Source organism: Microtus pennsylvanicus, chromosome 2 (genome assembly GCF_037038515.1).
Source record: "Microtus pennsylvanicus isolate mMicPen1 chromosome 2, mMicPen1.hap1, whole genome shotgun sequence".
Taxonomy (NCBI): Eukaryota; Metazoa; Chordata; class Mammalia; order Rodentia; family Cricetidae; genus Microtus; species Microtus pennsylvanicus.
In genome coordinates, this window is record NC_134580.1 from 147092886 (window position 1) to 147147913 (window position 55028).

Below are 55028 nucleotides of genomic sequence, written 5' to 3' on the forward strand. Positions count from 1 at the left end.
AGAGGCTTCATTCAGCTCCATGCACTTGAACGTGTGGAGGTATAGAGCGCTGTGGTGTAAACAGGTTCCAGGGCGAGGGAAGGCATTTGTGCTCCGACTTGTGAAAGTAAGTGAGCCACCCTGAGACCCTTGCCATTCAAATGTGAGCAGAATTTATTCTTAAGCTCTAAATAGAGCTATCAAGAACACCAGAGAAGTCCTGAGAAACAAGAAAACATGCAGAGGTTAGCGGGGTTGGAGCCAGCAGCTACGCCGGCCTGATGACCTTGTGAGGTCATGGTTTCTGAGCAGAAATGAAGCTTGGCTTCATGGGGTGGGAACTTGCTTCAAGACCAAGAAGACAAAATAGTAAAGGAAAGAGTAAGAGTGTTGTTTTGTTTTTTAAGTCCCTGAAAGTAAGATTTGAGTTTCAAGGTACACACACAGAGTAAGAAGAGAACTCCAAAGATCCATGTACTCTGTCTGCACTAGCTGGGGAGTTGACGGATACACAGGACGGGGCAGTGGGGAAGGCTTTGAGAGCCAGCCTGTTTACCAACTGTTCCTCCAGCCAATGTGGACCTGTTTCCACTACCCAAACCACCTGGGAAATTTAAAGCTGTCTCCAATGAGGAAGCAGCCACAAGTGCCTTACAGAACAGCCCAAGTCTCTGAGAACATTATCTAAACCCCAGTCCTCAGTCTCCTAGATAACAGGGTCAAGAGAGCTTACGGTCAGGATACAAGCCATCCTGGTGCCAACTAGCGAAAACAGACCCACAGTTAGAATTATCCACGCAAAATGTATGCGTATGTAGACTACATCCAAAGAGCCAAAACAAAGCAAATTGGGGGCTAGCGTTGTAGCCCAACTAGCAGAGTTCCTAACCTGGGTCCCAAACATAGCACACACTGCAGCCCCAGCACTTGGAAAGTGGATACAAGCTCAAATATTCAAGATCTTGAAGCAATACAGTCTGAAAACTTCAAGGTGTGAACCCTCTGTACACTGTTCCACTCAGCTGTCTTTATAGCCCTGGTACAGTGTTGGAATACCACCAAACCCAGTAAAATTTCACAGCTGCGAGCTGGTGTGGAAACTGTTGATGGGCATGGAACACAAAGGCAGCTGGTTTTCCTAAGATACTTATTAGACCCTGGAGAAATGAGGAGAGCAAATCCACTAAGCCCAGGAAAGAAAATTGAGTCCAAAGTACTGTTCTCTAATGGCACAAGCCTGTAATCACAGCCCTCGGGAGGCTGAGGCAGGAGCATTGCCATGATTCTGAGGCCATGCTGGACCAAGCTAGCCTAATTCCAGGCTAGCCTGAGCTAGTATGGGGCTGAAGAAAGAAAAAAGTACTGTGTTGGCTCATGGAGAACATTAAGAATGTGGCTACAATAGCCGGGCGGTGGTGGCGCACACCTTTAATCCCAGCACTCGGGAGGCAGAGGCAGGAGGATCTCTGTGAGTTCGAGACCAGCCTGGTCTACAGAGCTAGTTCCAGGACAGGCTCCAAAGCCACAGAGAAACCCTGTCTCGAAAAACCAAAAAAAAAAAAAAAAAAAAAAAAAAAAAAGAATGTGGCTACAAGATGGGTGTGGCAGCATGCTCACAATCCCAGCACTTGAAGTAGAGGCAAAAGGATCCGGACTGTCCTCTGGGGCAGAGCAATGTCAAGGCCAGCCTGGGCAATCGGAGATCTTATCTCAAAAAAATAAATACAACAGAAGCCCAAGGTCCGTTCCACACACACACACACACACACACACACACACACACACACACACCAGAGGTTCTTGGCTCATTGTGTTAACTGCAGACCGTCAGGTATTTTGAAAGCACCCAGTTCCCCAGAATAGCCTGTTGTTGCAATACTTGCTCGTCAGACTTGCTGGCCTTAAGATGCAGGCAGATTGCAGCAAAGCAGCTAAGGTGCCATCTCAGACCTTCCATTCATAAATGAGTCAAACCAGGACTGAGAAGTCAAATGTGTTCACAAGTTACTGACCTAGCCTCTAGTAGGAGGTAGCCCAACCCATTTCTTGGCCAGATCCCATTTGTCCAATGTATAAATGAGTTTTGATTTTGGTCCAGGCTGAGTTCTCGAGAACATGACATAACAGTTACAGCATCATAGTTATTCCATGAACTTGAGACATCCTTCAGTGTGGGAAAGGAGAGTTGCCAGGAGCTTGCTAAGATGATGGGAACCAACTTTCAATGTGAGTTACTAAGGCATCTTTCTCAACTTCAAATCCTATCATAGTTACTTTACTATGACCTCCAGCAAGTTTGTCCTTCCTTTTGTTTTTGAGACAGGGTCTTTTAATGCTATGTCTAAGTTTTCACACGTGTGTATCAGATGTGGCACATACTCCCCCTTTACCTCCCAGTCCTTCCTTTCATCCCCTCCCACTTCCTTTGCTCCCTCTGTCCACATAGACTATTTTACTTCTTTCCTTGTATGTGTGAGTAAATGATTTTATATATCTATATAAAATCGAGGAGCCACAAATGAGAGAAAATATTTCTCTTTCTGAGACTGTCTCAATTCACAGTGTGACTATTGAATCCGTTGTCTTGCAAATGGTATAGCTTCGTTCCACGTAATGACTGGAAAGAATTTCCCATCCCCCTTTGTTCTTGGATGAGTAGGTTGTTTCCATGATGGAGCTGTCGTGGTCAGTGCTACAGTACACAGTGGCATGCAAGCACTTCTGTGACAGGTTGACGCAGAGAACTTTGGGTAGATACCCAAGAGTATCATGGCTGGGTCATGTTAAAAGGTCTCTGTTGAGTTATTTGAGAAGCCTCCATCCTGACTTCCACGAGGCTGACATGGCGTTCTCTCAGTCATGTCTAAGTGTTCCCTTTGTCACATCTGCCATTAGCATCTGTTGTCATTTGTTTGGATGACTGCCATCCTGACTGGGGTGACATTGGATTTGGGGTTCTTTTGATTTGCATTTCTCTGATGGTTAGTTAGTGAAATTGGACATTTTTTGTGTTTATTGGCCATCTGTGTTTCATCCTTTGGTTCCTTGTTCGTTGTTGAGGTCTTTATATGTTCTAGATACTAGTCCCGGCCTGTCAGATGTTTAGCTAGCAGAGATTTTTTTTTCTCTGTGTGTGCACGTGTGCACATGTTTGTGTGTGTGCATGTGTGTGTGTCTGTCTGTCTGTGTCTTTTGAGATTTGCCTGTCTGTGTCTCCTGAGTGCTAGGATTATAGGCATATGTTACCACACGTAGCTCTTCTCCCTTTCTGTAGACTGAAGAGACAGGCTCTCACTAGTAGTCCGGGCTGCCCTCAAGCCTTTCAAGTACTGGGATTATAGACAAATGCTGCCATGCCCAGCCTTCGTCTGGTTTTTATAGCAAATCTCAAGTGTATGCTAAAGTCAACAGGACAATAGAGCTGTGGTTGCCAGGATCTGGGAGGGACGCGTGAGGAAAGACAGCTGTTGGAGATGAAGTTTCCCTTCAGGGAGATGAAATTAACTCACTAAGGGTGGTGGTTTTACATCTCTAACTATGCTTTTAAAATTTGATGTTTTGCGCCCTAAAAAAGTGAATTTGGAGGCTGGAGAGATGGGATGGCTCCGCGGTTAGGAGCACAGGCTGCTCTTCCAGAGGACCTGAGTTCACTTCCTAGCACCCACCAAATGACTGCAAAGTCTAGGGCTAGAGATGACTCAGCAGTTATGAGCACGTACTTCCTTTCAGAGGACCCATGCTGACTCCTAACTAGCTCCAGTTCCAGGGGTCTGACACCCCTTCTGACCTCTATGGCATAGGCACACATGTGCGACAATACATACATGAAGACAAAGCATACATATAAAATACAAAGATATAAAAATTTAAAGTCTACAGGGCTTGTGAGATGGCTCAGGGGATGACAGAGACAGAAAGACAGAGACTTAGGGTTTCTGTTGCTGCAATGAAACACCGTAACCAAAAAGCATGTTGGGTAGGAAAGGGTTTATTTGGCTTACACTTCCACAGTGCTCTTCATTATTGAAGAAAATCAGGACAGGAGCTTACACAGGGCCATAATCTGATGTAGAAGCAATGGAGGGCAGGTGCTTACTGGCCTGCTCCCCTTGGCTTGCTCACCCTTCTTGTAGAATCTAGGAGCACCAGCCCATGAACGGCCCCACCTACATCATCAATTCCTATTTAAGAAACTGCCTTACAGCCAGATATTATGGAAGCATTTTTCTCAATTGAGGTTCACTTCTTTCAGATAACTCTAGTTTGTGTGTCAAGTAGATATAAGACCAGCCGGGACAACACACACATACACACACACACACACACATTTATGTCTCCTATGTAATGAGGTCCAGTGTATCTTCCATGAAGATACCCTTCATCATGGCATCATGGTCTTTCTGTGGTCCCAGGGATCAAATCCAGGGTCTTTCACAAGCTAGGCATACACATCACCCATGAGCCACACCCCAGCCCATCATGACCAATCTTGATTTACCCAAACAGCCACACATTTCCTGAATGACTGAAGCAAGATCTCAGAAGCACTCATATATAAATATTTCAATATATGCATTAGAAGAGCAGGGTCTTTCAAAAGCACAGTCAGCATCTGAAAACGGAATGTCAAAATAACAAGGTCAATCACGCACAACCAGTGTCTGCACTTGCATACAAATCTGTCCGAAAAAAGCTCCAAGTGACTCTGGCCCAATCCCAGTGCTCTGGAGTCTCGGGTTCTTCTCTGCTCTGCTCAGCCTGGCAGTGTGTGGCGGTCACGTGGCACAAATGTCCACCAACAGGACCCAGCCTACAACCACTATCCTTCCTGCTGACCATCGCAGGGAGCAGGAGAGATACCCTGGTAGGGAGGACGGGTGTCCCCACCACATGTAAACCCACAGGGAGACCTGGGGTATGGGTTCCTGGGCTGGCCTGCAAGCTCCCCTCCGTTCTGGTTTCACAGGTTCTCCAGGTGCTAAGAACTCCACCACAAGAAAGAACAAGGGGGGGAGGGGCTGACGGAGTAAACCAAGAGTTCTGCTGCTAGTGAGCATCGCACCAGCGGCTGCTGAAGGTGAGCTCTGCAGATCCTCTACCTGAATGAGAGAGAGCGCGTGTCCCTGTCAGTCTCTCTCATTTGGCTAGCATTGTGTATTGGGCCAAACACTTCTTTCCACTCCCTTCCTCCTATTTCCCTAACAAGCAATGACATTTGGGTGTGGGTTTGGAATTTTACAGATTTCTGCTTTTCTAGGAATGTTACTCACTCTCTGAAGATTTCTCAGCCCCCCTCCCCCTCATGTATTAGGGACAATGACTCTTGTTTTAGAAATTAGTATAAACCACAAGTGCTTTTAAGTTGAGCTCAGTGTCAGGGCTTGAGCTGTAGCTCAGTTGGTAGAGTACTCGTGTAGCGTGCTCAAGAAGGCCCTGCCTGGACTCGATCCCCGGCACCACACGCACCGGGTGTGGTGGTACACACGGGTAGTCTCAACCCTTAGCAGGGAAAGGCAGGAGGATCACAAGTTCAAGATCCTCCTCAGCTACAAAGAAAATGTTAGCCGGGCGGTGGTGGCGCACGCCTTTAATCCCAGCACTCGGGAGGCAGAGGCAGGTGGATCTCTGTGAGTTAGAGGCCAGCCTGGTCTACAAGAGCTAGTACCAGGACAGGCTCCAAAGCTACAGAGAAACCCTGTCTCGAAAAACCAAAAAAAAAAAAGAAAGAAAGAAAGAAAGAAAGAAAGAAAGAAAGAAAGAAAGAAAGAAAGAAAGAAAAGAAAATGTGAGTCCAGCCTGGGCTGTAAGACACCCTATCTCAAAATAAAGGAAGGAAAGAAGTGGGAGGTGAGGGGGCTCTTAGAATCCATCTGGGCTTAAATCAATGGCGCAGTGACTGAAAGGCGGCTCAGCAGTTAAGAGGCTGGAAACCGGCTGTAACCGCATTTCCAGAGGATCTAACGCCCTCTTCAGGTCCCTGGGGGCACTGCATGCACCTGGTGCATTTACGTCCATACAGGCAAAACACGGTTCGTACTAAAATAAATAAATGACACAAACGTCCCCTGCTGTGAGAAATGACAGTCATGCCTTTTGATTTGTCATTGTCTGCAGAACGGTGGGAAAAGCTCTTCTGTATGCTGAGGCTGTCACCGAAGCCTCCTCCCAGCCCCCCGCCTTGTGACTCAGAACTCCTCTGCTAGTGCTCGGTTTCCTTAACGGGAGCACGCACGTCCCCCTTCCGTTGCAGCCTCTGTTCTGACTCACGCCCACCCTCTTCAGATCTCGTCTTCAGATCTCGTCTTCCTCGTGAACCTTATGGGAACTACTCCGTCTTCCCAAGGACTGCGTGGCTAAGTCAGTTTCTTCTATTAGTTTGTTAAGACACAGATTCACACTGCAGCCCAGACTGGCCTAGAACTCCTAGGTAGCCCAGGCTAGCCTTAAAATTGCAGCAGTTCCCCTAGCTCGGCACTACAGATGCAGGAAAGGCTGCAGTATGCGCTAGCGTGCCCAGTTCTGAGTCCGCTGATGAATGAACCTGTCATTCTGTCTAGTCCTTGTCCCTTCCTGTTATCTGCCATCATGTGCACACTGCTGACTGCTTGTTCCTCGAAGATAATTTCAAACAAGGATAGTATATTTATTTACTTACTTGTTATGATTTATCTTGTTTATTTATCTTATTTGGGGAGGGGTGCACACACATGCCTGGTCAACAGACAGCTTGCAGGAATTGATTCTCTTCTGCTAGCCCACCTCTGCCTCCAGAGTACTAGGATTAAAGATGTGTGCCACCACCCCTGGCTTTGCTGTTTCTCGCGTTTTAAAGATAAGCTTTTGAAAAGGCAGAGCCCTATCTAGAAACTAGCCAGTTACTTCAATTGTCAGATACGCACTCGCAATCAGGTGTGGGGACTGGGAGGTGTGGGGCACCCAGAAGAAACTGAAAGTTTGTGAAGGAAGGCTGGGCATAGTGGCACACATTTTAATCCCACACTTGGGAAGCAGAAATAGGTGGGTCTTTGTGAGTCTACAACCTGCCTGATCTACATAGAAAGTTCTAGTCCAGCTGGGAGGAGCTGCTTAGAAGATGGGAACCCTCATGCTTAGGTGAAATGGAAGCACAAGCTTATTCTGGCCTCTTCTGCAGAGGAGCTGCTCTCTGGATAGTGGGTCCTGCTTGGGGAAAGCTGTCAACTCGGAAAGTCGTGAGGACTCCACTCTCAGAACAGAGACAGCTGAGCGTGGGGCCGGGCCCTGGGCTCTTTCCATAGCCCACACTAAGATAACCCTCACCACCAAGGGTGAGAGTGAAGATGGAGGAGGGCCTGCGGTTCAGAGCAAGGATCTTTCCTTAAAGGAACATGAGAGCAGAACTGTCTTCTACAGCGTGCCCCTTACTGCTGTTATCCTCGATGTCACAAGGCGAGGGACAGGCAGGAAGGAAGACATGCTGACCACAGCGGAAACACAGCCAGTCCGTCTCATCATGGAATTGCCTTGGCCCGCTGGTTGGGAATTGTTCACAGTCTTCAAGGGACAAGAATGTGGTGTGAGCCTACGCTGGGCTGCTCAAAGTAGGAACTTCACCTTGTAAAGCAGAAGGGGGGTTTTTTCATGTGTGTTTTTTTTCCTCCTTCTTCTTCTTTTGTGGTTTTACACAGCAAATGAGTGTCAGCATCCACTTACAGATGAAGTGAAACGTCAGGCATGGAGGCGTGAGGGTGGCCTGTATGTGCTTCTGGCCCCACCTCCCGTACCCCTCTCATTTGACTCTCATCACTTGAAAGGATCTTCTCGACTGTTAGCAAACAGTTCCATAGAATCCAGCTGCTGAGAACTGGCCAGCATGCAGTGACATTGCGTCATCGGGCTCTGGAGCCAGAGATATTAGCGGAGAGCTCCGAGGAGCCTGCTCACATCACCGACATGAGAGGCACCAGCATCAGAGAGGCTGCACCCAAGGTGAGTGACTGATGAGGCCCTGCGCGAGAGAGGCAGCAGCGGACCCTACCGCTTTTTGTCTTTGCGTCTCTAATAAGGCGAAGGATAAGCATCGGGGGCAGGTGGGTTTGGAATGAGAATGTTTCTCTTTACCAGTTGTTGGCTTCGGGATGGCTGGAAATGACTGGGAGAAATCAGCTGGAGGCAGACAGCTCAAACATCCACTGTGTGTCTGTTCACGACCCAGCAAACTCTGTTAGCAAGATGCAAAGCTCTGCCTCTGTCCACGCCATCTCTTCTCTTCCTTCCTCTGCATCCTGAGTGTGCTTAGTGTGGTCTAAGGATGCTGATTGGGTTGGGGACACATTTCCCTTGAACAGAGAGCACCTAGACCTTGACTCTACGCTTGTTCAGTCCAGCGAGGATGCTCATAGACTGCCTTTGTGTTCTCCTGGCTGCTGGGAACTCGAGCTTTGGTACAGACTTCAAGTATGGGCCACGAAGCAAGAGACATTCCTATGTAGCTTGGCACACTGCTATCCTGAGAAGGGTACTGGGGCTTGAGACACGGCTCAGTAGCTAAAATACTTGCTATACGGGCATGGGGACCTGAATTCTGTACCCAGGGCCCACATAAAAAGCCAGCCATGGAGGAATTCTTCTGTAACCCAGAAATGGCAAAGTGGAGACAGGGAAGTCCCTGGAGCTCTCTGGCCAGCTTCCCTGAGACAAGCGACTCCAGCTTCAGATTCCAAAGTAAGGTGGGTGGGTGATAGAGAAGGATGTCGTGACAATTGGTTCACACATCCTTTCTACACACACACACAGGATGATAGAGAAGGATGTCGCTACATCAACCTCCTGCTCACACATCCTTACTGCACACACACACACAGCTGGTGGAGGTAGCCACAGGAAAATGACACTCACAGTTGATGCTTTCCTGTTCTGTCCTATCCTTTCTAAAATTTAATAGAATGATCCAGACAAAGGAGAGATGAGGCAGTCGCTAAATGGGGAGGCTACTAGCCGGAATTAAGTGCCGGCTGACATTGTGATGGTAACAAGTGTCAGCTATGGGATCCGGGGCTGGGTTCCGTGACAGATCCTTATTCAGATAACGTGTAAATATCCGAGCTGAGGATCTTGCCCTGTGGTTCACTCTGACATTTTTCGAATGAGTGGTTTAGCCAAGCCCCGCGTGTCTTTCCCCCAAAGCCACCGGTTCCCATGAGTTTCTCCCCCTTCACAGGGCATCGGGGCGTCCATTTGTCGATAAGTTGAGGCAGCACAGGCTTTGCTCGCTGTTGTTCAGCCATCTGAAAATTAGCAGCAGTCCCTGCACTCCTCTGTCCGGGCTGGGGCTGTAGTGCTGCAGGTCGGGTGCCTGCATCACAGGCACAGAGTCCCGGGTTCTGTCCTCAGCCCTGGAGGCCCACACCTGCAATCCCAACCCTTGGAGACAAGAAGATGGGAGATTCAAAGTTATCCTCAGCCATGGCTACCCAGGTTTCATGAGACCCTGGTGCGAAACAACAGGAGATGCTTCATCCCTGTGTCCCTCCCATCACCCAGATTCTATGAGCCCACTAGAGCTTCAGACCATAGCTGTGCTCCTTCTCCAAGAACACGCTGTTCACCATTTTGGCTGTGATTCATTGGTCTGTTTGTCCAAGCCAGCCTTCCTTCCAGAACCACGCGTTATACTCTCTGCCAGGTTTTACGTGTCTTTAATCTAGAATGATCCACTTCCTACTTTTCTGTCATGACTTTGTCAGTTCTATTTTATTTTTTTTCTGAACCGCAGAGATGCTTTTAAGATCTGAAACTTGATTTTACTTTTGCACCAATTTCTTTCTGCACTTTTTCTACATCACTGCACAATCTGTGGGCTGTGTGTGTGCGTGCGTGTGACTCAACTGACATCCTGGGCACCGGTGGCGTGCAGCCCACCTGTCGGCTTGATGCAGGTCCCAATAACTAACTGTCGCCACCCTCACTCTCATCTTCCACGTAAGGAAGCTGCCAGACACCCAGTGGGCTATCAGTGGCCCACCAAGTCAACCAGGCAGACTGCACCCAGCTTTCAGCCGGCTCACTGCCGTCTCACCTTAGACAAGGACAGTAAATTATGTCTATAAATAAGCCAGCTAAGTGCTGGGGACAAGGGGGTGTGGCCTGAACTGTCAGCTCTAGGAAAAACTGAAGGGGGAGGACTGCAATTTCAAGGCCAGCCTGAGCCACACTGACCCTGACTCAAGAAACGGACAAAAGGTGTGTTTCTCGCTTTGCAGGACCCGTGTGATATCCGCTTCATTATGTCCTATTCATACAACTCTCTAGGAAATATGTCCTGACTCTCAACTCACAGACAGGTTATCCAAACTGGAGCTGTAATCTCAGCTCATCTAAGGCACCCCTTTCTTTCCAGTGTGGTGGTGCCGAGTGGGGGCCCGGTCTTCGCCGCCTAGGCCAGAGGATCCTCCAGCGAACTGTAAACTCCATTTCTGGGGTATCTGTGTAGAAGCATAGAAGCACATAAGCACATGTATTTCTCTTCTCCTCTCTCTCCTCCACCTCTCTTCCCTCCCTCCCTCTGTCCCCCCCCCAATAGGCCCTCACCAATTAGCCCTGGCTGACCTCAAACTAGAGATCCACTGCCTCTTCCTGCCCTAGAGTGCTGGAATTAAATGCACCGCCACACTCAATGTCATATACTTTTCCCATGGAAATGAGCAGGAGCAGTGAATTAACCTTGAAGTTTGTTGCTATTTATAATATAATCATGTAATGTAATATAAGCAACATATAACCTAATATAACCAACATATAATAGAATTAGCATATAATATAATATAATCAACAATGTGCATTAAAAACCAGATCACACTGGTACAATTAATTGATCTGCAAGTTGGTTTGGCCTTATTGATTGTTGTTTAATTGTTTTGTTTTTTAAATTACATTTTATTTATCTTGTTTGTGTGTGCATGTATGGAGGATGGGGGTCAATGTCACAGCATGTGTGTAACCAGAGGACAGAATCAGTTCTGTCCTTCCACCATGTGGGTCCCAGGAATTGAACTCGGGTCCCGAGGCTTGGGAGCAGGAGTCTTTAACCACTGAACCATCTCACTGGCACTCAGTTGCTTTCTAAACAGGAGTGGTGCTTGAGAGGGTTCTGCTAGGGAAGTGGTCCTCTTCTTTAATGCATGTGACATCAAAACCCCCCACTATCATTCAAGACCACTTACCCAATCAGACCCCAAGTTCAAATTTGCCTACCGGAGGAGGCGAATGAGCTGTTTGTACGCTGCCGCTGTGACTGTTCGTTGTTTTCTGAGACAAGGGGAACATGTAAAAATCAGTGTGATAGTAGCAAGAGGAGAGCCTGGTGACTTCAGCATGCACAGATGCAGAAGGGAGGTGCCCGCGTGCACAGCCCAGCGGTGAACCTGTTGTCTCATTGGTCTCTTGGCTGACTCACCTCCACAGCCACTCAAGAAGTGCTGAAAATGGCTCGGCAGGTAGAAGGTGCTTGTCAGCAAGTCTGGCGACCTGGGTTGGATCCCCAGGACACACATGACAAAAGGAGAGAACTCACTCGTGTGAGTTATCCTCTGACTTCCGCGTGTGCACGGTGATGTGTATCCATGCATGTGCACACACACGAGCACACATACAATAAACGCGCAGACAGAAGGACAGATGGACAGATGGGTGGTAACTTGTTTAAAGAAGAGCTAGGAACTTGTTCTAAAGGACAGGAAGAGCTGCCGTTGTGGTGCATACCTATATTCACAGCACTTGGGAGTCAGAGGCAGGGGGATCATGTTTGAGGCCAGCATCTGCTACAGAGGAAAGCCTTGCTTCAAAGGGGGTAAGTTCTTATTTTGACCTCTCGGTGTTTCTAAAACTGCCCTATTGTCTGGGCAGTATATGGCATAGCCTGTGATCCCAGACTAGGGAGGTGGAAACAAGAGAACCAGGAATTCAAAGCCAGTGTGGGCAACCTGAGACCCTGTCTCCTCTATCCCCAAAGACAGCTGTGTGCTCACTGGTCTCGGAGGGATTTTCAACACATCTTTATCATAACAGTGAAATATCTAACTTCTTACTGTTGGGGCTTTTGTCTCAGGGGCAGCAGCTGTCTTCCCTCTCTACCCTCAGAAAGATCTGGGAAAAGACTTAGAATGAACAGCAAAGCCTTCAATGCCATGAGACTGGGTGGGAGGTGACCCAGTGAGACAGACAGCCACTGGCTGGGATAAGGGTGCTTTCAGAGGCTTTGTCTGTGAGGAACAAGTTCAACTCAGCCTGTCTTCACTGAGGCTGTAAGCCGGGCATTCCACACTCAGTGCCAGAGAGCACGCATGCATGCGCGCCGCACGTGCAGGTTCATGCGCCTGAAACTGCAAGAGCCAAGGCCCAGCTGAGCCCACTGCTCAGAACTTTCCCTGCTCCCTCCTCCCTTCTCTCAGGCCCCATCTACAAAGCCTCTGTGGAGCCTATCTAAATCTGCTCCCTACCCCACATACTCCCATCACTCTCTCTCCCATCTTGTCTTCACACAGCATGACTGGACATTGTTTGACTCCGCTGGGTTCATGGTTGGTGTCTGTTTCTCTCTGGAAAGACATTCTGGGGTTGGCGGGCCCTAATCTGCTTATGGTGCTAAAGGGGCCTCAGCAGTGCGTGCGTGTGCGTGTGTGTGTACAGTAGGTGCTCAGTAAATGCCTCCTGGCCATGTGTAACAGGCAGTTTATAGGGAAGCATACGCAACACAGCCTCACCACAGAGACAGGAGCAGCACTTCCTGGTTGTCAGGTATCTGGGAACAGAAGTCACCCTGGACTCTCAGCTCTTTAACCCCTCCTAAGCCCAGCCTGAGCGCCACTTGACCTGGATTCTTGAGAAATGTCTCCCCCTTCTATGGTCACGTGGCCATTTAGCTTTGCATTGTTAGGATTAAAGTCATGGTCACAAGAACCTTCCCTCTGAGCTTGGCAGCGAGTTCCCCTCATCATCTCATGAGGTGAAATAGTCCAAGTGCAAGACCCAGAGAGGAAACACGAGGAGATATTTTCATGCCTTAACCCTTGACCCGAAGCAGCGGCTTTGGGCTGCAGGAATTCTGGGGCAAGAAGACCGAGCTGATGTGGCAGCTGGGTCAGAACAACAGGCAGACCAAATGAAGACAGCGATTTCAGGTGCAGCCAGGTGACCCGGCAAGTGTGGTGGACACAGAGAGCCGCCGTGGAGATGCAATGACACATTCCAGGCAAAAGAGGGGGCATGCGCAGATCGTGAGCAAAGGCCCTGTGTGGGGAACGGGTGCCCAGAAAGGTTGGGTGCTCAGAGCAGAGGAAAGAAATGAAGAGACTGTCCAGAAATGAGGCTGGAGAGGGGAGATCAGTGAGGCAACATAGCCTCGTTTGCTGTGTCAGGACTTCAAAGCTCCAAAGGAAACTACTCACCTACTTAAAGCGGATGCCACCCCCTGATTGATGTTTGAAAACATTCCTTGGGTTGCTAAGCAACAGAAGCTGAGTGAGAAAGGACAGAAACCTAGAGCTGAGCTAGAAAACTCAAGGCCAGGGGTTTCACTTCCATTCCGGATAAAAATCATCCTATGTCCACTGGCATGGAGAAGGATTCATTTCCTCTGAACTTTGGAGGGGAGCATGAGCAGAAGACCAGTGTCCCTCCATCCATTCTATACCTACTGAGGGCCTACTGTGTGGCAGTCACTAGTCTGTACATACTGAGGGCCTACTGTGTGGCAGTCACTAGTCTAAGTGCTTCAGAGGAATGAGTGCCTGCTCTTTCACACCCTGTATTTATTGATTCAGAGACAGAGTCTTACTGTGTAGCCCCAGCAGGCCTGCAATTCACTGTGTGTCCAGACTGGCCTTGAATTCGGAGGTCCAATAGCATCTGCCTCCTAAGTGCTGGGATTAAAGGTGCATATCACCAAGCCAGCTCTTCCTCGTTATTTCATAGCCAGTTGTTACCACCCATCTAGAAATCAACTGCACACTCACTGTCTGTCTAGTCTCTTGTTTAATGGTCTCTTTCCTCTGGACATTTTCTTTCCTATAGAAGGCATTTTATTTTATAAAAAGAAGAAAAGGAAGGGAGAAAAGGGAAAGAAAGGAGAAAGAAAGAAAGAAAGAAAGAAAGAAAGAAAGAAAGAAAGGAGAAAGAAAGAAAGAAAGAAAGAAAGAAAGAAAGAAAGAAAGAAAGAAAGCCATCACTATATCACTATCCTGGAGCGTCAAACAATGGTCAGCATCAGAAAGTTCAAAGGGAAGAGAGCACAGGACGCAGGAATAGAGCGAGATGGGGAAGCAGCCCTGGAAATGCAGTGCAGTCCCTTTGAGCTGCAATGACTAAGGGAGGAAATGACAGAGGCCTAGAGGGAAATCACTCTGAAAAGGAGGAAGGGGAGACGGCTCAGAAGGCTGCCTCTGAGGAGAAGACAGCTCTCCAACGTGCGCTGCACAAAAAAGGGGAACTACATTTTTCAAGAACCGTTTCCAAACACGTATTGTTCATGAAACGTTTGCTTGGCTCAGAGGATGGCTGTACGCTCAGCCCAGAGCAGAAGCGTGGCAAGGCAAAGCCTAGGTGTGATCCCATTCCTGGACAACAGCCTTGGCTCCAAGCAGGAGGCTGTAGAGTGAACCCCAAAGCTGCTCTTGGCATTCAGGAAGCATTTGTTCATAAGCTCACAGGTGGTAATTGCAAACTATTATGTTCTTTACCTTTGTTGCATCTTTATTGAGAGAAAGAATGTGTGCATGTGTGTGCCAGGGCCTGCGTGGCCTTCAGAGGACAACTTTCCGGAGGCGATCCTCTGCTTCCACCACCTGGGTCCTGAGGATTGAACTCAGGGCGTCTGGTCTGACAAGTGCCCTTCCATCGTCTCACTGGCCCAGGAGTATGTTTGTTGGTTGCTCTTAGGGGAACAGATGTGGCGAAGAAAGCATAGGGTCTCTGTCCCCAGAGATGAGATGTTTGTCACCTGGTCAACAAGACAAAAAAAAGAAAAAAAGAAAAAAAAGAACTTTGTGGAATGTTTGCTTCAGGTTCAAAATTTAAATTGAACTCCACTGAAAGAGATATAAAAACACAGGGCAGGGCCAGGCGGCAGTGGTGGATGCCTGTAATCCCAGCACTCAGGAGGCAGAGGCAAGCAGATCTCTGTGAGATCAAGGCCAGCCTGGTCTACAGAGCAAGTTCCAGGACAGCCAGGATTACACAGAAAAAACCCTGTCTCAAAAAACTAACAAACAAATAAATAAATCAGTCAGTTCTCAATGTTTATATTGCCAGGGGGCTCCATTCTGTCAGTGCTTCACTGGTGACAGGATCAAAAGCCACTGAACAATGACCAGAGAGGACCGGGCCAGTGGAGTGAGCCACCCGTTAGCCTGTCACTTCCAAAATAATAAACCCAGCAAACCAGCGTGAGTGAGCGCACACCAGCCGAAAGTTGACACTATAGGGTCCCACAGGCCTCCTCGAATCCCTGAAGTGACCCTGGAAAACATGCGAAGCCAGTGTGCAAGTGTGAAGCTTCCGAAGCCAGTGTGTGCGAGTGTGAAGCTTCCGAAGCCAGTGTGTGCGAGTGTGAAGCTTCCGAAGCCAGTGTGTATGCGAGTGTGAAGCTTCCGAAGCCAGTGTGTGAGTGTGAAGCTTCCGAAGCCAGTGTGTGTGTGAGTGTGAAGTTTCCGAAGCCAGTGTGCGAGTGTGAAGCTTCCGAAGCCAGTGTGTATGCGAGTGTGAAGCTTCCGAAGCCAGTGTGTGTGCGAGTGTGAAGCTTCCGAAGCCAGTGTGTGTGCGAGTGTGAAGCTTCCGAAGCCAGTGTGTGTGTGAGTGTGAAGCTTCCGAAGCCAGTGTGCAAGTGTGAAGCTTCCGAAGCCAGTGTGTGTGTGAGTGTGAAGCTTCCGAAGCCAGTGTGTGTGCAAGTGTGAAGCTTCCGAAGCCAGTGTGTGTGTGAGTGTGAAGCTTCCGAAGCCAGTGTACGAGTGTGAAGCTTCCGAAGCCAGTGTGCGAGTGTGAAGCTTCCGAAGCCAGTGTGTGTGTGAGTGTGAAGCTTCCGAAGCCAGTGTGTGTGCAAGTGTGAAGCTTTGCTCGCCTTGTCATGTGTTGTTGAATGACGGCGCCAACTTTGAGCTCTCCTTGGTCACCCCAGTGGAAAAGTCACATCCCCCAGGGACCTGTCTCTGGTAGGCCAGAGGTTTTTAGGTGTGGCACACAGGTAGTACTTGACAAACATCTGCAAATTATTTATAATTTACATTGCATTAATGCATATGAGAAAAAACTAGCTCATCAGATCCATATTTTTAAGAGTTGATATTGATTAAGAAAGCTTAGGGGCTTTTTTGGTTTTGTTTCGTCAGTTTTCCCAACCAAGTATCTTTTATTTTTCTTTTCGTTTCCTTTCATTATCTTTTTTCAGAGGGTCTCACCATGTAGCTCTGTCTGACCTACAACTTGCTGTGTAGATGATGCTTACCTGGGGCTCACAGAGATTCCCCTGTCTTCACTTCCTGGGTGTGCACCGCCACCCCTGGCTCCAACCAAATACCAGGATACAAAAGCGAGAAGTGGGGGTGGCGTTGTCTGTGAGGAGGGATCCACCAGAATCAGGACAAGGCTGGGCTGGGCTTCAGAGTCCCAGGCTAGCCAGGGCTACACAATAAGATCCTGCCTCACACTCTGAGCTTAGACCAAGGGCTCCGAGTACCTGTTTTCTGGCACACACAGGCCAAATAAATAGAAGTGTGCTTGAGTGAGTGGGCAAGACCCACCCCCGCTGTCAAGAAGGAAATGTTTAATTCCTGGTGGTGGCTTGGAATTTTTCTAGCCCACAGTCTTCCTCAAAGAAGGCATTGCCTTCCACACTTGTCGAAGTCTCTGTAAACGTGTGGCTTCTCATTCAAACCAGCAGGAAAGAATGACTGCTAGGTAGGTCAGCGTTCACTCCCACCACGAAAATGTCGGTCTACATCTGGGTTACGCTATGAACTAGGGGCATTTTCAGAGGGACGCGGACGATGAGGAAGCAGCCCTCCCTCCCCGGGTTTCCCTTTTTCTCCTCTATGCTGCCTCTCAGTCATGTCTGCCGGGTTTGCCCCCTTCTTTGTCCTTGGTGTCTCCTGACTAGGCAGCCACCAAGGCTGTCTGCATCCAGACTGGAGGATTCCCGGGGGAAGGTCTGTGGGAATCGGGCTTTTGGTTTCTGTCCAGAGAGACAGGCCAGAGCAGGTGTTGGAGAGCACTGTCAGGCACATGGCCTCTGAATTCCTGCAGCCTCTGTAGAGAGCCAGAGGCCTGGGGCAATCATCTTTGCCTGTGCCGCCTCATGAGGAGGTTGTGGACACGGGAGAGGATCAAGATGAAGGTGAGTTGTGACAACCGCCCTCCTTGTCTGACATCTCTTTCCTCTACGGCGGATTGCCAGGGGCCCTGCACAAAGAGCCTGGGGTCATTTCAGACTGTCTGCTGAACCTCCGGGAGGTTTCCAAAAGAACGGTACCTTGGGAAACAGATTTGGAAACAAAAGAGTCTATTTTATTTTAAAAGTTACTTTCTGTGTATCCGGGGGAGTATGGGGAAAGCCTGAAACTTCAGGCTAAAGGAGGAGGATTGCTACAAGTACACAGCAAGTACTAAGCCTCCTAAGCTACTTAACAAAACCTTGGGTCAAAGACAACACAAAAGATGACATTCTGCCCAGTTTTTTTTCTTTCTATTTTTCTTGTTTTGAAAGCTTAAATGTCATATTGCATAAAAAGCAATCAGGGAGGGAGGGGCCGGGGGCATCCTTTCAGATAAACTGCGCCGGGTCGCTTAGCTCCCTCTGGACAGCTGCTCCTCTTTTACCTCCAGCTACTTTGCACTGCTTTGGAAAAGCAAGGGCAGCAATTCCCTCCAGTGCCTACATCTAGGATGCTGCCAGGGACCACTTGGCTGTATCTCATCTAAACATCCCCAGTCCCCTTGCTGATGGGATACAGGGTGGAACGCAGCTGACTGGGACAAGGGAGGAGTGGCTGCTCCACGTGAAACAACTGGATATAGCACCGATTCAGAGGGCAAGTTCTGGGCACAACATAGGAAGCTCTTCTGGCTATTTTAAGAGACTCTCTCAGTTCCCTATAACGCATGGAATTTTACTTTAGTGTAAATACAGCTGGGGAAAGATTCTCAATGGAAAGTAACAGAGAAAAAGCGGCTTCAGGACGAGCAGTGGTGGCACACAGCTTTAATCCCAGAACATGGAAGGCAGAGGCAGGTGGATCTCTGTGAGCTCTAGGCTAACCTGGTCTACAGAACGAGTTCCAGGACAGAGAACCAACACTCAGGGATACTCAGAGAAACCCTGTCTCTAAAAAGGAAGAAGAAAATAAGCTGTTTGATGCTAGACCTGGTGGCACCGGCTTGTAACCCAGTTACTTGGGTGGTGGAGACAGAAATATCACAAGTTCAAGGCCAGCCTGAGCAACTAAAGGAGACTCTGTCTCAGAATAAAAAAGTAACGGACGGCTGGAGCCTGGGAAGCTCTGGGTCCCAGGTCAGAATCTCAGTACAGAAAAACAAAAAGAACGTAGGAGAAGGGTTGTGGGAAGGCGCGAGTAAGCTCCTTTCTATGCCATAGGATGGTGATGAAAATACAAAGAAGGAAGGAGAGACAATGGGAAAACAGAGTCAGAGAGGACTGGGAAAGGCAGGTGTTGGAGAGAGAGGTGGAAAGAGGGAGGCTGCTGGCCTGCTATCCCCTTATAACTGCGAACCTCACGGGATAGCACCAAGGATGAGAAATTGGGCACATGGCTCATTCAATCATGCCATGAATGTCACTATGTCCTGCTACTACACTCCAGCTCATGTGTCCCATGTGTCAGGCCCTCCTGCTGGCTGAGCTATCTCCCCTGCTAAGCATCATGCATCTGCTGCAGGAGGGGAGAGTGTACAGCGCAGCCTCCTCGGCCGCCCAGAGCCTCACCTATCCTTCCCAGACTGGCCAAGTCTTCCAGTGTAAACAACTTGAATGTTCATGCACCAGCAGGTTTAGTCTGTGGGAGTAAAGGGTCTCAAAGTCCAGTGATTCTCGGTGGTAGTGTGCTTTCCAGGGTAGCAGGAGAGCCTCAGTTCAGATTCCCAGAGTCCACTGAAAAGCCAGCGCATGTCTATAATCCCAGCATGGGTCAGTGGGCAGAGACAGGAGGATCCCTGGAGCTTGCTGGCTAGCCAGTCTAGCGAAATCAGACCCTGTCTGAAACCTAAGGCAGAGTGCCTTTGAGGAAGATACCCGAGGTGGGTCACTCCTCCACACATGCAAGGATTTTCTCTCTCTTTTTACTCAATTACAAGTGACGTTGGATGGCATTCACAATTACAGGGAGGCTGTGGGATTAGGGGACTTTCACAGAATCGCTTTGCTACAGCTCCTCAGAGCACCCGACCCTCCTCCTGTCCCCTGTCTGAATGTCACCTTACATCAGAAGTTTTACCCCAAGGATGCTCTGCTTCTTCCTCGAGGTCCTTCCTCCTCCGCAGCCTTCCCTTTGCAGAGAAGGTGGGTGGGAGCTTGGAGGCGGTGAAGGGGGTTTGACTTGGAAAGTTTCCTTTCTTCTTTTCTAAACATAATGTACCTTTCTTAATGATGGAAAATAAGCATTCTCGGTCCCCTGGGTAAGGCCGTCTGCTCTGCTCTGATGCTTCCTGGCTGAGCTTTGCATCCCCACGATGTGAACTGTCCCCAAGCTTAGCTTTCTCATCAAGATATCTGGTGGACCCTTTGGAGACCTCGTTCCTGGGACTTCCCATTTCTCACCTGTGCACAGTATACATGTTCTTTTATTTAGTGTTATGGTGTGTATATGATGTTGGGGGTCTATCTGTGCCATAATTTGGGTGTGGAGAGAAGATGACAACTTCATATAGTGGGTCCTCTCCTTTATCTGGGTTTCAGGGCTCAGACTAACATCATCAGGCTTACACAGGAAACACCTTTACCTGAGCCATCTCGAGGGTCAGTGTATGCTACCTTACCTTTATATTTTATTTTATGTATATAGGTGTTTGGCTGTGTATATGTATGTGCACCACATATGTGCCTGGTGCCCATGGAGGTCAAAAGAGGGCACTGGATACCTTGGAGCTGGACTTACAAATGTTTGTGAGCTGCCAGTGGGCGCTGGGGATTGAACCTGGGTCCTCTGGAAGAACAGCAATTACTCTAAACCGCTGAGCCATCTCTCTAGCCCTGTAGTTTATTTTTCTTTTTAAGGTGTAGTTTCATTTAACTATCCTTTCATGGTCCAAAAAAGGGAAGTGTGAGTGAGCCCTTTACCTTCCCTAAAAACTAAGAATTCTTGAAAATGAGCCATGGCGCCTGCAAGACAGAAGCAGAAATGTTCAGCGTGGCCATGGGTCAGAACTGTAGTTCAAAAGAGGCCTGTGCTCACCCGGCTGCCCTGGTCCTCCCACCCTGCAGGGACTGCTGTTGTCTGGGCAACTCTCTCCTTTGCTGTCTCCTGCTGTGGGCTCACCATGTGCTAGATCCCTCCAGTGTCCGTGGCTTCAGCGGAAGCCATTGCATGACTTTCCTGTCCCCAGCTATGACCTTTTTTATTTTAGAGGCAGAGGAGTCTGGGGACATTTTGTGAAGGATAAAACAAACAGGAAGCAGAATTGGGCCCCATCATGCTGGCTGAGCCCCAATTTGGAAAGAGGGAAGGAAGGAAGAAGAGAAGGTTCCAAAATGGAGGGACAATCAAGGACTTGGCGGAGTCCGGCCTTAGGCACGGGTGCTCACAGCCCATGGCTACTGACTTTCACCTCCAGGAGAAGCAGGGCAGGCCTTTAAAGCCCAGCCATGGGTGGGCTGTGCAGCACACTGCTTCCCCTGATCCCCTCAGAGGTATACTACTGACTATTCATTGTTATTATTACTGAATGTAGGTGTGCATGATATGCACGATGTATGTATGTGGGCGCACATACTGTGGCATGCATGTGGAGTCAGTTCTCTCCTTCTGCTACATTCCGGGGGTCACACTAAGGTCACAGCCATTCCCGGCTCAGCCATCTCCACAGTCTGCTACTTCGCTTTTCTCATTCCACTGGCTCAGCCCTTTGAGAAGCAAAGTGACTTTTTTTTTTTTTTTTTGATTTTCGAGACAGGGTTTCTCTGTAGCTTTTGGTTCCTGTCCTGGAACTAGCTCTTGTAGACCAGGCTGGCCTCGAACTCACAGAGATCCGCCTGCCTCTGCCTCCCGAGTGCTGGGATTAAAGGTGTGCGCCACCACCGCCTGGGCAAAGTGACTCTTTAAAGTCGGCCTGTGATGCCACAGCCCCCTCCTCGCCCACGTGTCTTACAGCTGTGGTGCTCACAGAACTATTTCCCGCCCAATGCCTATCAGCCATCTCTTTGTTTTACTTCAGTGCTAGTGTGGAGCCCAGGGCCTTGTGGGTGCCAGGCAGCTCCTACCAGAGAGGCACAGTCCCGGCCTCTGGTCATTCTTAAACTAGCTCATTCTAGATTTGAACTTGTTTGGCAAATTAGACTTATGTTGAGGGAGCAGGCTATGAGATGTGACAGTGACAGCTTCCAGGGTGACAGGCCCAGATCTGAACCCCGATGGACGGTCTCTGTTAGGTGACCATGGGTACAGAAGTCCCTTAACCTCCCCTGGTCTTAAGTGCCTCAGAACTCTCATAATGAGGCCAACCAGGCAGACTTCCAGACCCCGTCCCCAGGTCTGACCCTTGACTTTCTGCATTTTTGTCCCTTCCATAAACTGGGAGGATGGAAAGCAAAGGTATTGCTGAGGGGCAGAATCCTGTCGTGCAGGAACATACCTGCCCAGCCTGCAGAGGGGATTCGGGGTTAGGTACAGGGAAGATGAAGATGCCAGGGTGGTTGGAGCCAGGAAAGGATGCTTCCACATTTCCCTGGCTTCTGTGAAGGTAGGACAGATATGGCGTGTCAGTTTTCCCAGCGCGAGCCTTCTGACAATGCCCTCTCCCAGTGTACCTAGCGCTTCCCCGGTCTTTCCCTGCAGCCACGGGAAAGCAGGCTCCACCCACTTTGGACATCCTTTAGGCTATCTGCCTTGAACTCCGTACACCCCACCTAGCCACGAGGTATAAATAGTAGCCCCGACAGAAATTAAAGCCCTGATGATTATGTACGGCCTTCCAGCTGTTCCGGTTCCTCTAACTCCTCCATTAGTGCCCACACACACACCCTCGCTTGGGGCTTCACGTCTCTCTTCCTCTGCCGACAGGCCCTCCCACTCACCCTTCATCTGACTAAGCCCCGCCCCCAGAAAGCCACTGTCCCAAAAAACTTTCCCCACCTTTCCTACCACAACTTGCCCTAGGCAGGCCTGGCTTCTTCCAATTTCCCTTTTTCCCCCCCATCACACTCATAAAGTCTCTCATTGACTTCTATGGATCCGACGTTTACTTCTGTGGAAGTTGAATAGAAACAAGCCGTACCCATAAGATACAATAGTAGATCAGGGACTTTTGCGTTTACCACGGTGCCTTCAGAGAGATTCTGGCAAGGGTATATTCATATTTGCATATGTTCTGGTGAGTGAGTGGATGGATGGATGGATGGATGGATGGATGGATGGATGGATGGATAGATGGATGGATGGACGGACGGACGGACAGACAATTTCTCAGGTCTCCAGCTGATCAATCTCCTCCTCCAGCTAAATAGAGTTTGTAAGCTGATTCTTCCAGGTCCTTCCTCCCTGCCCAATGAGGTCACCTCTGTTCTTTGTCTTCAAGACAAAAGGGTCCTAAACCTCTCCTGCTTCTGCCTTCCAAATTCATGTCTCTTCTGTTTCCTAACTGTTGACTGGAGATGAGCATGTGCAAGTGGCCATGGAAACACCCGTCTGAGGAGGAGGTCCTAGTCAATGAAGGTGGGGAGAGGGCCTGTGGGCAAAGGGAGAGACATGTATGAGGTCACACGGGAAGGCTTGAGGATGTGTGAACAGGGGAGCTAGAGGAACTGGAAAATGACGAGTTGTCCAGATGGCCACACATTTCTCCCACACTGGGCGTGGTGGCACACATCTGTAACCCCAGAATTTAGGAGGCAGAGACAGAGACAGGGTGAAGTGTGATTCTATGGGCGGGAGAGAAACATCCAGTCACAACAGGACCAGAAGTTCAGTTCTTTAGGGACTATAGACCAGCATGGGCCATGTGAGATCCTGCCTCAGAACCATAGTGGCTGTAGAGATGACTCAGAGGTTAGGAGCAATGGCTGTTCTCCCAGAGGTCCAGATTTGATTCCCAGAACACATAGGTGGCTCACAGCTGTGATTTCAGTTCCAGGAAGATACAATACCCTCTTCTGTTTTCCTCAGATGTCAGGCATACACATGGTGCACAGATAAACACATGCAGGAAAAACACCCATCAAAATAAAGAATAAACTAAGAATTTTCTAAAACAAATAAAACCATAAAACTCAACCTAGCAAGAAAGGAATGGACATGACACTTGTTTAAAAAAATTTTTTCACAGGGCATGGTGGCGCACGCCTTTAATCTCAGCACTTGGGAGGCAGAGACAGGCAGATCTCTACGAGTTTGAAGCCAGCCTGGTCTACAGAGTGAGTTCCAGGATAGTCAAAGACACATTAGAGAAACACTGTCTCTAAAAATCAAAAAAAAAAAATCCATAAAAACAAGAATGAAAAGGAAAACCTTGAGGCCAGTAAGAAGACTCAGTGGTGGGTAAAGGTGGTAAGGGGATCTCCTGCCTTGCCTGGTGACATGAGTTATAATTTAGAGACCCATTCTGTAAAAAGAACTGACTTCCAGAAATTGTCCTCTGACTTTCACAGGCATGCTGGTGTACACATGCAACCACAAACACGCACACACAGACACACACAAAAAGGTTTTCAAGTTTTAAATAAGAACATCATAAGAAACAGAGATAACACGTGTCCTACACTGTCATGTAACTATCCACGCCAATGTTTCCAAATTAACACCCCATTAAAGAACAGCTTGCGAGTCACCCTCTGATACCACTGGACTGCTGCCAGGTTCCATGGCTGTGGCTGCCAACAGCTTCCATATGTTAGTTTCAAAAGACTGAGCATGGCAGTGCCAGGAGCCTGGGTGCACAGTGAGGACTTGCTGCTGTTGTCATAGGGGCTACTGTGGTGTCTCCTCTTCCTCCGGGATGAACTGGCCATGACTTGCCCTGATGGACTTGCCCATAGGGCCTTCCATAGGTCCTTCATGTGGGAGCCCAATTCTGCATAGAGGAAGGCAGCCTCTACAGGGTGACCCCTGAGCTGAAAACTGGTCATGCATTTGAAAGATGCTGGTGAACGAGTGTCCCGGGCAAATGGAATGGCAGGGGATGGTTCCAAACTAGGAGCATCATGAAAAGTCAAGAGACAATATGGGCAGGAGTGGCAGGCCTGAGGGACGACCACGGGGGCCTCAAAGCCACCCCAGGAACTTGGCTGGCATCCTAAAAAGTAGTTGTGAGTGATCTGAGTTTTAGACAGGCTCACATGTATGAGTGTGTGTGTGCATGTGTGTGCATCCGTGTGTGTGTGCGTGCATGCATGTGTGTGTGTCTAGAATATTACAGGAAGAGATCCATTGAATCCAAAGGTTACTAGATCTCTCTGACCCTCTGTTTTCCTACCTGTAAAATGGAGACAAGACAGCCCGTGTCTGAGACTTCCGGAATTTGTGATATAAAATGTCTGAGCACTCAATAGAAAATAGGGTCTTGTTCCATATAATCCACTGTGTTTCTAGGATCCCCACACGTGTTTCATTCCTCTTCTGGTGTTCTTGTTGCTGGTGTTTCATTTTGTTTTGCTTTGACTTCTTGAGACAAGGTTTTCTATAGGCCAGGATGAACTTGAACTCCCTATTCAGCCCCTCCTACCTCCCCGAGCTGGGATGACAGACATGTGTCACCTTGCCCTGTTAGCTTCCTTCTTCTTGTGCAGCAAACTTGGTCTCTGTTATTAAAATTTGGTGACCGAGGCTCGGGGCATTTTTGTTGCTTACCTAGCATACTTGATGCCCTAGGTTCCGTCTCCAACATTGCCACTAATTAATTAATCGGGAAATCATAATCATCGATCGCTTGCTGTTTATAAAGAACCACGATACAGAAGGGACTCGCGCTGTGGCATGTTAGAGGTCACTTTGCTTTTGAAGATATGGCCAGGAGCAAGCAGTCAGCTGCAGGAAACCATATGTCAGGAATGAGGCAGCTGCTATCGATCCAGGACAGCTGTGGGTGCCCCATGGGGCAGATGCTTCCTGGCTTGGGTGATCCTAAAAACCCATTGTTCTCTGGAAATACCCCCGCCTCTCTGAATGTCCAGTCCCAGAAGAAGCCACTGCTGTTTGGACAGTGTGGCTCAGCTGCTTTCAACAGCTGCTCCATGACACCCATGGTGAACCAGATAGATCCTGCACGAATCCGTGACAGGCCTCCCCGCCAAAGCACTTTGGATAGATTTCTTAAGAACTGTGAAGGGTGAAGGTTTCCATTTTCCCAAAATAGATGGTTAAGTTGTAATATTCATTCTCTCTCTCTCTCTCTCTCTCTCTCTCTCTCTCTCTCTTTCTCCCTCTCTGTCTCCTGAAACAGGGTCTTACCTCATAGCCCATGTCCTAGAACTTAGCGTGTAGTTCTGTCAGGATTACTGACAGTAATCCTGCCTCAGCCTCCTGAGTGATGGAAATCTCCTACAGATTTAGTGAGTTGCCAGGCGCTGTGGCTCACACACACAATGCCTGCACTCAAGCGGTGGAGACAGGAGGATCAGGAGCTCAGCCTGGGTTATAGAGAACCATGTTTACAAAACAAACAAATTTTAGAAAAATTTGACTAAGTCCAAGCCTTTAGTCAACTTTCCACGAGAGTCTATAACCCTACTCTATTGGAATAATCTGTTATTTGCCATTTACCTTTTAAGGCTGGATATTTAGCATGTGTTTTTTGCTTAATGTTGTTCTTGTTGGTTGGAGTCCTATTTTTGAGTATGTTATTACCCCACTCCCTTCAGCACATCATCCCAGCTGGTTTCTGCAGGCCTCCAGGCGAAACCATGATGTCACATTCCAGGACCATGGACCAGCATCTTCTGGTCCTCTCTTTGAGCATTCTCTTTAAATATTAAAAGGGTTGGCACGGTTAACACAGAAAATGCCCTCGTCTCCCGCTCTAGACAAAGCTAGGTGTCCATGCTCCAGCGTTTTACCTGCTTAAAACTTGACAGTTACAGCAGCGTGGCTCCACCCTGGTCATCATCCCAGCGAAAGGTTAATGTGGACCCTGGGGACACAGCTGAGGGTGAGGAGGGTGTGCACCCTGCTCTTGTGGGACACAGGCAGAGAGGTGGTTATCCTCTGTGAGTGAGAGATGAACATGAACTCGGGAAGATTACAAACAGACGGGAAGAACCAGGTTGGTTTGCAGGGTGACATCGGAGACTCCTCTTTCGCAGGAAGTGACATTCAAGGAGAATCTAGAAGCCTGTGTGGGATTTCAGTGTGGAAAGAGTGACTTGGATGTTTGGGGAAAGAGGGACGAGCACTGGAGGGCACTGCAATCCTCAGCAAGGGTGATCATGGGAGACTGGTGGGGAGTGTGGGGGACAGAAAATCACCAAGGGCCTGGAAGGTTCTGGATCCCAAGGATACCAGGGCAATAAGGGTTGGTAAGTGGGGAGTGACGTGACCGAAATGAATGTTTCTTAAATCTCAGTGCCAGATGACAGTAGCATTCGGTAAAAATTCGCTGAGCTTCTGAAGGAAGATCCGTTACCTTAAGAGAAGGCAGCCAGGGCAGTTTGGGCAGTCTGAGTACTTCCAAGAATGGGTTAAGAAGCTCTTTAAGGGTTGCAGAGATGGCTCAGCAATTACCTGCGCTTGCTGCTCTTCCAGAGGATCCGAGTTAGGTTTCAAGCACCCAGGTCTCTTTGGGCACCTCAGGCATTTCATACGTGTGTACACACATGCACACACATGCACACACACACACACACACACGAGTGAAAAATATTTTTAAAAGCATTTCCATCATTCTTAGCAAAGAGTGTTAAACGTGTGCCACAGACATATCAAAAAAACAGAGTCTTAGATGGCTCTTTCAGGCGGGGACAGTGCAGATTGATCAAAATTTTTGCCGCAGAACCGTCCCCTGCCCCCGACAGTACTCAGGATGTGCCTCCCATGGATGAGGCAAGTGCTCTACCACCAAAACACATCTTTATTGTTTTTTGAAACAGGGCTCACTTAGTTGTCCAGGCATACATTGAACTCTCAATCCTCCTGCCTCAGCCTCTCAAGTGCTGGAACCACAGGTGTGAGCCACCAAACCCAGCTAACAAACACCCTTTAAGCTTCTATATAACTGAGCCTGAGGCTGATGCTGGTGACAGAGTAATAGATAAACAAAGTGTATTCGTCTCATATATATGCATATATACATATGTACGCACAAAGATTTCATTCTAGTAATAGTTCCATTGGTAGCTGTCGTCGTTATTCTCATTTAATCCATAAGAAAACTGAGCTTCAGAGAGGGTGGCTACTATGATAGGCACACAGGCACACGGACATGGGACTTTGACCCAATTGCGCGTCATCGTACGGCATGTAAGTACAGTTTTCAGAAAGGCCTTATTAGGGCTGCTAGCCTTGGGTTTGGGGATGCAGGCAAAGCATCCCAGAGGCTGTGGCATCACCAGAAACCCTGAGGAGGGGAAGAATAAGGGCCAGCACCTCTCAGGAGGGGTATGAAAGCAGCCTGGAGGCTTGTTTGTGCTGCAGTGTCTTGGTGGCCTGGTGCCGCTGACAGTTACGGTGACAACACATTCATTCTCTCCCCCCAGACCCTGTTGGCCAGGGCGCTTTACGACAACCATCCTGATTGCTCGGATGAGCTGGCTTTCTCCAGAGGGGACATCCTGACCATTGTGGAGCAGAACGTGCCAGAAAGTGAAGGCTGGTGGAAGTGTCTGCTCCACGGGCGGCAAGGCCTGGCTCCCGCCAACCGCCTCCAAGTCCTCAAAGAGAACCCTGCAGACAGAGGCCTCCTTAGAGGTCTGGACACAGATCTCACCAGCTCAGAGGCGCTCTATCAGGTGCCCAGCTTGTTCTGCCCACCACCCCCAGGGCCCGTGTATGAGCAGATGAAGAGCTGGGTGGAGGGGCCGCCTCCAGCTACTGCTCAAGTCTACGAATTGCCTGCCTCACCTTCCAGTGCCAGGATCATCTGTGAAAGGACTCTGACCTTCCCCAAACAGGTGAGTTTGTCTCCAAGGAAAGCACAGTAAAGGGTATGTGATACCCAGGGGCGTCGATACACCCCAGTCATTGCCATTTAACCTCAGAGCCCTGTCGAGCATGGCTAAGGCTCGACCCATTTCATTCACACTCAGCACCCCTGCGCCTGCCCAGCTCACCAAGACTGGCCACCCTGTGCTGTCAGTTGAAGGCCCACTGAGGTGTGTTTAGGAGCCTGTGGGCTACCCCACACCCACAGAGACCACTAGGAATAAGAGAGACAAGTGACGGGTTAATTCACAGCATGTCAAAGGCAAAGCACTTCTCACTGCATTCAAGGCATGCATCAGTCTCCACAATTTACTTCTAAAATTGCTGTAGAAACAACACAAGAAGACAAATAGATATGGGGGTGGTGTGGTCACACTGGTTCCGGGAGATCGGGAGGGGGTGTGGTCACACTGGTGCCAGGAGATCAGGAGGGGGTGTGTGGTCACACTGGTGCCAGGAGATCGGGAGGGGGTGTGGTCATACTGATTCTGGGAGATCAGAAGGGGTGTGTGGTCACTCTGGTGCCAGGAGATCGGGAGGAGGTGTGGTCACACTGGTGCCAGGAGATCAGGAGGGGGTGTGGTCACTCTGGTGCCAGGAGATCAGGAGGGGGTGTGGTCACTCTGGTGCCAGGAGATCGGGAGAGGGTGTGGTCACTCTGGTGCCAGGAGATGGGGAGAGGGTGTGGTCACACTGATTCTGGGAGATCAGAAGGGGTGTGTGGTCACACTGGTGCCAGGAGATCAGGAGGGTGTGTGGTCACTCTGGTGCCAGGAGATCGGGAGGGGGTGTGGTCACTCTGGTGCCAGGAGATCGGGAGGGTGTGTGGTCACTCTGGTGCCAGGAGATCGGGAGAGGGTGTGGTCACTCTGGTGCCAGGAGATGGGGAGGGGGGTGTGGTCAGTGCCAGGAGATGGGGAGGTGTGTGGTCACTCTGGTGCCAGGAGATCAGGAGGGGGTGTGTGGTCGCTCTGTTGCCAGGAGATGGGGAGCGGGTGTGGTCACTCTGGTGCTAGGGAAAACCCAGAGGTCTCCAAGTGTTTGCATGGAGGAGGTCAGTTACAACATTATTAGAAGTTTTTTCCCACTCTCACTCATTTATTTGGGAGCAGAGCATGCCACGGCCCATGTGTGCAAACCACAGGACACTTTCAGGAGCTGGTCCTCTCCCTTCCTCCGTGTGCAGGTCCCAGGGCTCAAACTCAGGTCCACAGGCTTGGTGGCAAGTGTGTCTATCTACTGATTCATTCATACCCCACCCCTATCCCCTGCCCAAGAAAACTGTGTTTTGTCCCTGCCACCGTGGCAAACAACTACATAGAAATAAGAAATGGATTGTTTCTATGCAGTTGTTCTAAAAAGGAAAACAGAATCCTTTAGCCAAAGACTAGACAAGATAACAAAGAAACAAAAAACCCAAAAATTCTGTATGTCTGTGTGTGTATCATGTGTGTGTATGTGTATGCAGGTGCACATGTGTGTATTGTATAGTGTGCATGTGTTTGTGCATACAGGGATACATGTTTATGTTATTGTATACAGGTGTGTGTATGTATTGTGTGTATATGTGTATGCAGGTGCACGTGTGTGTATATGTGTAGTGTGAATGTCTTCATGCATGCAGGTATATATGTGTATGTGTTATTGTATGCAGGTGCACATGTGTGTATGTGTAGTGTGTATGTGTTCATGCATGCAGGTATACGTGTGTGTTATTGTATACTGGTATGTGTTTTATGTGTGTGTGTGTGTATGCAAGTGCACATGAATGTCTATGTATAGTGTATATGTGTTCATGGATGCAGGTATACATGTATATGTGCTATTGAATACAGGTGTGTGAGTGTATCACGTGTGTGTGCAGGTACACATGTGTGTGATATGTAGTGTATATGTGTTCATATATGCAGGTATACATGTGCATGTGTTATTGTATACAAGTGTGTGTGTGTGTGTGCGCGCGCGCGCGCGTGCATGCACGCATACACGTGCATGGTGTGCATGCATTTAGGTTGGAAAGACCTAGAACCCACACAGGTAGTTCTCCTCAGGAAGCAGAATTGAGGAAGGAGAAAGTTAAACAAGGTAATGAGCAGGGACCTTTGTTTTATTCTGTCCCATGTTCCCCAGCACCTAGCATGAGGCAAGTCTGCAATCAATATTTCATGAGCAAACAGATCAGGAACTGATGGGTGTCCATGGGACACATGTGGCACCTGTGATTCTGCAAGCGGTGGAAGGAGCTTGGTACTGTGGTCACAATATTGGGGTCTTAAGTAAGGAGAGGAATTAAAAGGAAACAGGAGAAAGATGACGTGGTGTTAGCCCCACAACCCTGGCCTGGGGCTGAAGCTCGGTTGATGTGGTGCTTACCTAGCATTCTTGAAGCCCTGGGTCTATCCCAAACACTGCACAAACCAGGCCCAGTGGAGCACCACTGTACCCCAGCACTCAGGAGATGGAGGCAAGAGGACCAGGAGTTCAGGGCCAATCTCAGCTATAGAGTGAGTTTGAGACCAGCTTTTGCTACCTGAAGCCCTGTCTCACAAACAACAAACAAACAAAAGCTCACTTGGCAGTCTACCCCATGACACACTGCCCTTGACCACGTGGCCAACAGTTGTCTCAGAGAAGTGAGCAGAGAAAGACTGCTGCCTCTGATGTGGGGGTGGGGCAGGACCCCAGAACTCGCTCAAACCTCAGCTCCCTCCTCTCCAGCTTCCAGCAGTGCCTGGAACAGGACACTAATCCTTTCAAAATTTGAATACTTCAGATTCCTCAACTCGCTGAGCTGCCGGGCAGCACAAACAGTTGTCACACACAGACGCTGGGCTGGCTGCAGACAGCAAGGGGATACAGTGTGAGCCTCCTACCACTGGCCGCAAGGCAGGCCCTGACTCTCTTTCCCAGTCTCCGCCCAGCACCCGCTGCTGTCTGGATGGCTGACTCAGGAGGGGCTCTGCCTGTCTCTTTAAGAATAAGTCATAAGGGACACAGACACGGTCTATCAGGTAAAGGTTCCTACCAAAAAGAAACCTGGTGACCTGAGTTTGGGGTCCAGAACCCACATGAGGGAAAGATTTGGCACATTGCCCCCTGACCTCCACAAGTGCACGATGACACCCATGTGTGTGTGCACTGATGTAAGTCATTAAAATGTGGAAAAGAAGTCATGCCGGGCAGTTTGAATTTGAATTTCCTTCCAAAACTACTAAAATGTTAAAAAAAAAAAAAAAGGTAAAGGTCTGTCTGACTCTCCTCAAAAGGATAGCATATGTGATGCCCACTGATGCCCGCTGTTGCCCACAGATGCCCACTGTTGCCCACTGATGCCCGCTGATGCCCACTGATGCTCACTGATGCCTGCTGATGCTCACTGACACCCACTGACGCTCACTGACACCCACTGATGCTCACTGACACCCACTGATGCCCGCTGTTGCCCACAGATGCCCGCTGTTGCCCACAGATGCCCGCTGTTGCCCACAGATGCCCACTGTTGCCCACTGATGCTCACTGATGCCTGCTGATGCTCACTGACACCCACTGATGCTCACTGACACCCACTGATGCTCACTGACACCCACTGAAGCCCGCTGTTGCCCACAGATGCTTACTGTTGCCCACAGATGCCCACTGTTGCCCACTGATGCCCACTGTTGCCCACTGATGCCCACTGTTGCCCACTGATGCCCACTGATGCCCACTGTTGCCCACTGATGCCCACTGTTGCCCACTGATGCTTGCTGTTGCCCACAGATGCCCACTGTTGCCCACTGATGCTCACTGACACCCCATTGACACCCACTGATGCTCACTGACACCCACTGATGCCCACTGTTGCCCGCTGTTGCCCACTGATGCTCACTGATACCCACTGACGCCCACTGATGCCCACTGATGACGAGCCTCCCCAGTGCCCAGCACAGGTCCAGGCTCCACTGTCCCCCTGGAAACTGACACAGTGTGAGGGAACGCGAAGTTCACATTGCAACTTAACTCAGAGGATGGGTGCTGTGTGTGCAAGGAAGGTCTGTCCTTGAGGCCTGTCGGCAGTGTACATCCTTCCGGGAGGGCCCCTGTGGTGACCATGAGAAACCACAGTGAATGAAGGGGAACTCTGGTCCTCTGTCCCTGAGCAAGTTCTCCAGGGACCACAGAAAATACCCAAGGAATGTCCCTGCCTTCTCTCTAAAGGAGAGAAGGTTCTCTCTTTGTCCTAACTATATTCTGGCTTCCTCCTCCTCTTCTTTCTCCTCCTCCTTTTCTTTCTCTTCCTCCTTTTCCTCCTCCTTCTCTTCTCCTTTTCTTCCTCCTCTTCCCTCTCCTCCTATGAAGGGGCTGGTGTCCTGGCTCCTTTGACTTCAAAGGCAGCTACTATCAATCCAGAACAGTAGGAGGTCTCCAGCACCCTCTGTCCCTTGTCCCTGTGTTGGGGAAACATCAGACTGATGACGTCTAAGGTGAGCCCCTAACTGTACCCTTAGGAGATTCTATATAATTTCCTCTATCCCCAAAAGGAAGAGCCAGGCACTCAAAGAATAGTGTGGTCCACAGGGAAGCAGGCATGGATGTCTTTGGGGCTCAGGCATCTGCCATTTATCCCTGAGTCTGAGGCTGCCCAGAAAACATCTTCCAACCAAGGACAGTCACAGGTAGGATTAGGGAAACCCGGCCCTTTGAGCTGTGTCCACTGCAGTCTGCAGACTCAAGCCACAGCTGGAGCAAAGCCTTTCACGGCTCCTTTGTACCAGTGCCAGCTCCAGGATTCAGAGTGGTCCGGCGTTAGACACCAAGATGGCTGGAGCACAGCACAGCGTGCCTCTCAAGTTGTCGTGAGCCTTTCGTCTATGTGCCAGAGTCAGTGTATCCGAAGCCTCTGAGGGCCTTTGAATTAGAATGGTCCTCCATCCTACACAAGAGGATTCCAAGCGAGGTCAAATGGCCCATGCCGATGAGCCATATGTTAGCCCAGGGCAGAAACTGATGTTTTCAAGTCGGTCTGTGTCCATCTGTCCACCTGACCTTAATCCTCAGCGTCTCTGCTCTCCGTGTGGCCCTCTTTATGTGAGTCTGGCTGAAATTATTTTTTAAACATATTTCGTCAGTTATATAGGAAAGTTCTTTTTTATTACATTTATTTATGTTTGTGAAGGTCAGAGGACAATTTGTGGAAGTTGGTTCTCTCGCTTCATCCAGGGAATCCTAGAAATCGAACTCAGGTCATCAAATTTGGCAGCAAGCACCTTTACCCACGGAGCCATTGCACTGACCCCAAAGCGACTCTTTCCGCTGAGTTTTTGTCCTTTGTCACCTTCAGGTCCTGGAGGTGCAGCTCAGTTACTTGTATGCACACTAGCGAAACCAAAACAGCTCCCAGAGGCCCGCATGTCTTCCTCCTGCAGCTTCACCCAGGAAACCACTCTTCTGAGTTTTTGTTTTACTTTTCATTCCAGCTTCCTTTATTTAATGTGGAAGCCTGGCTTGAAACACACACAAAACCACATGCAGAACAGACTTCCATTCTGAGAACGGCCACGTTGGTATTTCAAGTGTAAAGGGACAGATTTTCTGCGATACTCACTTGGAATTACTTCCCATCCCTGTGAGCCTTTGGAAACCACAGTTCTTGGCTTGTTCCTTAATTGACTGCATCTAACTTAACACTTTCCCAAGAAAGGGGACATTTCTGAAGTGGCACACACAGGAAAGTCCCTGAGTGAACTGTAGGTGGCTCCCACAGTCACTTGTGACCCACAAAGTCAACCATTTGCACAAAATAGGCAAGGAAGGGCTTGGAAAATTGGGTGGGGGGGTGCAATTAAACTGTTGATGAGTTTGGTCCTGGGCCAATCAGCCTAAGACCAGGGACAGAACCAGGGTTTGATTTTTCTTTTCTTTCTTTCTTTCTTCTTCTTCTTCTTCTTCTTCTTCTTCTTCTTCTTCTTCTTCTTCTTCTTCTTCTTCTTCTTCTTCTTCTTCTTCTCTCTCTCTCTCTCTCTCTCTCTCTCTCTCTCTCTCTCTCTCTCTCTCTCTCTCTCTCTTCCTCTGTAGTCCTGGCTGAACTGGAACTCACTCAGTAGACCAGGCTGGATTCAAACTCACCACCTCCAGACTTGATTTTTCTAATATGTGTATACATGTGTTTGTGTATGTGTGTGTATGTGTGCATGTGGGGGGTGTTTATGGGATGGACATGTGTGTATATACATACGGTGGTCAGAGGTCAACCTCAAGTTGTCCACCTTGCTATTTTAACATTTAACATTTAAACAGCATGGTAGAACATGTCATTAATCCAGCCCTGGGGAGGTAAATACAAGTAGACCCTGTGGGCTTGAGGCCACCCAGCCTGGTCTACATAGCAAGTTCCTGGCCAGCCGGGGCTATATAGTGAGACCTTTCTTGAAACAAAATAAAAACCACAGCTACACTTACTGGGGGCACATGCTTGCCACAGCACATATATGGAGGTCAGAATTCCACTTACTGGAGTCAGTTCTCTCCCCTCACTGGGTGAGTTCCAGGGACTGAACTCAAATCGTCAGGCTTGGCTGTAAGCGCCTTTACCCAATGGGTGAGCCACCTTCCCTGCCTGCCTCCTTTCTGTTGTTGCTTTATTTTGTTTTTGTTTTCTGAGACAACGTCTCTCACTGGCTTGGAACTTGTCCATTCTGCTAAGCTGGAGAGGCAGTGAGACTAGGGATCCCCAGCTCCCCAGTACTAGGGTCACAAGTGGGTGCCACCATCCCGGATATTTTCATGCAGGTTCAGGGGATCGAACTCAGGTCTTCATGTTTGCAAAGTACTTTACTGACAGAGCCACCTCCCCAGCTAGAGCGCAGAAGATTGCTGAACCTGGGATGCAGTAGCTGTGTTGGATAGCCCAAAGAGCCAGTCCAGGCCTGGGCTGTAAGGTCTATTCCTGAGAACCACAAAGTGGAGACAGGTGGGATGTGAGGCTCTACCCTCTTATCCAAGCTTGTGAGGAGTCTGCTCCTCCATGTGGGTGACTTCGGTTTCCAGGTACCAACGGGTGTTTCCTTTTTAGGATAGTACTTCAGGAAGTCCTGCTCCTGAGGGCCCACAATTTTAATGTGAAGAAGAATGCAGTTTTCAACCAGAGAAAGGGGCAGGTTTGATCCTCGACAGCTGCAGTGCGTCTTTGGAGAGACATATGCTGTATGGCTTCACAGCTGCTTTATCCCTGCTGTGACCGCAGCTGAGGGACAGGCAGGAGAGTGTTCATGTCTAATGCCGTCTCGGGCTGTGTGCCTCCATTCACCAAAACCAAACCCAAGGCAAAGCTTAACCGGTGTCATCCCCAGGCTGGGTGACGAATACGATGATGAAGAAAGAGATCCTTGCCTGGTTCTCAGAAGCTGCTCCTCAGCCTGGGTTGTCCCTTGATCTCCACATTAAATCCTGAACCCCCTACCCGCAGTGATCTGACTCGGAAAGGACTCTACACAGTGCCGGGTTCCTTAGGACCTAGCTAGGTGGTTCATCTCCCTTTGGGTTTTCAGCAAATTTATTTGGTCCTCTCTTGCCTGGCCTTCGTCCTCAACCTATGGGCCTGATATGGCAAATCCTGTTTCCTTTTCTGTTGTACTGTATGTCCTGGCACCCAGTATGCTATATCCTATTAAAATAAAACATGGCAGGAAGTGTTGCTCCGTCAGTGAGTGCCTGTCTAACATACATGAAGTCCTGAGTAAGCCCAAGAGTTGGTCCCCAGCATACTATAAAGCTGGGTGTAGTGTGGTATGTGCCTGTAATCCTAGTCCGTGGGCTGTAGAGACAGGAAGATCAGGGATTTAAGGTCATCCTTGCCTTCATAGGGTATTCAAGGCTGGCCTCCAATCATGAGACAAGCTTGTCCCCGCTAAAGGCTCCCGCACCACTCCCCTCCCCGGCGCTCACATTCATCAGACATGCACACCAAGAATCCGTATTCTAACCCACTTCCCAGGGGACTCTGACGCAGGCACGATGGCCCACCTTGTACGGGAGACTTGCCCATAACCATGGTTCCTCCCTGCAGCGTCCCTGTCCTCCTAGCCTCCAGCAGGTCTTTTGACATTGTGACATGACATCGCCATTTATAAAGTTCATGCTCGGGAACTGTTCCATCAAGTCTTTAAAGCTTGCCAAAAAAAATCTTATTTTTTTTAAATATTTATTTATTTATTTTGTATACAACGTTGTCTGTGTGTATGCCTGGAGGCCAGAAGAGGGCACCAGACCCCATTACAGATGGTTGTGAGCCACCATGTGGTTGCTGGGAATTGAACTCAGGACCTCTGGAAGAGCAGGCAATGCTCCTAACCACTGAGCCATCTCTCCAGCCCCCCAAAAAAATCTTAGAATATTTTACATAAAGTTAGGATTCAGTTTTGGGCTACATTCACATCTCTCCTCAGCCCGTGGGCCTCGGATGGAGCTGCCTGCTGGTGACAGCTAACACGCAGGGCTGTCTTCATTGTTTAGAAGATGACTTTGACCATGACCTTGGGAATCTTGACTCCACTCTTTTTCTCTCCAAGACCCTCCACATGCTTCCCAGACCTGCAAGGGCCTCGTTGCCGACTCTGCCTTCCCAGGTGTACGACGTTCCTGTCCAGAGCCGGATCTCCTCAACCCTGAAGGTAAGCGTCTCTGCACCCTTCCACACCCTAAGGTTTGGTGCCCCGTCTGAGTTCCCTAGTCATTTACCATTGTGGTTTTCTTCATTCACAGTACTGACTCCCTTAAGAAGAGCTTCCAGGGTTTATTTGGGTGGCCGCTAGGACATGTCTGTGCTTGTAGGCCTCCTCCACCCCACCCCCACACCTTGAGCTGAGAAGGTGCCCATGCTTAGACACACACGCACAAACACGTGCATGCACACTCACACACACAGGGGTAGGGAGAGAGTCGGGAGCCATTGAAGAGGAGCAGCAAGCAGGCCGGTCAGCATCAACACGATGGGGGTGCCTTGGAGAAGCAGAGTTCCAGGTCTCCATTTCATGCTGTTGTTGAGCATGGCTCTGCTTATTGTCCTCACAGCCACCACGTCCCTTATAGTCTCTCACCGGGCAGCGCCACGGCACTTACAATAAAAGCGATTGGCTTTTCCCCAGGCATTGCTGCTGAAACAGATTGATGATTCAGCCACCACCTTTAGAAAGAATTCAGAGATGTGATCGTTAGCAAAGTTAGTTTAAGATGTTTTGGTTAATGACTTCGAGGTAGAAAATTTCAAGAAACAATTTATAGTTTAGAAAGGCACACTTCTGGGCCTGTTATTACTGACTGACTCTTGCTAAAGATGGGTTGGTGACCAAAAGCAATAATTAATTTCTTGTACCCATTTTTGTCCTCAGCTTTCTGGTATGATTTAATAAAAAAATTATTGGTGAATGGGTGTGCACTTTGAGGACTTAAAGTAGAAATGACTTTTTTATATATAAAATTTATATTTGCGATTGTTTTTTTATAAGATTACCCTTTGAGATAAATCATAAAATAATTGATCTTTTCTTTGTAATTGCAAACAGCTGCCTGCCACTACAAAAGGAACTGACTGTAATATTCTTGGCTTGCTTAAAACTTTGTTAATTAATTTTAAAAGAATCATTGCTTTGGGGGTGACGATATTATGGTGGGAAAATTAATACAAAGAAAAATGTTTACTTGTGGACGTCTAAGAAAAACATGTGACTTAATCATGTGATCATAATGCAATTTCTTCCTCTGCAAAGATTTTAATTTGTTTTTGGAAAATATGTAACTTTTAGTTGTAAAGGTTATCTTTTCTTGCATAGAAATCTTTGCCTTAGGAGGCATAGAAGAGAGAAGAGAAAAATAGGAGAGGTAGAAGGAGAACATCAGCGGGGCGATGGTGGCGCACGCCTTTAATCCCAGCACTTGGGAGGCAAAGGCAGGCAAATCTCTGTGAGTTCGAGACCAGCTTGGTCTACAAGAGCTAGTTCCAGGACAGGCTCCAAAGCCACAGAGAAACCCTGTCTCAAAAAACAAACAAAAAAAAAAAAGAAGGAGAACATCAGGGAAGATGGAGAAGGAGAATGTCAGGGAGGACGGAGGAGGACATCAGGGAGGACGGAGGAGGACGTCAGGGAGGACGGAGGAGGACGTCAGGGAGGACAGAGGAGGACGTCAGGGAGGACGGAGGAGGACGTCAGGGAGGACGGAGGAGGACGTCAGGAAGGACGGAGGAGGACATCAGGGAAGAAGGAGGAAGAGGAAAGCAACAGAGTAAAAGAAGAGAACAGAGAAAAAACAGTAGGAGCACACAGAGAAAAAAATAAAATGAAAAATTAAGCTTTGACCCTCAGAAAAGTTTTCTCTGTGTGCATGCAGTTGTGCCGACTCCACACCTCTTCGGTACCTGACCTGCTGAGGGCAGGTTCCTCAGCAAAAGAGAGAGAGACATAGAGAGACAGAGACAGAGCGGTAGAGACAGAGCGATAGAGACAGAGAGAAAAAGATAGAGACAGAGAGACAGAATTGATTTTGGTTTAAAAAAAACTAAGGGGGTTCAAGTTGGTGGTTGAGCACAGCTATCATAACATAACAAAGAACTGTGACTTTAGGCCCCAAAGTGTTCAGGGTTTTGTGTCTTTCATTGACAAACACTGAACTTGTGGAGTTTGTGTGGGAAATCCTTCGAAAAGAGAACTCAAAAGTTGCCCTTCTTTGCGGTCTTTCCCTAGAATCTGGAGAGACAGCAGTGCTACGACATACCCACCAGCTCCCAGAAGGCAGCGCTCCACTCCTCCGCCAGCCAGGCGAGTGTGAGTATGAACAGACGGGGGACGGGGAGCTGGGGGACTAAGCATCCTCTGGGAAAACTTTATTAGCTAGATGAATTGCCATCTTTCTGCTGCTCTGACGAGATACCTGAGATAAGCAACTTATGGAGAGGGAAGGTTTACTTCGGTTCACTGTTTCAGAGCTCATGATTGGTTGTTGGTTGCTTTGAAAACTGTGGTGCAGTGCACCTCTGCGAGAGCACATGGAGAAACGAGATGCTTGCTCTATGAAGGCAAGGGAACAAAGAGAGAGAAGAGAGGGTTGGAGTTCTAGTATTCCTTCATGGTGACAGCCCCAGTGGCTCAACTTCCTTCTGCTAGGCTCCAGCTTCCAAAGGAGCTGTTCACCTTCTAACAGCAGCTCATGCTAAGGACAAGCCCTCAGTATCAAGGAACATTCCAGATTCACATTGTAGCACTTGACTAAAAGGCAGGTTCAGAGTCCTGTAACAAGCTCCACTGCCCTGAAGGTGAAACCCCTCCTTGCCCTGCTATCCAGGACTAGGGCAGTGGGCTGTAGCAATGGCTCTGTTGGTAAGAGCTCACCTTGCAAGTGCGAGGAACTGAGTTTGGCTCTCCTGAGCTCACATTCTTTCTAAAAAGTGGAGTTGGAGAGTTGGCGAAGAGCACTGGCTGTTCTTCCTGAGGTCTCAAGTTCCCAGCATCGACACGACGGCTCGCTGGAGTCTATAACTCCAGTCCCAGGGAATCTGATGCTCTTTCCCAGCCTCCACGAGGGGCAGATGTGCACATGGTACACATACATGCAGGATGAACACCCATATACATACAATATTTCAAATGCTGAGCACAAGCCAGTAGTCCCAGAGTTGGGAAGGTGGAGACAGGAGGATTGCTAGAGATGATGGGCCAGCAAATCTATTGAGTTTTAGGTTCAGTGAGACACCCTGTTTCAAAATACAAGGGGAAGAACAATAGAAGAAGATTCCCAGTGTACATCTCTGACCTATGGAGCGGGGGGAGACAGAGAGAGAGAGAGAGAGAGAGAGAGAGAGAGAGAGAGAGAGAGAGAGAGAGAGAGAGAATGGTTAGGTCGTTTAACTTTCCCATGCCTCCATTCTTACTGCACATTCTGGAATATTCTGTGAGCTAATTGGTATAAGCCACAGAGAGAAAGCTCAGCAGGTGCTAGAGAATGACGTCTTGTGAGGGATCACATAGGCGTGTTGTCTCAAAGCACGTGTCACCTTTGTGCAGAGGAACATCATTTGAGGTCCCTCGTGAGGGGGACATTTGTCATTGCACTCGACCAGATGTGTCCCACAGGCATGGTCCCGTTCAGGGAGTGTGGGATTCGGGAGATCTTCCAACACTGCTGCCTCTCAGCATCATAGTGAGATGTGAGAGAAAAGGTTACAGAGGCCATGAGGAGCAGAGGGAGCAACTGGGACGTTAGACAAGGGGGTATGAGGGAGGGTTCTGAACTATGGAGAGAAAACCAACGTAGGAAGGGGGATGCTGTATCAGTTCCCTTTGCTGTGATGAGACCACCGTGACCAAGGTAACTTATAAAATGGAGCATTTAATTGGGGTTATGGCTCCAGAGGTTAGACTCCATGATGGAAGAATAAAGGCATGGCAGCGGGAACAGCTGAAAGCTCAGATCTTGAACAATAAGCAGAGAGCACAGGGGTGGTGGGAGGCTTTTGAAGCAAAGTCTGCCCTTGTGACTCATCTCTTTCGACAAGGCCACACCTAATACTCTCAGACACGTTCTCCAACTGGGAACCAAGCATCCTAACATAGGAGCCTATGAAGGCCATTCTTATTCAAACCACCACCGGCATGCAGGAGTGGGGACAGACAAAGGTGGGCTGTGGAAAGAAAGGAGGTTCAGAAGGAGGTGAGGTCAGGCTGTGAGGGACCTTGAGTGACAAGAGCAGTGGGGAGACACTGAAGGAACCTGAGCAAGAGAGCCACTCAGATGTAAAGACCCTTTCAAACTCCTTCGATTGCTACTAACCCGGACAGCTTCGTGTGGTTTTTCCGCAGGGCCAGAGGGTTGTGCTGACACCAACAGCTGCCTTCAGACAAGGTGGTGGCTACAACACGTTGTCCATCCCTCAGCAATCAGAGTGGAGGAACAACGCTCCAGTGTTGCTGGGAAAGGCCGACGTCAGAAATGCGTCTCTGACCAGCTTCACCAGAGAGTCGGGGTCCAGTGCCGATCCAGGATACCCATCTGCTGTGCGCACTGGAGCTGTGACTCTCTCCCCACAGCCAGACAGCAGAGTGCAGAAGAAAAGCAGCCCCCCAGAAGAGCCTTCCTACGCTGTCCCGGCACCCAGAGACTCACTTCCTTCGGATGCGGTCAGCAGCTACAGTGTCCCTTCCAGGTTTCTCATTCCCAGAGTGGAGCAACAGAACACCAAGCCCAACATTTATGACACCCCGAAAGCCACACACGGTGTGTCTCAGGCTGGGAAGGAGCTGGAGGAAGTCAAAGAGGTTCCAGAGACAATCCCCTGGATCTCCAGACAGCCAAATTCCCTGTCTCCTGACTCAGACCAATTATCGGTTGCCAGCTCAGACAGCAGAGCAAGTATGGTGTCTTCGTGCTCCTCCGTGTCCATGGACTCCTCCCCCAGCACCTCCTCCGAGGACTCTGCGAAGGAGCTGTGGATGGACGTGGATTTTGCCAAAGAGACGGCAATGGCCCTGCAGCACAAAGTGGCCAGTTCTGCAGCGGGCCTGCTGCTCTACGTAAGCAGGACTTGGAGGTTCAAAGACTCCTTGGAGACCAACATCCGCATGATACGAAGGGCCGCGGACCACATCGAAGAATCCTTAAGAGAGTTTCTGGATTTTGCCCAAGGGGTTGGTGGGACTGCTGGCAATCTCACGGACAGCCAGCTTCAGGCTAGGATTAGAGATCAGCTTCTAATAATCTCGGGTTCCTACCAGATTCTGCTGGATGCAAAGGGAAACCTAGACCGCTGCAACTGGCCCCTTGATGTTCTCGTGACTGACAAAGTCCAAAACAACCTGGATGACCTAGAGAGGTTTGTCATGGTGGCGAGGATGGTTCCAGAAGATGTCAAGAGATTTACCTCCATTGTCATTGCCAACGGGAGGCTCCTTTTTAAACAGAACTGTGAGAAAGGAGAGACGGAGCCAAAGTGCGAAAGATGCATCCAGCCCCCGCAAAGAGAAACCCAGTCAAATGAACACTGCCTTCAGCTGGTAAAGAAAAGCAGAGTGACTGTCTGTGGACAGGTGAGTTCGGGTGACAAACAGTACACCAGGGAGCCTCATTTGTCTCCTGAAATGGTCACCAGAGAGGGAGATGCCTGGAATGTGTGCACGTGGAAGTGTGCACCTGTAAGCGTGTGTGGAAGCCAGAGGACAACCCTGGCTGCTTTTCCTCAGTGTCTCCCTCTGACCTGGAAGTGGCCCAGTAGGCTAGGATGGCTGCAAAGTGGGGCCTAGGGAGCCGCCTTCCTCTGCCTCCCTAGCACTGGAGTGACAAGCTTGGGCCACCACACCCAACTTTTCCCATGGGTTCCAGTGGCTGAACCATGTGCTTGTCCTTGCAAAGCACCTCATTGAACTATCTCCCAGGCCCTCTGTATGTGTGTGCATGTAGTGTGCTGTCTGCCTCTGCCATTCTCCGTCTTGTTTTTATTGTTGTTCTTTTGGTTTGTTTGTTTGTTTGTTTGTTTGTTTATGACAGGGTCTCACTGTGTAGTCTTGGTCTGGAACTCAGAGAGCTACCTCCACCTCTCCCTCTCTGCCTCCTGAAGGCTGGGTTTAAAGGCATTTGCCACCATGACTGAAATCATTAAATTTTCTACTCTTTATTTTGGAAAGAATGGCCCTAAATTGCCCAAGCAGGCTTTGAACTTGGGCCCCTCCTGCCTTAGCTTCCTTTCCTAGTTAGGGTTTTTGCTACTGTTATAATAAAACACCATGACCAAAATCAAGTTGGGGAGGACTTTATTTGGCTTACACTTCCACACATAGTCCATCACTGAAGGAAGTCAGGACAGGAACTCAAGCAGGGAAGGCACCTGCCTTGCTCACCTGGCTTGCTCCACATGGCTTGCTCAGTCTGCTTTCTTACAGAACCCAGGACCTTCAGCCCAGGGGTGGCCCACCACAATGGGCAGGGCCCTCCCACATCAATCACTAGTTAAGAAAACACCCTATAGGCTTGCCTACAGCCTGATCTTATGAGGACATTTTCTCAATTGGGTTCCCTCCTGTCCCATGACTCTAGCTTGTGTTATGTTGACATAAAACTATCCAGCACATCTCCCATGATGCTGAAGTCACAGACCTGTGCTGCTACCTGCCAGGTTTCTCCGCATTTCTAGGTTGTCATTGTCGATGTGTTTCTCAGAGTCACAGGAGGAAAACACACATTCTCCCTGATGCTGGACTGACCAGCCTGCTGCTCCAGGGACTCCAAGAAACACTTCTCTGGCTGACTGCCTTTGGACCCACAAGGAGACCCTTGAGTTCAGGGACTATCAGAGTGCAGAGGCCCAGCAAGTCACTGTGACAGCAGACAGTTGTCACTTCCCAGGTTCTTCTGAAGTGCCTGGCTGATAGAGGAGAGTTGACATATTCTAAAAAGTTGGCTGTTTTTAATTTCCACTTTATCAGGATACATTGGCAGGCAGAATCCAGCCCTTTGTTGCCAATGCCAATGAATGCATGCAGAAGCATGAACAGAACCTCCCGTTTAAAAGTAAATTTAAGTGGGGCACAGTGGTGCATGCTTGTAACCTCTGTACTCAGGAAGCTGGGGAGGAGGTGGTGAGTTCCAGGCCAATCTAGGCTACATGGCAAGATCTTGAGAGTGGGGATGGGGCATAAAAACCACCAGCCATAACAATGAAACAAAAAGGTAAGCTTAAACAGGCATAGCAATGTGGAAGCTAGTCAAATTAGTAATCTGAAGATTTAATTTTTTTCAGAAGCCACCTAACCCACAAGAGAAAGGAGAGCCTATCTTGGAACAAAGGTCAGATGAAAATAAAGATTTCCATGCCATGGTAAGCCTTCGTGCTCTCCGCGGCTCTGATGAATATGATTTGCCCTGGAGAACTCTCCTTGGTCTATGAAAATGCAGAGTTATAGCCTAGTCCATGCTAGTGACATCCATCTGCCTCCTGCTCTCCTTAGTGATGGAGGGACCCTGAGCACCCGGGGGGTAATGGAGGAACCCTGAGCACCCGGGTGGGTAATGGAGGGATCCTGAGCACCCGGGTGGGTAATGGAGGGACCCTGAGCACCCGGGTGGGTAATGGAGGGATCCTGAGCACCCGGGTGGGTAATGGAGGGACCCTGAGCACCCGGGTGGGTAATGGAGGAACCCTGAGCACCCGGGTGGGTAATGGAGGGATCCTGAGCACCTGGGTGGGTAATGGAGGGACCCTGGGCACCCGGGTGGGTAATGGAGGGACCCTGGGCACCCGGGTGGGTAATGGAGGGACCCTGGGCACCCGGGTGGGTAATGGAGGGACCCTGGGCACCCGGGTGGGTAATGGAGGGACCCTGGGCACCCGGGTGGAGCACGCACCCCTAAGCATCAGGGAAAGAACTCCAGGTGCTCCTCGGAGTTGTCACGGCTTGCAACCACGTGACATTAAATGACACTGTCACAAGCCCTGTAAGAATTTTCTCTTTCCTTCCCTCCTGTCTTTATCTTTGGAACTGAATCTAGGGCTCTGTGCAAGACAGGTAAAGTCCACTGAGCTGCACTCAGCCTGGCAACGCTTTCATGTTTTGATGATTACAGTAAAACATTTGAGGGGGAGTGTTAATGCTTCTTCATAGTATCTTTGACACCTGATCAGTGTCTTTTAAACCAAAGATTTTAATCATTCTTTGTTCTTCTTGGCTGTCTTCTATTTGTGGCAGAAAGCAGTTTTCCACTTACCAACTTTAAATGTTTTCTCTAAATTAATTAAAGTATGAACAATGAGTCCAGGGATAGGGAGATGGCTCGGTGGGTAAGAGTGCTTGTTGTGCAGACCTGAGTTCAAAACCCCAGAACCCATATAAAAAAGCCAGGCATGGCTGGCTACCATGTGCTTGTAACCCCATCATTGGGAGGCAGTGGGTAGAGACAGGCAGATTCTGGGAGCTCACTAACTAGTCAGCTTAGTCAAGATGGGGACCTTCTGGTTCTGTGAGAGACCTATCTCAAGGCAATAAGACAAAGAAAGACTGGGGAAGAAACTGGACACCATGTTTTGGCTTCTGAATGCATGTGCACAGTCAATATCTGTATATGTGCATAATTTCAACACACACACACACATATGCAACGAGTCCATTTAAAAACCAAGTAAGAAGCCAGCCAATGTTGAGAGGCAAGAGAAGTGAAGGTTATAGAAACTGTCGAGTTGCAGTAAACCAGATCAACAACTGGGGTATTGGAGAGAGCAAAGGAGGACAGAGGTGTCCACTGACTTGGACAGGGTGTCTGCCTTCTCAGAGCTCACCTAGCACTTGGCTTTGGTTTTGCATCCCTGGCAAGTGATGCAAAGTGATGCAAGTCAAGTCCAGGAGCCACATCTGACAGGGCTGCTTCACACTAACAGGGCTTCCTCGTTGGCTCTGGGGACAGGGCTCCATATACGGGATGCCCCACTCAGCACCCCAGGACTCCTGCCCACTAACTACCTGAAGCGGTTCCTCATTAAGAAATAATGATAGGGGGCTGGAGAGATGGCTCAGTGGTTAAGAACACTGACTGCTCTTCCAGAGGTCCTGAGTTCAATTCCCAGCAACCACATGGTGGCTCACAACCATCTATAAAGAGATCTGGTGCCCTCTTCTGGCGTGCGGGCATACATAGAGGCAGAATGCTGTATACGTAATAAATAAATCTTTTAAAAAAAGGAAAGAAAGAAATAATGATAGCTTCCTCCCCATTCTTGCCCCAGGTAAAGCATCACTATGTTTTAAGTTTGCCTACACTTGATATTTTCAAGCCAAGATGCTCAAGATACAATGTCTGCCTCACCACATCGGTCAGGCCAGTCTTGAGCTGGCAATCTTCCTGTCTCCACCTCCAGAGAGTGGGGATAAACACCTAGTTCCCCCACTTCTTGAACATTTGAAAGTTGCAGATTTATCTTTATCAATGCATTCCTTAGAAAGTGTTTCTTACTGTTTACAGAGCTGGTTGAATAAAACAGCATGCACAGAGGCACTATGATCTGTAACACAAGAATACACAGTTGCATGCCTAACAGTGCTACCACCTATAGTACAAGAATACACCGTTGCATACACAAGAATACACAGTTGCATGCCTAACAGTGCTACCACCTATAGTACAAGAATACACAGTTGCATGCCGAACAGTGCTTTGAAAACATTGGCATTGGCCAGCTCTGAATTTCCTTAGCAAACCTTTTTCTTACAAGGGTTCTTGCAAATCGAACCCACACAGAAGAAGATTGATAGCTGCAGCCTGCTGATGGTCCTAGCCCTTACGTATTCTCTCCTTCCTCTCCTCTAGAGCCCAAGCTCTCTTCCCTCTCCCGCTCCCAATCGGCAGGATGCAGACAGGAAGATCCACCTGTCCGAGCACTGCAGGCTCTATTTTGGAGCACTCTTTAAAGCCATTGGTGTCTTTACCAGCAGCCTGAGCAACAGCCAGCCCCCTGAGGTCTTCATCACTCAGAGCAAGCTGGTCATCACAGTCGGGCAGAAGCTGGTGGACACACTGTGCAAGGAGACCCAGGACAAGGATGAACGCAACGAGATCCTGCGTGGCAGCAGTCACCTGTGTGGACTGCTCAAGGACCTGGCGCTGGCCACCAAGAATGCGGTGATTAAGTACCCAAGCCCCAGTGCCCTGGGCTGCCTCCAGACAGAGGTGGAGAAACTAGAACATCACACTCGGAAATTCAGAGAGACATTGGAATGAAGCCTTTTCTAACACCTCCTAGAGAGGTCAACTCCTGGCTAGCTCCGCACCTACAGCTGGTGTCTCTGTCCTGTGGAAAAGCCAGTCACATGGGTTCAAACAGCCACAGCCCTCAGAGCTGGTATTAGTAAGTGGCTGAGTCTCCAGAGGACACCGGTTGACCACAAGGAGGTCAAGCAGAGGCAGGTGACAAGTCAGGTGACAACTTTGTGATGTTGAACTCACTGTGCCAACGTGCGCAGCACCAACAGCGGGAGTGGCATTGTAGAAGCCATATTTTGTGCCGGTCAAATGTGTGTGCGGTTTACAATCATTCTACACTTATTTATTTAGGCAGCACCTAGGGTCGCGGTAAGGGGACTGAAGTGATAGCAGGTTATCAGAGGTTCTGCCCTCAGAGTCAGTCTGATCGGAAAGACAGATGAAGAGACAAAGAAATGTCTGCAGTCTGTCCACTGCTGAAGAGAAAGGAAAGTTGGGGAAATGGGATAGAGGAGCTTGTTTTTAATGGATTTATTTCTTGTTGCATTCATCAGAAAATGTGGTGACCTGCAGGGATTTCTGGTGCCTGTCTTTAAGTCCAGCACTCGGGAGGCAGAAGTCACAGAAGCCAGGCCAGTAATAAGTTCCAAGACAAAGAGAGCTATATAGAGAGAACCTGTTTGTTTTTTTAAGCCTCCCGAAAGTAATGATAGTTTGTCTTTTTTATCAGTTAGTTTGGAATTAATACTGTGAGATGTATACAAATTGCACGCGCGTGTGTGTGAGTGCGTGCGTGCACGTGTCTGTGTGTTGCTAGAGAATCTAGGGTTCCATGCATGCTAAGCATGTACTCTGCCACTAAGATTGATCCCCTAGTCCCCCCCAAATGTATTTTGGCTATGTTACCCCACCCCAAAGATGACTGTTATGTGTTCTGTTGGGTTCCCTACTAACTTATTTTGTGTGTTATATATGTGTGTCAGTCAGTTCCACAGCTCAGTTAGATTATTAGTTTATATTTCACTAGTCTCAAGTCTTATATTATTTATCTGTAATCATGGGTTTAAACACATTTTCAAGGTCCTGGGAGATGACTCAGGAAGTAAAGGCACCTACCGCCAATCCTGATTGCCCGAGTTCTACTCCAGGGCCCCACGTGGTGGAAGGAGAGAACCGACTCCTGATAATTGTCTTTGAATATCCACACACACAAAAAAAACTAAACTGTAACTTAAAAATAAAAACCCAGAAGCACCCTGGCAGCAGTCTTTCCTTGGAAAAGTCTCTGAGCCATGTCTCCAGAGCACCGGGATCAAAGTGAAGAGTTTATTGAAAATGTCTCCTCTTTGAATGCAGCTGCAGGAGTGTGTGCAAGTCTGTATATGTTAGCCTGGACTGGAAAGCAAAGCCATCATTTGTGTGTCTGGGGGGGGGGCAGGAAGATGTGGCATAAGATGACACCCACACTGTTCACAGCCATGGAGGTGTTACCAAGCGCCCCTCATGCAAACCACTTCCTTTCTTTCCTTTTTCTTTCAGCTCAGCCTTTCAATTCATGTCACCATGGTTACCTTATCCTTCACTCCATGGGAAGATCCCTGTCTCTCATGTCACATGACACCTTCACAAAGCATCTTCAGGCTGTGTCTCCTGCAGTGGTGCCAAGGCCAACTTCTATCATTTGTACATGTGGTGGGCACTTTTAACATAGAGATGGTAGGGACTAGAGAGATGGCGCAGCGGTTAAGAGAAGACCCTGGTTTGGTTCCCAATATCCACTTGGTAGCTCACAACCATCTGTAACTCAAGTTCCAAGGGATCTGACAACCTCGTCTGTCCTCCTCAGGCAGCAAGCATGAAAGTGGTATAATATATACATGTCCATATAAACATGTCCTTACATTGTCATACATGCAAACACTCATACACATAGAATAAAAATAAATCCCTTTTAGAATACTGAATGTAGTGGCCAGAGAGCAATTTCTTTTCTTCCAGAGGACCAGAGTTCAAATCTTAATACCTCCCTCAGGTATTAACTGCCTGAAACCACAACTTCGGAAGATCCAATGTCCTCTAGCCTCTGAGAGCACCCATGCAGCACACACATACACATCAACACAAATAATAAAATCTTGTTTTAAAAAAAATGTTGCATGTAGAGCCAGGTGTAGCAGTACATGTCTGCAATTCCAAAACACTTGGAAAGTAGGTAGGAAGATCAGAAGTTCAAGGCCAGCCTGGGCTACATGAGCCCCTCTCTCAAGAGAACAAAACAGGAGCCGGGTGGTGGTGGCGGACGCCTTTAATCCCAGCACTCAGGAGGCAGAGGCAGGAGGATCTCTGTAGTTCGAGGCCAGCATGGTCTACAAGAGCTAGTTCCAGGACAGGCTCCAAAGCCACAGAGAAACCATGTCTCGAAAAACAAAACAAAACAAACAAAAAGAACTAAACAGAAGTAACAGGGGAGCAAATGGGAGCAGGAGAAAGTGGAGAGAGCAGGTGGACTCAAGCAAGCTAACAGCCACTGCCTAGAGCGGCTGCTGTTTTCACTTAGTCTCATGATCCTAAAACATGGGAGACTTGGACTCAGCCCGGAGGGTCACACATCACACCCTGAACAACAGGGTCTCACCTGCTAGGATCCTGCTGTGGGTGTGAAAGTTGTGACCACTCTATCTTACATGTTGGGCTCTCGAGACAACCTGCAGCCAACTGGTTACATGGCTGGCTGACTTGAGGGCCTCCAGGGGCGTCAAGGAGCAGCTTCGGGGTCCCACACTCTGAGTCAACTATGGTGGCAAAGTGACTGCCTTAGGATTTATGACCAGAAGAGAAGGGACTTTGTTTTGCTTATACTACCATAAATTGGGTGCCTGGCCATGACAGTCCGACACACACACACACCTTACTTCTACATTCCCACACACTCCCACTGTTATAGTCACACACACCCGTACCTCACATAATACATCCCCCACACTCACTCACAGACATGCTCAAACACACACACACTCCCACACATACTCATTTCCACATTCCCACTCTGTTACACACACACACACACACACACACACACACACACACACACACTGACATCCACACATACCCACACTCCAATAATCCTACCACTGGCTCTGTGTGTCACTGTGATGCATCTAGATTCTTCCTGCCAGTTCTATGGACACAGAAAAAGAACCAAGGTTCTGGGAGAAGAGGCTATGTGGGTGTGCCCAAGCAACCTTTGGCATAAATAGTCCCTTGGGACACTTCCAGGACCCAGAACAGTCATACTCGGTGCTATGATTCATTTCTTACTTCTTTTTTTTTCTGTCTTTTCTTTTTTTATGGTTTTCAAGACAAGGTTTCTCTGTGCAACCTTGGAACTCACTCTGTAGGCCAGGCTGGCCTCAAACTCATGGAAATCATCCTGCCTCTGCCCGAGTGCTGGATTAAGGTGTGTGCCACCACTGCCCAGCATTGTGATTCATTTCTGTGACAGGGAAGAGACTGTAGGGGTCAGATGCATGGGAGCCAGGAACAAGCTTCCAAAAGCCAAGATCACGCCACAAACTGTAGCACCATACATAGGGCGTTGCCAACCAGAGGGACTCATGAGGTATATATATATATTCCATATATCCAGGCTTCCAGGGGAAAGCAGATGGTTAGCCTGAATCTCACTGTAAGTATAGCTTAGGTGCAGAAAGCCATGTTTAGCCATTCTGAGCATGGTGAAAAGCCTTCCCAATTCCAAGTTCCCATGTGCCAATCAATGATCACTCTTAACAGCTGACTCTCCTAAGCATGGCAGTCAGGCATGCTGCAAACACCTACACATGCACAGAGACAAGGACTCACAGCACCAAAGCAACTGCACTCATTTTCACGCAGTTGACTGACTGATGCATGTCCGTCCAGTCCCATGAGGTAATGCAGAGGGGAGCTCAGGTGAAACAAAGGAGCTCTTAGTTTAGGAATGCCCCAACTCTTACAACAGATCCTAACCTATCCAGTGGAGCTGTGTCTGAAGTCACCATATTTATCTGATTTTCAGCAGCTGGCATTTGGGAGGCAGAGACATGAGCATTGCTGCAAGCTGAGTACAACCAGGCCTATATACTTAGACTCTGTCTCGATTTTTAAAAAGTATACCTATATCTATCGATATAGATATTGATAGGTACAGATACATCCATTTATAGATATATCTGATAGATATTCCTGTGAATTTGACATCAGCCTAGTATAAATAGCAAGTGTAAATATAGCAAGTTACAGGCCAGCCAGGGCAACACATCTCAAAAAATAATAATAGGTATCTAACTACTGATAGACAAACAGATAGTAGATAGATAGGTAGATAGATAGATAGATAGATAGATAGATAGATAGATAGATAGATGCATTTTTGACAAAAAAAACTGTCCCATACTCTTTATTTTTATCTTCCAAGGTTCTCAGCCACAGCTGAGATAATTCAGAATAAAATGTCATGCGATCTGCTCAGATGTGCAGAAATGATAACACCCATTAGGAGTGATCTTCCAGTGAGGTCGGGGATGCAGCTAGATGCAGGAATGGATGCAGCTGGAGGCAGGAAATGCTGCAGGGAATCAAAGGGTATAAAACCCTTCTTGCTGCGGAAATACTGGTTTTTACTCATTGATATGACTGCTTCTATTTGCACTGCTTCCTTGGCTCAGCGCTGCCCTAACGCCTCACAAACTTGAACCCAGCCCCTCCCCAGTGACAGACAGTCTAGCAGCTTGTGGTCCTGTGCTGCTTTTCATATTTTTAAATTTCTCAGTTATGTTCAAACCAAGAACTGTTGTCGAGGGATGTGGGTCAGTTGGTAGAGTGTGTGCTTAGCATGCAGGAAGGAGGCCCTGAGTGCCAGCCCCAGAACCTCATAGACAGTGCTGGCACACTCCTGTTCTCCCACCACTCACGTGGGGAGGGGCAAGGGCAGGATTTCAAGGTCATCTCCAACTACTACAGACTTTGAGGCCGGCCTAGGCTATGAGATCCTAGCAAGTAGGCAAGCAAAGAAAATCCTTGTCCATAGAGAGCAAGCACGTTGTGTACAGACTCATGAGAACTACTGCTCACAGCCGTGAGTGCCTTTCCCTTTGAGCACAGACAGCGGTCATCATGGGAGCGAGCCTCCCCAGGTTGACTTCAGAGGACGGCCCAGGAGCTTTAGAACCAGATGCACTTTGTTGGCTTTTGGCAACGTCTTGACAACTAAGTGTTTCTAATACCCAACATTCTGCAGCATTTCCTCCACAAAAAAGGAAAGGAAACGGTGGGCGGTAGAGAGAGCAACTTGGCCTCGATTAAGTTCGGTTCACCAAGAGGATGGAAGTGGTGAGGCCCACCTGAGAGATCGCCCAGTGTGACAAGCACTGGGGAGTTGTGTATTCGCTTTGGTGTAAATACGTTCTTTTTCTGAGAGAGGGTCTTGCTGCGGAGCCCAGACTAGCTTCAACACCACCATCTTCCCAAGTCCTAGGATTGCAGGCATGGATCATTCCCCAAACAGGTAATATGTAGAAAACACCTTCTTGGGCCAGTGGCTGAGACGGATCAGTGGATAAGGTGCTTCCTGCCAAGCCTGTGCTCAATTCACAGGATCTGTATGGTGGGAGGATAGAGCCATCTCCTGTAAATTGTTCTCTGGCCTACACACATGAGCTGTAGCCCACACACATACATGCTGGCAAAATATTCATACACATAAAGTAAAAAGAAATTTTAAAAACTTTTGAGGGGCTGGAGAGATGGCTCAGTGATTAAGAGCATTGCTTGCAGTCCTGAGTTCAATTCCCAGCAACCACATGGTGGCTCACAACCATCTGTAATGAGGTCTGGTGCCCTCTTCTGGCCTGCAGGCACACACACAGACAGAATATTGTATACATAATAAATAAATAAATATTTTAAAAAAACTTTTGAAAATTCTAATATATCATTTAGGACAGAAAGGAAAAAACTTTTTTTGTTGTTTTTGTTTGGAGACAGGGTTTCTCTGCGTAGCTTTGGCTGTCCTAGAACTTGCTCTGTAGACCAGGCTAGTGTCAAACTCAGAGATCTGCCTGCCTCTGCCTCCTGCAGGGCTGGGATTAAAGGAGTGTGCCACCACAGCCTGGCTAGAAAGGAAAATATAAAGAAACACAGGAAGCAGAGGAAACTCTTACCTAGGGTCAATTCACATTTTCCACAGACTGAGAGAAACACAACATAACTGACTAAATCATGACTGCTTGCAGACAGATCTCTGTGAGTTCAAGACCAGCCAGGGCTACACAGCCCCTGTCTCAAGAAGAAAAAGGGGAGAAGGAAGAGAGGAGGGAGGTGGAGAAGGGAGAGGAGGAAAAGGAGGTAGGAGGAGGGAGGGAAGGAAGAAAAAAGGAGATTGCCTACAGAAACTACATTCCTTTAAAAAGAGATATGTTAAATAAGTACATTGAGCCAGGCATAGCTGTACGCGCCTTAAATCCCAGGACTTAGGGGACAGAGGCAGGCATCTCCGTGAGTCCCAGGCCAGCCAAGGGCACATAGGGAGACCTTGTCTCAAACAAACAAACAACAAAAATACTAGGAGTGTTAAAAACAATAAAAATACTGAGGACATTCTGAATTGGGTAGAGTGCCCCCCAACACACACAGAGCCTGGGGCACCATGCCAGCGCTGCACAAGCTGGCTGTGGTGGAGCACACCTAAAATCCCAGCACCGGAAGAGGTGGAGGCTGGAGGGTCACAAGTTCAAGGTCACCCTTGGCACGCAGGGAGCTCCACCTTTCTTCCAACCACCAGCACTACTCTGCTTCCTCAAGGGCAGGATGCTTGTGAGCCTTGGGTCTCTCTGTATTAGTACGCTACTCCTATCCCTGAACCTGGACAATGCACCCCATGTCGGGAAACTGAGTGAGCCCGCTCATTATTTTGTACCTAACCTGTAGACTTCACTTGATCTCAGCACTTTGCTGCAAGCTGCATCCTTCGTGTTATGTAACTTCAGAAGCCACAAAACCAGATGTGTAGCTATGGTTAGACACCTAAGTGTGACTCCCCCACCTTGAAAAGCCCATACCCAAGTCCTGGGTGTTTGGTATTGTCCCTTTCTATTGTGTGTGTGGGTGTGTATCATACACATATGTATTTATGACATGTTAGAAAAACATAGTCTACCACTGAGATATATCCACAGTCCTTAAATTTTTTTTCAAGACAAGGTCTCACTCTGTAGGCTAGGCTGGTCCTAGTACATGCCATGGAGGCTCAGGCTAGCCTTGAATTCAACTCACAAGATTGAAGGTACAGACATAAGGCATCGTTTTGGGCCTATAGCCACCTAGGATGCCAGGAACAGCAGAGCCCCAGCTGACAGACCACTCCCCGAATGAGGGCGAAGCACAGAAGAAACGGTTCTTCTGAGACTACCTGTTCACCTCAAGCAGTGGGACTTCAGACTGGCCAACAGAAATCAAGGGGACCACACTTGCCCAGGACGGCTTATACGTGCCTTTCGCCCCTGTTGTTCCTCTAGGCCTACAGCTCATACCCGCACCCCGCATACAGGCTGGGTTGTCGCTGAACCCCTGATTTGTCCTCTTCCCAATATGGCCAACTTGAATATATCCCTTCCTCCGCCTTTACCGTCACTAATCTCTTTCACGGACACAATGGGATGGGTAGCTAAGCTTAGCTTATTGGTGACACTGGAGCCCCAGACTTTGCCCTTAAAAACCTGGATACAGGATGCAGAGATGGTTCAGTGGCTAAGAAGCCTTGCTGTTCTGTGAGTGGACGTTGGATTGGTTCCCGGCACCCCAGCAGCTCACAACCATCCGGAACTCCAGTCCAGAGAGATCCAGCACTTTTTCTGGCCTCCACGGGCACCTGGACTCACGTGGTTCACAAGCACACATGCAGACCCACATAGGTCTTTAAAAAAAGTCTGGACTTAAAAATACATGAAAGCTAACTGAAGTGACGGATTCCGCCCATCTCCT

At 48.7% G+C, this 55028-nt stretch overlaps 1 protein-coding gene across 1 annotated transcript; it reads left to right on the forward strand.

Moving 5' to 3' along the window:
• The first annotated feature begins 7761 nt into the window (after positions 1–7761).
• On the forward strand, positions 7762–48239 carry Cass4 (Cas scaffold protein family member 4). Its single transcript, XM_075963947.1, has 7 exons — positions 7762–7947; positions 27857–28270; positions 36848–36949; positions 39017–39097; positions 41129–42352; positions 44059–44136; positions 46617–48239. Exons 1-7 carry the CDS (start codon positions 7912–7914, stop codon positions 47025–47027), a joined length of 2346 nt encoding a protein of 781 aa, XP_075820062.1. The 5' UTR covers positions 7762–7911; the 3' UTR covers positions 47028–48239.
• The last annotated feature ends 6789 nt before the right edge of the window (positions 48240–55028 follow it).

Coding starts and splice junctions, on each gene's coding strand:
- Cass4 (XM_075963947.1), top strand. CDS start 7,912: ATGAGAGGCACCAGCATCAGAGAGGCTGCACCCAAG. Junction 39,098..41,128: donor CCTCCGCCAGCCAGGCGAGT/GTGAGTATGAAC, acceptor GTTTTTCCGCAG/GGCCAGAGGGTTGTGCTGAC. Junction 42,353..44,058: donor GAGTGACTGTCTGTGGACAG/GTGAGTTCGGGT, acceptor AATTTTTTTCAG/AAGCCACCTAACCCACAAGA.